At 50.8% G+C, this 71126-nt stretch overlaps 1 protein-coding gene across 2 annotated transcripts; it reads left to right on the forward strand.

The window, feature by feature from the left end:
* Nucleotides 1-4506: 4506 nt before the first annotated feature.
* CREB3L1 (cAMP responsive element binding protein 3 like 1) lies at nt 4507-57495 on the forward strand (the record flags this gene model as incomplete). 2 transcript variants are annotated; one of them, XM_080703635.1, is made up of 12 exons in its annotated part: nt 4507-4740; nt 35739-35967; nt 42103-42284; nt 44445-44523; nt 46870-47027; nt 47361-47510; nt 47621-47679; nt 47831-47899; nt 52232-52331; nt 53059-53185; nt 57048-57315; nt 57459-57495. In XM_080703635.1, exons 1-12 carry the CDS (start codon nt 4639-4641, stop codon nt 57493-57495), a joined length of 1560 nt encoding a protein of 519 aa, XP_080559761.1. In that variant the 5' UTR covers nt 4507-4638. The 2 variants fall into 2 exon arrangements, with proteins under 2 accessions (XP_080559761.1, XP_080559762.1); XM_080703636.1 differs by lacking the exons at nt 42103-42284; nt 44445-44523.
* Between the last annotated feature and the right edge of the window lie 13631 nt (nt 57496-71126).

Here is a 71126-nt window from a genome sequence, read left to right on the forward strand (position 1 = left end):
CCGTCCAGAGACCCTTGGAGAAGACAGGACCCCAGAGCCTCAGCACCTCTCCACTTTACAGCTGTGGAAACTGAGATTCAGACAAGACAGCGACTCCCCAAAGGCGTCAGTGTGTGACAGTCCCCGGCCAAGCCCCGCATCCCCGCGCACACACACACATGCACACGCTGTCCCTCCTCAGGGCTCAGCCTGGCAGGAGCCTCTCTCTACCTGACCTTCAGTATCTGGGACTGGCAGGAAGCTTATCTCTGCCCCTTCCTCCTGTCCGTCACCGACAGTGCCAGGATGTTTTCATGCACCCTTTACTTCACAGCTGGAGTAGCTGCCACAAAGCAGCGGCCAGCTGTTCCTGAACCCTGAACAAGAGGGGCTACAACCTGGCTTTCCCTGGCCCAGAGTGTTTGGGAATGTGGAGGTGGCATTTGCAGAATCAGCCTTGGCCTCTGTCCCTTGATGCCTTCAACTGTAGAGAAAGGGCCTGAGAGGACGGGTTGTGGGACAGGCCCGTGAACTGGCAGGGGAGGAGCACACCCTCTCCTGGGTCAGACCAGGTGAGCCATGTCATTCCATCTCCTGGAAAATGTTGCAAAGATAAGGCTGCTGGTGTAGCTGCTCGGCTGGAGGGCTACTCATTTGCCTGGCCTGTGCAAAGCCCTGGGTTCCATCTCCAGCATCACAGAATAAAATAAAAGAGAAACAAATGGAAGAGTGGCGCTGCTGACCACAGCCTAGAGAAGGCTTCAGGGGAAACCCACGCAATCCTGGTCAACGCACTCAGAAGAGAGCCCCAGCCTCCGCGTGACCACCAGGACTGGTTGGCATAGGGGACTGGGCTTCACATCCATCCTGACACTGGGGTACCACATCTGCACTCCTACTCTCTCTCTCTCTCTCTCTCTCTCTCTCTCTCTCTCTCTATCTCTCTCCCTCTTTCCTATGTTTCTATATGCTGTTCCCTCTTCCTGGAATGCTTTTCCCTCCATTTTGCCCCCTAACTGACCTCTGTTCATGATTCAGTGCTCAGCTCACACGTGACTTGTTCAGAGACGCCCGCCTTTCCCACAGTCTCATCCTACTATTGTATTTCTTCATAGTCCTTATCACTGTCTGAAATTATCCTCTCCATATTTTCCTCCAGCTGCCCATTCCTCCCCTCTCTCATTCCCTCTGGGCTAGGATGTAAGTCTTTTTTTTTTCTTTCTTTCTTTCTTTCTTTTTTTTTTTTTTAAACTGGGGATAGAGCTATACCCTTAGGCCATTTATTTTTTACTTACTTATTTATTTTTTTGCGGTACTGGGGATGGAACCCAGGGGCATTCTACCTCCAAGCTACACCCTCAGCCCTATTTTTTAGTCTTTATTTTGAAACAGGGTCTCACTGATTTGCAAAGGGCCTCACTAAGTAGTTGCTGAGGCTGTCTTCAAACTGCAATCCTCCTGTCCCAGCCTCCCAAATGCTGGGATCACAAGCGTGTGCCACCATGCCCAGTCTTATTTTTTATTTTGAAACAGGATCTCACTAAGTAGCTGAGGCTGACCTTGAACCTGTGATCCTCCTGTTTTGGCCTCCCAACTTCTGGGAGTGTGCCACGACACTTGGCTGTGACATAGGTTCTTAATGACTGTGCCTCCAGGGGCTGGGGTAGGGACTGTTCATTGCAAATGCTCAGTGATGCTTGTAGAATGTGTAAATACATTTCCTGGCATCTTCTCAGCTGGACCTTGCCATCCCCTTCATTCCAGAAAAGAAGATACTTATGTTCTTCCTTTGTGCCTGGCTCTGTCTTGCCTATTCTCTTTCTCCCCCCTCACCGCCCTTCCCCCAGGAGTTCTTGTGGGAGATCCTGCCTATGAGACTTCACGGGAGGTGCCGGAACCAGAATATCTCCCCAGGATTATTTTCAATGATTTCCTGGGGTGTTCACCTGGGTAAGAATAAGGAAAGACAGGACACTCTAATCCTACTTATCTAAAACTATATAATCTTCCCCAATCATTTAAATGGTACCTGGGTCTCTAATTACAGAGCAGGCCCGGGGGAACACAGGCACAATTTCCAGTCAACCTCAGGCAGAGGGGCACTTCTGTTCTTCCTGGGGCCCCCAGGGACTTCAGCTTAGGAACCAGGACCCAGACACCTGCTGCCTCCAGCTCTCCCAGACAGACTGGCTCTCGTGCGCCCGGTCGGTGACCACTCCTCTGGCCCTGAGAGGTATCAGCCACATTCTCAGCGGGGTCCTTAGTGATGCACTTGGAGGAATTACCCCTGCCCCCAGCCCCCTAATTCTACCTCCGCCGTTTTTTGTCTCTCCCTGTCTCTCCTTACCCAGCGCCCTGCCTGGTTTCTAAGAGGTTTCTTTTGGGCCTAGCTTGGCTTCTTAGCATTGCTATGCTGCTGAACAGGAGCATGGCTACAATCCCAGCTTCTCAGGAGAAGGCTTGAGCAAGGCCTGGAAGCTAACAGTCCTGTGACAGCCCGGAGGGTCGGAACTTCACTCTCCAGAACTGTGTCAACTGACAGCCGGATGTGGTGGCGCGCTTGTAATCCCAGCATTGGGGAGGCTGAGACAGGAGGATCGTGGTTGGTGGCCGGCCTCGGCTACTTAGTGAGGCCCTTTACAATTCGGTGAGACACTGTTTCAAAATAAGAAATAAAAAAGTAGGGCTGGGGATGTAGCTTGGAGATAGAATGCTACTGGGTTCTCCAGGTTCCTCAGCTGAAGTCCCTGAGGGCCCAGGAAGAACTGAGTTCCATCCCAGTGCCTGCAAAAAAAAAAAAAAAAAAAAAAAGAGTATCAACTGGGTCTTGAAATGGGAGGAAAGCCACCTGCCTACCTGCCTTAGGCTAGCAAACACTGACTGTCACAGGGCCTTCTCCCATCTTGGCACGAGAGAGCCACGGCTTAGCTGCTATGACATCTCTACTTCTTAAAGGCCTCTGGCTCCTGGGCTCATTACCCAAACAAGGAGGACACACTTAATCCTATTAATGACGTCTGGGCAGGAAACAGTGGGCCCAGCTCTCCGAGAGCCAGGGTGTGCCTTTCTGAACCCCTTCCATTTGCTCAGGTGCTTGATGACTGTTTATCAGACCTTTCAAGAGATTAAGTTGTAGGCAGGAGCGGGCCTCTTTGGTAATGGATCCAGGGGGCCCAGGAGCGTCAGGTGCCTGTGGAGTGAGCAGTCAGCCGGCACACAGGCTCACCCGCTTCCTGGTCCAGGAGAAAAGGGGTATTTGCCTCATCTTTTGCTGTTCATGCAGTCCTTTCTACACACAGGGAAGCTGGGTACAGTTCCTGCCTTGAAGAGTCTCAGAGTCTCGTCCATGTGTCTGTGGGGCTGCAGACACATGAGCCAACAAGGACCACATCTCACATGTCCTATGCGTGGTAGGGGGAACACCTGCTTCAGTGGAGGCTTCAGCAAAGGCTTCCTGGAGGAGGAAGCCTGAGATGAGTGTTAAAAAGCTGAAAATCTCCCCTTCAAGGAGCCTGTGAAATGGAGTTCCCTGCAAGGTGTAGTGGCACACACCTATAATCCCAGCACTTGGGAGGCTGAGACAGGAGGATCACAGGTTCAAGACCAGCTTCAGCCATTTAGGAAACTCATCAACTTAGTGAGACACTGTTTCCAAAAAAAAAAAAAAATTTTTTTTTTAAAGGGCTGGGGGAGTAGCTCAGAGGTAGAGTGCCCCTGGGTTCAAACCACAGAACCAAAAAAAGAAAAGAAGCCGGGAGCGTGGCACACGCTTGTAATCCCACCATTTGGGAGGCTGAGACCAAAGGATCACGGTTCGTAGCCAGCCCCAGCTACTTAGTGAGGCCCTCTGCAACTTAGTGAGACCCTGTTTCAAAATAAAGAATAAAAAAAAAATAGGGCAGGGGATGTAGCTCGGTCAATGCCTCTGGGTTTCATTCCCAGACCCTCAAAAAAAAAAAAAAAAAAAAAAAGCAAACAAGAGAGAGAGAGAGAGAGAGAGAGAGTGTGAATGAGTGTGTGTGTGTGTTCCCTTTCAAGCCTTAACAGGAGGCTGGAAGTATGGAAATTGCTCTCAAAAAGTTTTTGGTTCGTGATTGGTAACGTTTCAGGAACCCTGTTATCTTGGGTCCCAGGACGACGCGGCTTTAAGCTCCTTCTTTGAGCCGCCAGAGACTAGCAAGAAAGACTAGCTTGTGGGGTGTCACTTTAAAAGGGGAGGGACGAATCCCAGGCCACGCCCTCTTCTCATTAATATGGAGTGTGTGAATATTGATGTGGGGGCGTGGCGCCCGGGCCAGCTAGGCTAACCAGCCCGGGGTCCCGGTTTCACCGAGGAAAGTGACAGCAGCGGTGCGGAGGAGACGCGGAGGGAGCGCGGCGCCGGCGGCCACCAGTCTCGGGGGAGCGCTCAGCTCCCCCGCCCGGCTCCCCCCGGCCCGGGGGCTCCTCCAGCCGCCAGCCCCACCCCCGGGCGCCCCATGGAAGGCAGCTGTGCCCCGGGAGGAGCTGGAGGAGGAGTCGGCTACATGCCCACCGTGCGCCCCGGGGCCCCGCGCCCAGCCCGCGCCGCGCCGCTGCCCTAACCCCGCGCCCCGACCCGGGCCGGCCGCCTCCGCGCTGGAGTGAGGGCGCCCAGCCAGGGGTCCCGAGCCCGCCGCCATGGACGCGGTCTTGGAACCCTTCCCGGCCGACAGGCTGTTCCCCGGATCCAGCTTCCTGGACTTGGGGGATCTGAACGAGTCGGATTTCCTCAACAATGCGGTAAGATGAAGGGTCTCCTTCCCCGCGGCACAACTCGCGCCCCCGGGCCCCCAGAAAGACCGAACTACCCATCCTCTGGGCGGAAGCGGGAGAGGGGTTGGGGCAGGGTCTCCTGCAGGCGCGCGTGCTGGGAGCGCCGGGGTGGGGGGCCGGGTCGGTCGACACCTCCCTCAGACCCGAAGCCTGGAGCCGAGGCTGGAGCTTGGGCCAGGGCGCGCGCTCCGGGGGCTCTGTCGGCGCAGGCACTGGCCGCCGCCTTCTAATCGAAGGGGACCTGGAGGAGCGGGGAGCTCTGGAGACGCCCCCGCTGCCCCTCGCCCACCCCAGGGTTCTGGGACCAGGTCTGGCGCTAAGTGGCGCCGCTCCTTCCTGGGCCTCCGTGGCTCGGCTGCTGGGTCTCCGCTGGGGGGCGCACAGGGGAGCGTTCAGAGGGCCAGAGACCCGCCGCTCCTAGGGGTCAGCGCCAGACCCTCGTCCTGAGCCAACCCAGAAACTTAGGGGTGCTGCCCTGACCGCCCCGGGGAGTCGGCCGAGAACTCCCAGAGAGCGACCTGAACGAGGCTCAGGGCGCTTCGGGGCAGCACCGGGCGAGGTCAGTAGAGAGTCCTTTCTTTCCCTCCATCTGGGAGTCTCCAGGTCCCGCTGTCTCTCGGTTCCCCTGGTCTCTCCTCGTGTCTCTGCTGACTCTGTATCTCTCCCTGCGACTGTCTCCGTTCCCGAGCTTGTCTTTCTCCCCTTTTTCTTCCCCTTCCTCCCTAAGGAAACGTGGCTGTCTCTCTTTTCTTTCCTCCCTCCCTAAGGCCTCGATGGGGGAGGGGCATGGGCTTAATAAGGGAAGAAATATTTGGGGTTCTGAAGGGCCTGTTCCTGAGAAACAAGGGGCTGCTTGAGTAGTCTAATGGTACCCCCATGCAGCGAACCACCAACTGTATGCAGCCTCCCCCCCCCACACACACACACATATACACCTGGTCAAGCATCCGTGAGGGTCTTCACCTGCAGGCGTCTACCTCCAGGGACCAGGATCAACTTGGCCAGCAAGAGCCAAGTGCTTGGAGGACTTGGGTATCTCACACTCACATAAACTGCCCCACGCAGCCAGATTGCTGTGGGCAGCCACCAAGGGACAGGAACCTGAGTCAGGGAGACATGGTCCCCCTTAAGGAGCCCATCCAGGCCACCTGCTTTCTGAGGAAGACCCCTGATCCCAGTCAGGCAGACAGGCCAAGGATGAGGAGAAGGCTTCCACTGAGAGCAGAGAGAACTGGGATCTAGCCTTGGCCCTGCTTCCTCTGTGAGCTTGCACGGTGCCCCCAGCTCGCCTCTCCAGGCCTCAGTTTCCTTGTCTGTAAAATGGGGCAAGGCTGGATCAAGTCTTTGGAAGGATGTTTCTGGCACAGTTCCTAGGCATAAAGCAACAGGGTTTAGGGGATCTTGGAGCTCTGAAAGATTGTGGTCAGCGGGAAGGGGGCTTTTGTGAGCTCAGACCTTCATGGTCAAGGGGCGCAGTAGGGCTCCTGCGAGCTTCCTCCAGCCCTTGGCTGCTCTGAGCTGGGCTTTCTTCTGAATGAATTCTTCTGCCTGCCCGCCCGCTCACAGCCTCCTCCTGCTGCTCCATTCAGCCCTGCATCCCCAGCTGCTCCTCTGGGCCCCGGTCCAGCACAGGGAAGGAGCCCAGATGAGATCAGACCCCAGGGAGGGAGAGCCCTGCCGGGGATGCTCTTGCTCGGAGTCTTCGCAAGGCCAGGTGAGGCAGGGGCGAGGAGAGGGCTTCTCCAAGGACAGAGAACCACCTCCCAGGCTAGGTTGGAATCAGGACGTTTGGGTCTGGCTGTGTTTCTGCAACCCACCAGCTGGGCCATTCAGACAAGTGACTTTTCTTCTGGGCCTTGGTTTCCTCATCTGAAAAAAACAGGGATATCAGAACCTTCCCTATGGCATTGTCGTAGAGACTTGGTGAAACGTTTAGTGGAAAGATTAACATAGCGTAAGACCTGGCGTGTCAGAGACCCTGGCTGACTTGTTCCAGAGATTGGATGGGGGTGACAGTGAGAGCCATTCCACCAGGAGTTGCTGGCCAACCCTGAGCAGGGCACATTCCTTCTCTGGGCCTTCCATCTCCATCTCCCTTCCAATGGGGATCCTATAGCAGCTCCACCCCAACTCCTTCATTCTGTGGGAGGACAGCAAAATGTGTCCTGTTTCCCAGGTGAGGATGGGAAGGGTTGCTGTCTGTCTGAAACATGCAGAGCAGTGTCTTCACTAGCCTTCTTAAAAACCCAGACACAAGCCACTAAGACACGTGGAGACCTATGTGCTCTGTGGCTTCCCACAGCAAGTGCCATGTAAGGGACACGCATGCTCTGGGGCCGACAGGAGCCTGCGGGGCTGCAGCGGAAGCAGGTGTGTTTGCAGGTGGCTGAGGTGCTTCGGCCTTTCTTCCTTGAGACCTTCATGTTGCTGCGGTCCTGTTGATGTGATTCCCAGACGCCCCCGGAAGCACTGCCCTTCCTGACCGATGTGGGGGCTTCTCCCTGCCCCTGCCCCCTCTCCCACAGTTCTTGATGGGGTGATCCTGGAGCCCTCTTCCTCTGAACCCTGTGATCAGTCCCTCAGGCCCCTCTGCATGCAGGAGAGAGGGTCTGGGCTCAGAGGGCTGGGAAAGAAGACCAGAGAGGGCCATGGCTCTAGAAAGACAGCAGGTCTGTTCTGTGCGCGTCATACCTCCTTCTTCTGGCCAAGGGAAAGGGATGGCTGGCTTTTCTAGAGGGAGCTGGCTGGGGATCCCAGAGGAGCTCCAGCTGGAGGGTGTGGCAGGAGGAGGAAGAGGAAGAAGAGCTCTGTTGTCTCAGAGGGGCGCAGCAGGAAGCCGCAAGGATGTTTGCCCAGCACACGCACTCACCTCCCAGCTGGGGAGGCCAGGTGTGGGAAGGACAGGGGCCCAGGGACTAGGCTGCTGCCCAGATCCCCAGCCTGGCCTCGCCTGAGCCACTGGGAGGGCAGAGGGCCGCCCCCACGCCAGGCCGGCCAGCCAGCGGAGGTTTAGGGAGATTAGAGAAGTATGTGTGTTTGAATGTGCCTATGTGGGTGGGCCTTTTATAGCCCTCAAAAGGGGAGGTGTGTGTGTGTGTGTGTGTGTGTGTGTGTGTGTGTGTGTGTGTGTGTGTGTTTCTCTTTAAATTCTCACAACAGGAAAGAGGACAGAAGAGCCAAGCCACTCTGGTCTCCGAGTAGAATTTACAAGGAAAGACTGGATGAAGAAGAGCTAAGGGAGGACTCAGTTCTTGGGCTCTTAGAAAGGGAAGCTTCCCCAGACACTCCTCCACCGAAACACTGAGTTTGGGGCTGGGGGGCACATTTTGTGTCTGCTCCCCCCTCAAGGAACAAGCTCTTGGAGGTCAGGGGCTTAGTCTGTTGTGTCCACAGCTCTATACCCGGCTAGCACAGTGCTTACTAGGATAAGCTGCAGCCCCCAGGGGTGCATGGATGGATGGATGGATGGGGCCCAGGCCAGACTCCACATTTTTCAAGGGGAGAGGTTGCAGAAGCATATCTGCTCTCCCAGTCATCAGCCCCCACTGTCTCTGCTGTGGTTTCTTGAGAGCTGCAATCGCCTGGAGTTGTCCCAGCCTGTGGCACAGGCCTACAGCTCTCCTGATCTAGGGGCAGTCTAGGGCTGACTGACCCATAGAGAATTTGAATTTGTGGTTCAGACTTTCCTACTGAGCATGGCTCCAGAGCTTCCATCCGTCTCACTGTTTTCTTCTTTAGCATGTTCTAGGACTCCCCAATCCACACTCACTCAGCTTCAAACTAGGCCTTTCCTGGTCCTGCCTCAGGCCCTTTACACATGCTTCCTGCGGTCTGAAATGCTTCCCCCAGTTCATTCTGTCTCAGCCTCCTGGTCTCAGCTCAGATGTCACCTCTCAAGGGGGCCTCCCCAACCACTTCCAGTAGGACCCCCAGTTATTTTCCGTTTTAGTCCTTTGATTTCTTCATAGCCCTTATCCCAGTTTGCAGCTATTTTATTGACTTATTGTCTGTTTCCTCCAGGAGAAAGTAAGTTCCATAAGAGCAGAGATCATGTCAATTCCATGCATCACCAAAGACCTAGCATAGTATCATGACACGAAATAAGTGCTGGATATAGTAAAATTCCACTATCGTGCCATAAGCCAAGTCTACAATTTGCAAACTGTGTAAAACATGAGTTGTGTTTCTGTAGATTTGGTAAAAAGCAATGTGTTTCAGGTGGTCTATCACTGAGAACACAAAAGTCAAGGCTGTGGCCCCCACGCAGTGCAGGCGGAGCTGGGGGCCCGGGGGAGCCACTGCTGCCCCTGTACCCCCAGAGACAGGAGGTCGGCCCCCTTTTGTTTGAGATGGGGCCTTGGCATAGAGCAGGAGCCAAGTTTGGGTCACATTGTAGAGGACTTTGCTCTATTTAAGGATTTACTGTGTTTGCAGAGAAAATAACCTTTAACAATTTCCCCTATAGTGGAAGGGGAAGTGGTTAAAACAACAAAACAGACCAGAGAGGTCAAGGCGTATGCTGACAGTTCCAGAAGGGACCCTGGAGTCTTCAGGATCTCGCTCTGGCCAACGCTGAGGGTAGTGAGGACTCTGGGCCCAAAGAAGTGCTGACTGCTCCCCAGTCTGTTGTGAGGTCCTCCCACCGCTACCCTCCTGGACCAGCTCAGGGCCGCTGCCCATTCACTAAGATGTACATTCATTTCTCCAACAACTGGCCACTAAAGGGCCCCTGCGCAGGTGCCAGGGCCGCTACTCACATCCCAGTGACAGCCACACAGTGCGTGGACACCACGGTGGGCGCCGTGATGGAGTGGACTGTGGGGAGGGGGCTGAGCAGAGACAGAGGCCACAGAAGGTCTCTTCCAAGTGACCTCCACACCCCTGCTCCAATTTCACCCATCCCTAGTGGCAAAGGAGTTACTGGAGGGCAGTTCTGCAGACAGGACCGACACTGCCTCCTTCCTTATGCAGAGGAGCACACCGAGGCTTAGAGAGAAGGGGCTCCTGTTAATTCTGTCCAGGGGCAGGAATCCTGAGGAGGGAGCCAAGAAGAGAGAAACTTCTGGTTTGAGCTTTGCTGTCCAAGGCAAGGGAAGCTTAGGAGGTCGGCTAGCAGAGGGGCCCGGCCTTCACCCTCACCCACTTACACCACTGGGGCATGGTGGATGCCTAGTGCGTGAGGGACAGAGCCAGGGCTCTTGGACACATCCCATCCCCCTCCCTCTTCTCATGTGCACCCCTGGAGGCTGCTCCTCAGTCCTTCTGCTACTCCCAGCACTTCCCACGACTCTGTAAAGGGCCCTTCCTGCCTCTTTCCTCCCCTCTCATGCCTCCCGCAAGTCCTGGTACCCAGGCTCCCCCAGAGCATCTCTCTCTAGGACCTGGCTTGCCTTTGAACCTCCCTCAAGAAACCAGCTCCAGATGCTGGAGAACAGGCTGTTCTTCTGGAAATCTCCGCACTCCAGGGGGCAGGAGAGAAGAGGAAGATTTGGGTGGGGTTTAGTCAAGACCGTGAGCACTGCTCTGGCTGGAACTCTGTGTAACCCCCGGAGCAGGCCAGGGGAGGCCAACGTGAGTGGCAGAACCCTGGGCCAGGATCGAGGAAACTGAGGTGGAAGTGTCTGGTTCAGGAGAAGGTGGGAGGGACAGGATATGGCCCAGAACTCTGACCCTCAAAGGAAATATGGCAAAGGTATAGATTTCCTTGGAAATCCAAAGATCCTGATCCCCAGGGCCTAGACACACCATATTATCAATGAGGTCAGCCTGACAGCCAGGGCTTGAGTGGGCTTCCCCGAGCCTCCTCCCCGGCTCTGTAGGGACAGAGGCCTTGCTGCTGTGTCCACAGTCCTCCGCTCTCAGCCCAGAGACCGTTTCACCCATCACAGAGGCTGACACATCTGGGCTGGGATATGTGGTCCCACACAACAGCTGGACAGCAGCAGTCATTCTTTCCCAACCGCTTCCAACAGAATAAGAAAAATGAAAGCGGAGGGGAGTGAGGCAGGCCCTGCAGGCCCTCACGGAGAGCCAGGAGGTAGCCCCAGGCAGCCGCAGGCCCCAGCCTCCCCGCACAGGTCGCCTCTCACCCTAACTCGCGGTCTGAGCTGGTGCAGGACACTTCCCCTTTCTTGGGCCTTGGCTTCCTCATTATAGAACTAGACTAAGGATTCCTCGAAGGTAGGAAATGTCAGTCAATGATTTAGGGCTATTCCATAGCTACAGCTATCATCACTAAGGACTCAAGAAATGTTTATTTATTGGATAGATGGATAGATGGATGGATGGATGGGTGGAAGAGAAGGAGGGAAGGAGGACTGAAGAGGGAAGAATGATGGATTGGAGAGAGATGGGTGAATGAGTAGACAGATGGAAGGATGGGTGGAAGACAGGTGGAGTGGAGGGGATGCTGGAGGGATGAATAGGTGAGTGGGAGGATCCTGAAAAAAGGAAGGGTACTTCCACACTCCCAGCATCACTGGGGTGTGTGTGTGTGGGGGTGTGTGTGTGTGTGTGTATTGAACCCGGGGGCATTAGTCTATCTCCAAGCTACACACCCAACCCTATTTTTTTAAATTTTATTTATTTTGGGGTCTGGGGATGGAACCCAGGGGCATTCAACCTCTGAGCTATACCCCTTCCCTATTTTTTATTTTGAAACAGGGTCTCACTGAGTTGCAGAGGGCCTCACTAAGTAACTGAGGCTGTCTGCGAACCGCGATCCTCTGATCTCAGCCTCTCAAATGCTGGGATTACAAGCATGTGCCACCACGCCCAGCTTATTTTTTTTTTGAAACAGGATCTCCCTAAATTAACTCAAACCTACAATCTTCAAGCCTGCTGGCCTCAAACCTGCAATCCTCCAGTCTTTTCCTCCCAATAACTGGGATTATAGGCGTGCATCTCTATGCCCAGATTTTAATGGATTTTTTAAAAAGGAATATTTTACCTGGGCATGGTGGCACACATGCCTGTAATCCAAGTACTTCCCTACGTAAGTAAGGAAGGCCTGGGTGTGGTGGTACAGGCCTATAATCCCAGAGCTTGGGAGGCTGAGACAGGAGGATGGAAGGTTTGAGAACAGCCTCAGTGAGACTTTGAGCAAACTAGCCAGACCTTGTTTCAAAACAAAAAAATAAAAATAGCTGGGGGTGTAGCTCAGAGGTACAACACACCTGGGTTCAATCCCCAGTACCACAAAAAGAAACAAAAAATAAAGAAGACAGCAAAACATAGCATTATGAGAATTAGAAATTCTCGTTACGGGCCTAGCACCGAGCCCGGTGCGCAGTACACCCTCTGTAGACAACAGCCGCTGTGGCTGTTTTTATCCTGTCATCGTTGTTGCCTGAAAGGAAGGTCCTCGGCGCTGGGCTGCCCTTGGAGAGGGTCCCAGCCTCCCCTGCCCTGTATCTCAAGACTCTTGTTTTCCTATTTGTCTAAGCTCTCTGCAGATGGAAGACTTTTTCTGTGGGTAAACTTAAAGTCTCCAGGGCTCTGCTCAGGGCTTTGCGTCATGGGCACCAGGAGGATGCTGGTCAGAGAAGGAGCAATCTTGGGTGTGGACCCCGTGCTTGGAGTGGGTCCTATGTTTTGTACCTGGCCTTTTACCAGGTGTTGTGGAAGGCTCTGTAGAGAGGACAGTGGGACCGTTTCTTCAACAACAGTGTGTTGTGGGCACTTAAGAACGTGGGCTGTATCCAGACATGGTGGTGCATACCTATAATCCTAACACTTGGGAGGCTGAGACAAGGGGGTCGCGGGTTCGAAGCCAGCCTCAGCAACTTAGTGCCTCTGCAACCTAGTGAGACCCTGTTTCAAAATAAAAAATAAAATAGGGCTGGAGGTGTAGCTCAGAGGTAGAATGCCCCTGGATTCAATCCCCAGTGCCATGAAAACAGTAACAAAAACAGCCCAGACTCCGCAATCAGAATTTTTTTGCGGCCAGCCTCAGCTACTTAGTGAGGCCCTTTGCAACTCAGTGAGACCCTGTTTCAAAATAAAGAATAAAGAAAAGTTGGGCTGGGGGTGTAGCTTGGAGTTAGAATGCCCCTGGGTTCCATCCCGAGTCCTGAAGAAAGAAAGAAAGGAAGGAAGAAAGGAAGGAAGGAAGGAAGGAAGGAAGGAAGGAAGGAGGGAGGGAGAGACAGCCTAGGTTCAAATGCAGATAAACCACTTGCTGGTAGGTCAAACTTGGGTCAGGTACTTACCTACTCCATGTTTCAGCTTCCTTATCCACTAAGTGAATTTCTAACAGTACCTATTTTATCTTTTCTGGAGGGGGCACTGGGAATTGAACCCAGGGGCATTCTACCCTGGAGCTATATCACCAGACAGATGATTTGATTTTTTTATTTGGAAACAAGGTCTCACTAAGTTGCTGAGGCTGGCCTTGTACCTTTGATCTTCCTGTCTCAGCCTTCCAAGTACTGGGATGCAGGTGTGCACCACTGCGCCCGGCCTGTTTTATCTTCTGCTGCTCACGTGAGATCCTGCAGGTAAGGACTGGAGCAGAGCCTGGCACATAAATATTCACTTCATTGCTGTCCGGCATGCTGTATGCTGGGCCCTGTGAGCTGCTACAGAAGGTTCAAGGATAAAACGTCCTAGATCCTGCCCTCAAGAAGTTTAAAGTTAAACCAAACACAGTGGTATCCACATATAATCCCAGAGACTCGAGAAGCAGAGGCAGGGAGATCACAAATACAAGGCCACCCTGGACAATTTAGCAAGACCCTGTATCAAAAGAAAAAAAAACACAACTTTTTTTCCTCCTGGAGACTGAACCCAGTAGCATTCTACTTATAAGTTACACCCTCGGCCCTATTTTTTTTTTTTTTTAATTTTGAGACAGTCTCACTAAGTTGCGAAGACTAGCCTCAAACCTCAGGTCCTCCTGTCTCAGCCTCCCAAGTACTGCAATTACTGGTGCCGAACATTAAAATAAAATCTTAAAAGGGCTGGGGGTGTAGGTCAGTGGTAAAGCACTTACTTAACATGCGATAGGACCTGGATTCAATCTCCAGGAATGCAAAACAAAAACAAAAACAAACAAACAGTTAAAGTTTAGGAAGAGAGATTGGTGGGCCCCGCTGTGCATAAAGTCCAACCAGTGCATGATATTAACCAGTGACCGGCAGCCTTGGTGGTCACAAGGGCGAGGACTCTGCGCTGGGCGACCAGGGCAGGCTTCCTGGTGAAGCGGCATGTGAGCCAGACCTGAGAGCCGAGCAGCGTAGGAAGGAGACGCGGGTGTTGGCATTCCCAACACAGGGAGCCCCGAAGCGAAGGCCAGTCCAGCTGGGCTAGGGGAAGAGATGAGGGGCTTTTGCTGTAGCGTTAAGTTGGGATCTGTTTAGGACAGGCCTTGAACGCCGTGCTAGGGAGCTGGGAGTTTTCAGCAGGCAAGAGGGACCCAGTGATAGTACGGGGCTGGACAAGGTGGTGGTGGTCTCCAGCTCATCTGAGCTATCTCGGTGCTGGGCGGTCTCCAGGCCATTATGGGGCCTCGGCTCTCAGCCTGTCTAGATGATCAGAGGCCACAGGAGACAGGACTGTGGCTCCCTGAGGCGCCGGGCACCCCAGGTCTCTCTCTCACATCACCCCAGGCCCTCATGATGGGTCAGGAGCACTGTCCCCCCCCCCTCCCCCAGCCGGCACTCAGGGCCAAGCTGGCCCTGGAGGCCCAAGGCAGCTCCGTCCTCTCAGAGCTACCACCTGTCCCTCTCTGGGGCTGGGATCTCCAGCCCGAACAGTGTCCTACCTCCTGGCCCAAACCCAGAACCCTATTGGGGTTCCCCTGCCCCCTCTAATAGCTCAGGACCCCAGGCTGTCACACATAGCCTGTCTAGCTCATTCCGGGGGGCCTGAAGGATCTGCACCCCCTTTCTGAGCCCAGTCCAGCCTGGCACCTGACCTCCTGGGTTCTCCAGACCTCGCTGGGACAGGATGCCCCAGCCCCTCTCATCCTCCCCGCAGAGAAGAGGCCCGGCCCTGCCCTCTGCCGCCCCAGAGTCGTCACCCTTTTCTCCCTTTTCTCTCCAGGGCTGCAAATCAGTTCCACATTTGGGATCTGGCACGCTCTCTCTTCCAGAACTCTCCCCTCCCAGTGAGCTGGGGCGCCCGTCTCCCTCCACCCTCCGCGGTCAGCCCGACCCTCAGCCCGACCGTGGGGTCTGCAGAAGGGGAAGGGCTCCTGCCTTGGACACTCCTTCGGGGGACTGAGAGTGAGCGGAGGGGCGGGAGGGGCCAGGACACCAGGCCTCCCAGGAGGACTGGGAGGGGCAGGCCGAGGGGGAGGGCGGGGCAGAGCCCCAGCAGCGCTGAGGGGATGCGGGGCTGGGGGCGGGGAGAGCGAGGTAGTTCCCAGCTCAGCACATTCCTGAGACATCTGGACGCTGGAGGGGCCCCAGCTGGCCTGCGCTGTGGCCCGGCTTCTCCACTCTGTGATGTCAAGACACAGAACTCCCCACTCAGAGTCCCCTGGCCCCGGGGGCCAATGCGCCCGAGCCTCGGGGCTGAGTGCTGGCACCTCCTCCTGCCGCCCTGTCCTCAGTGCCCAAGGCAGAGTCCCCAGGAGGTGGAGGAAAAGCCTGGCCCAGGGAGTGGGCCTGCGCGGGGCGGTGGGAGGCCGGCAGTGCAGACCCGCATGGGCCCATCTGACTGACTCAGGACAGTTCTTCTCTGCGCTAATGCCAGCCCCGCCCTTGCCCTTGGAAGGATGGTAGCAAACAAACAGCTCTGCAAAGCACCCATTACCTTGAGCCCTGGGGTCCTGTTCAAGTCCGCTCCCATCCCTGGCCTGTGGTCCTTCTATGAAATAATAAGAATACCTGCATTGAATGAGAGCCTTCTACAGGCCCTGCATTGTTTAAAGCACTTTGCAAAGAGTTCTCTCCTTTCATTCTCACAGCAACCTACTGGGATATAAGTACCTCTATTTCACAGCTGAGACTGAGGCTCAGAGAGATGGAGTAACCCACCCAAGGCTACACAGCGTGTGGCAGAGCTGGGTTGAACCAGGTCTGTCTGACTTCCTTGCTTGTAACCACTGAGCCATACTGCCCCTGCAGCTAAGAGGCGGTGGACCTATTGGTGCTCTAAAATTGTGCTGATTTCTTTTGGCCGTCACGATGCTTCAAGAAGGACAAGGACAGACTTAGTCACACACTGGGTGGGGGCAGGAGGCAGAGGCGGCTGGCTTTGGAGCATCTGGTGGGGCGGGTGTCTTTGGAGGCCCAGAGAGGTCCAGACCCCAGTGGCTGGAGTTGCAGCCTGTTCCCCAGCTGGGCCCAGGGGTCCCACACCTTCCCTGGAGGAAGGCAGTAAATAAGCAGAGAGACTACCACTTCTTCCAAAAATAAACCTAAAGACAACTCAGACAGGCTGGGACAGCGAGGAAGCCAGAGGCCCGACGCTCAGCGCACCACGGAGAGGGATGAGGCCAAGGGAACTCTAGCCAGAGCCGGGCGGCAGGCTCCAGCCCAGAAGGTCTTCCAGCTGGCCAGGGCCCCAAGAGCAGCCCTGGACGCCTGGCCCCTGAGCCCTGCTTTTCCTTAGGCCCGGCCTGAGCCTGCAGTGGCTCCTCCAGCCCCCGGAGGAGGCTTTGTGCACCTCAGGCAACTGGTCTGGTTGGGGCTTAAAAACAAAAAAAAAGGCCTTGGACAAGAAAACCTGGAGAATGGGTACAACAGGCCCCCATAGGGAGGAGCCGAGGGAAGGAGTCCAGGTAAATGGAAACTCTGCCTGGTTCAGGAGCAAGCTGGCACGGGGGCAGAATTCAGGACAGTCATTCCTGAAGGCTCTGCGGCAGAAGCAAGGGCCTCTGCCCAGTCGTTCTCTGGCACATTTCCTCACTCACCATTCATTCAGTCAGTCAGTCAGCAAACATCTGAGACCTACCCCAGCACACAAGGCTTTGGAGGTAATGGGAAAGAACTGAACACAGCAGCCGGGCGGGGTGGGGCTGTAATCCCAGACAAGAGGGTCACAGGTTGGAGGCCAATCTCAGCAACTTAGTGAGACCCTCAGACACCTAGAGAGACCCTGTTTCAAAATAAAAAATAAAGATGGGGTGAGGGTAGGTGTCACTCAGAAGAAAAATACTGCCGGGTGTGGTGGCTCACGCTTGTAATCCCCACGCTTGGGGGGCGGAGACAGGAGGATCGAGCAGGTTCGAAGCCAGCTGCACTGGCTTATGAGACCCTGTTTCCAAATAAAACAGTATAAAATGGGTCTGGGAGTGTAGCCCGGAGGTAGAAGGGCTTCCAGGAACCCCAGTACCACCAAAAAAAAAAAAAAAGAAAAGAAAAGAAAGAAAGAAAAATGCTCTTGGGTTCAATCTCTAGTACCACTCACACGCACGCACGCACACACACACAGAACTGAACAAAGACAGGCGACATGCACGTGTCATAAGGAACTTAGCCCTATCCTAAGGTTGGGCATCATCAGTGGACACTGAGCAGGGGAATGATACAATCATCTGAGAGTTTAGAAAATCCCTCTTTTTTTCCCGGTACTGGAAATGGAACCCAAGTGCCTTCTACCTCTGAGATACACCCCCAGCCCTATTTTCCATTCTTTATTTTGAAACAGGGTTTTACCGAGTTATGAAGGGCCTCACTAAGTAGCTGAGGCTGTCCACAAACTGTGATCCTCCTGTCTCAGCCTCCCAGATGCTGGGATTTCAAGTGTGCACCACCACGCCCGGCTAGAAAATCCCTCTTGATATATCTCTGGAGAGGGATCAGACGTGGCTCGCCTCCATTAGTGGGGTGCCACCCTGGTAGGTAGCAATTGTTTTGAGAGCAGGAATAGGGCCTGTTCCCCTCCAGGCACGCAGTGGGTGCTCGGTAGAGACTGTGCGAATGACGGATACGTGAATGCGACGGGTTGCTCTTATTTTCCAGAGGCCCCGGTGCCAGCCCTGGCACTCAGTTTCCAGTGTCCTGAGCTGTCCCGCAGGGATCCTCTGGCCACTAGGTATAGACCAGCACTTCCAGCAGCCAGACCAGGGGCTGCTGTGCCCTCCGTGGAGCCAGTCACAGCTAATCCCAGCCCTGGGCGGCGGCACCCGCTGCCATCGCTTCCTCCTGCCCAGACGGTGCCTGGCGCCTGCCCCAGGGCTGGGCCACAGCGCATGGGCCGCCAGGTCGGAAGATGCCAGGGGCTGGCAGAGAACCTGAGGGACCTGAGGCCTGGTCAGGGCAGGGTTACTGGTGTGAGGAGGGGAACCAGAGGCTTAGACCTCCAGGGCTGGGGGCTACCGAGCACACGCCCTCCCCAGCAACCAGTTCTGCATGCGGGCATCCTGCAGGGGGTGCCAGCTTGCCCATCCCTCACTCTTTCCCTTTCTCCGGCACACACTGGCACAGAAAGCTCAGTCCCCATATTGGCTGCTCTTCTGGTCCCAGCCCTCACAGTCCCAGCTCTGGGCAGGCAAGCCTGGGACTCCCAAATCTCCCTCTCTGGGGGGAGGGGGGCTCACGTGACACTCTCATCCCAGGCACGTGGCCTGGCCCAGGCACAGTCAGCATTCAGTTCTGTGATCATGTGAGATATTGCGTGTGTTCCTGTGAAACTGTGGCCATGACTGCGTGTGAGCCTGTGTCTGGATGACTGCATGGGTGTGTGTGTGTGTGTGTGTGTGTGTGTGTGTGTGTGCACATATTTGTTGTGTTTGTTCTTGCAGTGCTGGAGATGGAGCCTCGCAGGGGGCAAGCGCTCCACCACTGAGCCACGCCTCCAGCCCCATTGTGTGAATCTGAATCAGTCTGTCCCATCACCTCTGATGAGTGTCCTGTCTAGGTCTATGTTCATGGCCGACAGCACCTACGTGAACCTGTGAAATTGTGTGTATGTGTGAGCACCTGTGCAAGGCTGTACATGGAACTGAGTGTGTCAATGGTGTGAGTATCTTTCTTTGTGTGATGTCAGAGGAGCAGAGATTCTCTGTGTAGAAGGACCCTCCCAGCCCATGTCTGCAGAGCCAGGGCACATGTGTGCACACAGGGCATGCAGAGAGGCATCTCTGCTATGTGGAGCCCAGCTGTGTGGTGCATAGTCTGGGAGAGGGGATGTAAAAGCCCACTCTCTGGGGACTAATTCACTTTACCCCGCTCCTCACTGCAGTGGGGACCAGGACTACAGTAACCCATGAGGAAACTAGGCCCAGAGAAGCACCACTGCCAGAGCCTGCCCAGGTCTCAGAGTGGGCCTTGAACTGGGGCCCCTGGGCCCTGAGTCCAGTGCCTCTCCACTTTCTTGGGACATCCTTGTGGGGAAGACCAGTTCTGGGGCTCTTTGAACCCCACACACAACCTGGATGGTGATGCTTAACACCTGGTAATCCAGGTACCCACTCCCCCCCCCCTTCTTGACCAATACCATACACACACACACACACACACACACACACACACGCGCGCGCGCGCGCGCGCGCGCGCGGTACAGCAGTGACTCAGACTGGTGGCCCTTCAGCTTGAAATGGGGCAATTTTCTAGTGACCATGGGACGAGTAACCGTCCAGGAATGTGTGGGTCAGTGTGTTTGGGGGAGGGGTGACTGCGGGGGAGGAAAGGGGGAGATGTGAGAGGGCTCCCCTCCCATGTGCCCCAGAGCTCACTCACTCTCTCGGAAGGAATGTTCGGCTTGGGATTTCCCCCACTCCTTACCCCACAGCTCAGCCTGGACCCACTCGTCTGCTCCCCCACCCCTCCAGCTCCGACTGGACCAGCCCGGGCCTGGGAAGTGGCTGAATCCAGAGACCCGGGTGCAGGCGCCTTGGAGTGAGTGGCGGGTGCAAGGGGGTGCTCCCGGGCTGCTTCAGGTCGGGGACCACCCCTCTCCCGCGCGTGCACATCCAGCAGGCAGCGCCCCAGTGCTGTGCCCAATCCGCACTGACCCCAATGGAGGAATTAAAAGGGAGGGGCAGAGAGAACCCAGAGCCAGTCAGTCCTTTTACGGCCCACGAATAGCACTTCTCCCCCACCAGGACAGAGACGCGGCTGCCCCATCAGGGCGCCCCATAAGAGGAAGGGCGGCAAGAGCCGCGAGAGCAGCGAGGGGACTTAAGAATTGGGTCCCGGCTGCCTCTGGAATCGGGACTCCGCGGAGGAGACCCTCGCTCTCCATTGGCCCCTCCTCCTGGGGCGGGGCCATGCTACTGATGAGGGGTTTGAGACCATTTGGGATTACCACTTCTGCCCTCCCCCCAGATGCGGAAGGGAACTGGGGCGCCCAGCCCTCCTCCCAGGCGAGGACCCTCCTCCCCGCGAGCCAGCGCGCCCTCCTCGCCGAGGTGGGCGGAGTTTCGCAGCCTCCTCCCATTGGCCAGGGGCTCCCCGGCTCTCACCAATGAGAGGACCGGATTCGGGCGCGGGCGGTCCGAGCGCGCCAGGGCTTTAACCCCGCGGGGCCGCTGGCTGCGGGCTGGACGCGGTGAGTCTCTTAACATTTTAAAGGCGGGCGGGAGCCCGACGCCAAGAGGAGGTGCTGCGGAGAGGAGGGGCGCGCGGTCTGCGAGCCGGGGAGCGGGGGACCTCTCCTCCTAGAGAGTGGAGCCGGCGCGGGCTGCGCGTGGCAGCAGAGAAGGCGCTTATATTGGCAAGACTGTAGGAAAAAGTCCTTAATGAGGAGGGAAATACACCGTCTCCTTCTCAGCCTTCCCACCCCCCTGGCCCGGAAAGGCACCCCCGTAGTACGCTGACCCCTAATGGACCCCTGTCCCCCCTCGGGATGGGGGCACACGACCCCCTGCGAACCTCTCCCCTCCACCCCCAATTTCCATCAGATAAACTAAGCCTGGATTTATTTTTTTATTTTTATTTTTTTTTTAACTAGCTGGGAGTGGAAATGGAATTAAGGGCCAGGCTGGAGCTAGGGAGGTCCGTAGTCTCTAAAGTGGGATTTCTCGGGATGGGGGGATGGGTACCGAGGAAGAAATGAAGACCACAGGGAAAAACACCAGAGCTGCACAAATCCAGGCCTTACTATCACCAGCTCCCCGTGCGACCCTGGCTAGATGGCTCTCCCTCCCTGGACCTCAGTTTTCTTATTAGCAAACGGGATGAGAAGGTTGGACGGTGAACTTTCTCTGCAGCTACTGCAGCTACTGACTGAGAGGCTGGGTACCAGATGGAAGAAAGGCTCCCCGCGCTCTAAGGGGGAGACCCTGATGGCACTGCTCCCATGGGGGCAGGTGGGCCTGGGGGCGGTGAGACATGCCCCCATCCACCCAGCACCTAAGGAAGCCTTGAAGGAGGCGACCAGGAGCCTCCGAGTGGCCTCCACCCCACCCGCCTGCCCCTTGGCTGCCCTCCCTTTCACTTGGCTTGGAATACTCTGGAAGCTCCATCCTGCTGGGCTTTGGCCGCTGTTTCTTGCAGGTGGGATGGGGGCTTCTCCGAAAAACAGTACTGAGCTCCCTCAGCAGGTTCCTGTGGTCATCCCAAAGGGTCTTTGAGAAGAACCTGGCCATCTGCTCAGGGATGGAAAATAAAACCTCAGAGACCCCGGTCCAGACTGGAGGAGGCGCCTCCTCTCCTCTCCCAGGCCCCGCAGAAGGGGCTTGGCAAGCCCTTATCATCGCCTGAGAAGCAGCTGCTGGAGAAATACCTTAGCTCATGACTCATGTGCTCCTCCTCACAGCCCCCTCCCCTGGGCCCCACAGCAGGCCTCTGAGAGACCCTGAGCCCAGGCAGGGCGGAAGCGCCCCAGCTGGGCTGGCTGCTCTGTCCAGGGTGGGGCCAGCACCTCCCTGGCTGGGGGTTAGCAGGGTAGTTGCTAGCAGGAGGGTTACGCCCGGTGAGGGGCTTCTGTCTGGAATTGGTTATTCAAGCCAGGCATGTGTTGTGCACCCCTAATCCCAGTACTTGAGAGGTTTCCAAGGCCACCCGCAGCAATTTAGTGAGAGCCTCGGCAACTTAGCAGGACCCTGTGTCAAATAAAACAGGGCTCTTGGTATAGCTCAGATAGAACCCTCTGGGTTCAATCTCCAGTACCAAAATAAATAAATAAGACATGTTCAGCTGAGGCCTGTGGCCTGGTGCTGCCCCACCCCCTTGATGACAGTTGATGTGCCTTTGGCATTGCCCTCTGGGGTGCAAGGCCCAGAAGCTCCCCTAGTATCTAATGAGTGCCTAGCAGGGGGACAAGTCACAGATCCTGCCTCAGGGAGTCCACAGTCTGGCAAACCAGCAGTTACGGAACGCAGGGGAGGCGTGCAGTGGTTGGAAAGGGTTGGCAGTGAGGGGACTGTGGGCACGTCCCTCCTGCTCCACTGGGCTCCCAGGCCTCAGTTTCCCTGTCTGTCAAATGTAAAGAAGCACCTTCCTTCTATCACTGGGCAATTGTAAAAATTAAGTGAAATGATGCATAGGAGGGCACTCTGGGAAATACCACAACAAAAATGTAGGCTGGTGATTATGACTTCTGGCAGACTGGGAACGGGGAGAGGCCCTGCCAGTGGGCTTCCTGAGCTCACTATGTCCCGGATTCTCTCATCACACTTTGTTTGAAGGGGAGCACCAAACCCACCTCCCGCTATTGGCTCCCAGCTCTGCTGTGGCCAAAAGTTTAAAGGCTGTGGTAATAATAATAATAATAATTCATAGGTTCAAGACCAGCCTTAGCACCTTAGCGAGATCCTCACGAATTTAGTGGAACTGTTTCAAAACAAAAAATAAAAAGGGAGGGTCGAGGTGTAGATCAGAGATAGAACGCTCCTTGAGTTCAATCTCCAGTACCACGATAATAACAACTGAAAGGTACTTATACTCGAAGTATAAGTACTAAGCATTCGTGTGTGTGTGTGTGTGTGTGTGCTAAGCAGGTAATGAACTTTTTTTGTGTGTATGTGGTGCTGGGGATGGAACCCAGGAGCATTCTATCTCTGAGTTACACCCCCACCCTATTTTTGTTTGTTTGTTTTGAAACAGGGTCTCTCTCTGAATTCCCTCCATCTCAGCCTCCCAAGTGCTGGGGTTATACGTATGTGCCACCATGCCGGACTTCAATCATCATGGTGAAGTAGAACTATTCTTTTCCCCTTATGGGGAAAAGAAGCAAGGCCACAAGGCTCACCGCCTGGCGTGCGTGGCACTGAACCTTATTCTCAGGCAGAGGCTTCTGCTCATCCCTGCTGGCCTGGGATAGGCTCCTAACACTGCAGCCACAAACACCCAGTGACTCTGGACCTTGAACCAATCCCCTGAAAACAGTCCTTAGGCATGCACCTGGTGGGAATCCAGGGCCCACAGCCACCTACCCCGTCTCCAGGCCACCCACAAATGCATTCATTTGATAACCAATGAACGAACAATAGTGACAATGTGTGAGGGGGCACTGGGGAGTGAGCATTCTGCCTCTGAGCTACACCCTGTACCTCCAACCCTATTGTATTCGTTGTGTAACAGGGTCTCAGTAAGTTCCATTACCAAATTCACACAGGTGATGCGAACACAGGCAAGATTCTTGCCAGGCCTTTAGCTTTGCTGTATACAGTGTGCTCTGATATATTTTTTGTTTTGTTTTGTCCTTGTTGTTTTCTTAAGCTCTGTTCCTCAATACCATGTGTCTCACTTATGTGCAAAAGCTACAAGTCGACTTCATAGAAATAGTGCATAAAATGCCTCTAACCCCAGTACATGGGAGGCTGAGACAAGAGGATCGCAGGTTTGAGGCCAGTGTGCAGTAGTAACTCACCAAGACCTTGTTTCAAAATAAAAAAAAAGAACTGGGGGTATATCTCAATGGTAGGATGCCTCTAGGTTCTATCTCTAGTACCACACACACAAACACAAAAAGGAAGAAAAGAAAAAAAGTGTGATAGTGTATAGAATAATGGTTACCAAAGGCTGGGACCAGTCTGGGTAGGCAGGGCGAAGAGAGGGTGGTCAGTGGTTGCAGGGGTACTTCTGGGAAGGAGGAGTAACCTTAATGTTCTCTAGCGCAGTAGGGCAATTGTGGCTAACAACAATTAAATGTATTTTTTAAATATACTGGGAGTAGCTGGGTGTGGTGGCGCACGCTTGTAATCCCCGGGCTTGGGAGGCTGAGACAGGAGGATCCCACAGGTTCGAAGCCAGCCTCAGCTGCTTAGTGAGACCCTGTTTCTAAGTAAAATATAAACTAGGTCTGGGAGTATAGCCCGGAGGTAGAAAGCCTCTGGGTTCCACCCCCAGTACCACCAAAAAAAAAAAAATAATAATAAATATCTATATCTATATCTATATATATGGTGGGAGTAGGGCCCAGGGGCATTCTATCTCTGAGCTATACCCCCAGTCCATTTTTATTTTTTATTTTGAAACAAGGTCTCACTAAATTTCTGAGGGACTTCACTAAAATGTTGAGTTTGGCCTTGAACCTACCATCCTCCTATCTCAGCCTCCCAAGTACTGGGATTATAGGCATATGCCACCACGCCTAGTTAGTTGCATATTTCAAAATAAATAGAAAGAATTTTTAATGTTCCTAACACAAGGAAATGATGAATATTTGAAGTGATAAATATACCATTTGTCCTTCTCTGGTCACTACACATTGTGTACATGTACTAAAATGTCACACTGTACCCCATAAATATGCAGAATTATTATGTGTCAAGTAAATATTTTAAAAATATATTTAAAAAAAAAATCTGGTCATGACCCACTAAGTTGGTTTCATAATTCATTAATGAGTCACCACCCCGTTCACACAGCACTGAGTCAGAGCTGAAAGTATCCAGGCCAGGTTTTGAATCTAAGCAGCAGGGCTTGGGAGCCTAATCTCTTGGGAAGTGAGATACTGGAGGCTTGAGGACAGCTGGAGTCTGTGCTGATGAAGGGCCCAGAGGCCTCGGGACCCCCCCACCCCCACGCTACATCGTCCTCTCCCTACATGCCAGAAAGAGAATGCAGGCGTGCCTTTGGGAGGCACGCTTGTTGGCGTAGACTCTCTAAGTCCTCATGTGAGCCTGTGAAGGACCAGAGCAGCCCAGAAACAGACCCAAGCAGCCTGAGGGATTGGCCAAGGTCACCGAGCCCGGCCCATTACTGCCTGGGCCAGGGGAGCCTTTTTTTTTTTTTTCTTGGTAGTACTAGGGATTGAACCCAGAGGCATTTTACTTCCAAACTAGACATCCAATCCTTTTAAAATTTTTTTGTTTTGAAGCACAGTCTCACTAAGTTAGTTGCTGAAGGCCTCACGAAGTTGCGGAGACTGTCCTTGAACCTGCAATCCTCCTGTCTCAGGCTCCCAAGTACTGGGATTACAGGTATGCGCCACCACACTGGCTCCAGGGGAGCCTCCAAGCCATGCTGAAAACCTGCTGACAACCATGCTGGTGAGAGGTGGCGCACAGACAATGGGTGACAGAGATAATGGGCAGAAATGATATAGAGCGGGTGCTTGGTGATGTTGGTCCTCGGGAGACTGGTGGCAACCATGGTGGTAATAAAGGTGGGGGTGTCACGGGAACCATGATAATTCCGTGGAGAGTCAGGGTTGGGGCAGGGAAACTCACCTCGAGATCTTGGAGTCTTTGGCTTCCATGGCAGAAAGAGACAAGACAGAGGGTTATTTAGGAAAGTGGGGATACACATTCAAGGGAGAATGCCGGCCATTTTAAGAGAGAGAGAGGGTCTTGGGGTCTTTGCAGCCCCTTTTTTACAGGGGACTCTGAGAGGGGTGGGTTGGGGCACATGGCAAAGATAGGGGTCCTGTCGCCTTTTCTTTAAATTCTCAGCTTCCTGAGGTGCTGGGTGATATGCATTTGGGGGAATCCTTTGTTTGCCAAGCATCTCAGGAATTTCAGGTGAGAAGATAGGCCATTAAACTAAAAAAAAAAAAAAAAAAAGCCGGGCGTGGTGGGCTTGTAATCCCAGCATTCGGGAGACTGAGACCGGAGGATCGCGGTTCGCGGACAGCCTCAGCTACTTAGTGAGGCCCTCCGCAACTCAGTGAGACCCTGTTTCAAAATAAAGAATAAAAAATTGGGCAGGGGGTGTAGCTCAGAGGTCAAATGCCCCTGGGTTCCATCCCCAGACCCGCAAAAAAAAATGATAATAATAATAATTTTTAAAAAGTGTAGACCTGTTGAGGACCTTTATCAAGGCCATTATCAAAGAGCAGACCCAGATTCTATAGGGTAAAGATAATGAAGTTTCTAGAATTTTTAAATTTTATTTTATTTATGTATTTATTTTGGTACTGGGAATTGAACCCAAGGGTATTCTACCTGCGAGTTACACTCCCAGCCCAATTTTATTTTTATTTTGAAACAGGGTCTTGCTAGGTTGATGAGGCTTGTCCTTGAACCTGCAATCTTCCTGTCTCAGCCTCCCAAGTATTGGGATTACAGGCATGCATCACCAAGCCTGTATACGTTTTTAAATTTTAAAACTAAGCCGGGCGTGGTGGCGCACGCTTGTAATCCCCACACTTGGGAGGCGGAGACAGGAGGATCACGCAGGTCTGGGAGTGTAGCCCGGAGGTAGAAGGGTTTCCAGAAACCCCAGTACCACCAAAAATAAATAAATAAATAAATAAATAAATAAATAAATAAATAATAAATAAATAAATAAATAAATTTTAAAACTATATTTTCTGTTTCCTTCCTTTTTTATCTCCCTATTCATATTTTGTTTATCCTGTCCTACCTCAGGGGGACAGGAATGGGGAGCCGACCAACAGCACAGCAAAGCCTGTACCCCCTTCCCAAGCCTAGCTGAACCCCCTTTCTTCGGCAGGAAAAGTTGGAGCCCATGTCACTTATAGACTAGAAGTTCATATAGGTTGTTTAAGGAGAGATTCTATGGGGAGAGGGAGTGGTGGTTAGCTGTTGCCAAGAGGGGATGTTGAGGGGAGATTCTACAGGGCTGGGGGGTGGTTGGTGATGGTTAACTCTTCCTAAGGGAGGTTGCTAGTGTCAGAGTTAGGCAGGATGCCGGGGCTTTCCATAAGCAGAGGTATCTGAGAAGCTAGGGGCTAATTAGGCAAGTCTTGGGCAAGACAGTGGGGGGTATTTTGGGAAGCAGGGGGAAGGGTGTGTGAGCAAGTCTTGGGGATTTCTGGTCAAGATGGAGTCGCTTTTGTTTCAGGCGCTAACATTTTACATTCTTTCTCCTTCAGTATCTGTTTCCTTGGATGTCCAGGTTGGGGGCTGGGCAGCCTTCGGTAGCTCTATTGCCTGAGAATGGTGTTTACGTGTTCTTGGATAGCAGCTTGGGTGGCAGAGTTGAACCTTTGTGCAGTAAAATGAGGGAGTAAGTTGAAAATGCAGGGGCCACAAAGGAGAGCTACAAGGAGCATTAGCAAGGGTGGCAGTGGGAATGGGAGAAGCCAAGGGGTCCAATTTCATTTTGTCAGCCAAGAGCTCCATGACTGAGAGTTGCTGTGGGTTTTGGAGACTCAATCAGTAATGGGTTTTTTTTTGTTTGTTTTTTTGCCTTGTCCCAGACAATTCCTGACTGATTGACACAGAAACAGTATTCCTCTTCCAAAACTAGACATAAGCCTCCCTTTTCTGCCATGAGGAGATCTAGGCCCTCTCCATTTTGAAGGGTGACTGCTGCCAGCAAGTCTGTTTGGTTCTGGACTGCCACTAGGCCCCTTGCTATTCCTCTAGGCTACTTGTTAGATCCTCAGAGCAGCTCTGATAATAAGTGAGAGAAGATGCTAATATCCCTATTCCAGGGCCCAACTCTGTGGCCACCCTGGCCTGAGGAAAAGGGAGAAAGGCCTCTTCTGGATCAGGTGTGGGCAGGAAGGGGAACACTGAAGGATGGTTGTAGAGGCCACTTCAACCTCCGGCGCAAGATACACTAAGGTGCAGGTCCCTGTTTCCTGTGGGGAAGCGTAGGTAACTATTGGTCCCACAAAGAAAGAAAATTCCTTGGTGACGCAGGCAAAATGTGGTGTCTATAAAAAAAAAAAAAAAAAAAGATGTTTGAGATGATTGCATTTTCCCAGATGGAGAGAGTCTCACTAAGGGTTACCTTAGTTTCCAACCTGTTAATGGTTGGAAAGGGCCCACAAGTTTGCGGTATTTTCAAAGAACAGATATTTCCTTTATGTTTCCACCCAGAATTGGGAGGCTGGGTAGCCGGGAGAAGGGCTCTGATGGCAGTCAGACTGGACAGGAGCTGCACACCACTGCCGTGGGGAAAGCGAAGGGCGTGTTAAGGGGTCTGCCACAGAATTGGGAGGCATCTGGGGTGGGAAAAGTTGCTTTAATTGTAGAGGATGAAGGGAGTCTTACAGCCCTTCCGAAGGTGGCTGTTTGGGCTTCTAGCACTTTAGCATGATTGTTGGAGGAATTATCTGGCATGAACAAAGGTCAGGCCAGGAACAGACCTAGGATAGGGGCTTCCTGGGAGCTGTAGTGATGTTCTCCATCTGTGAATGAAGAAGCTGAGCAGTTCTGGCTGTTCAGATCACACCTGGGATCTGAAAGTCATGTAGGTCATTAGGCACAAATGTTGAGAGGATGTGCCTCTGCATATCTTTGGATGAAAGAAATCATTGGAGGAGGTCCACAGGTGTAAGGATATTGCGGCCGTGGTGTATCTGGTGGGGGGAAGAGGTAAGCAGAGCCAACAACCCCGTGATAAGGTGGGGTCTGTGAGTTTTAGGAGATGGTATGTGAGATTAAGTGTGTGTGAGACAGGTACTGGAGATTTAGGACTTGCTTGACAGGTAAGGGATGGCCTAGGAGGGACAGAAGAGAAAGGAGGAGGAAGGTAATCATCTTGGAATGTGAGTAAAATAGAGGCCCTAGCTGGGTGTGTGGTGGCACACACTTGTAATCCCAGCATTAGGGAGGTGGAGACTGGAGGATCGTGGTTCGCGGATAGCCTCAGCTACTTAGGGAGGCCCTCCTCAACTTAGTGAGATCCTGTTTCAAAAAATAAAAAGACAAAAAATAGGGCTGGGGGTGTAGCTTGGAGGTACAATGACCCTGGGTTCCATCCCCGGGACTGCAAAAAAAAATATGTGTTCATGTGTGTGTATGTGTGTGTGTGTGTGTGTGTGTGTGTGTGTGTGTGTGTGTGTATATATATATATATATATATATATATATATATATATATATATACTCTAGCAGTGTCCAGCATAATTCCAAATGAAAAGCATAACACAATTTCGCATCAGCTGACATAGTATAATGAGGCTACCGAGGATAATAAGAATCCAGAAGAGGGGTGTGTTAGGGTCTCCTTATCTATCTTGAAGAGCAATTTGGGGTTTCTAACCAGAAGAAAATCTGATCCCGGGAATAATCAATGTAATCACCTTGCATCCCAAAGAAATGAGAATAGTTGTTTTTTTGGTGGTAGGGCAGTAGGGAGGAGTAATTGCCCCTGAGGCTAAGAGTGAGTGTATAGAAAGAGTGCGGGTCAGTAGGGAGGGTATCAGTGGGTAGCGACTGGCTATCTTTGAGAGAGGGTTTACCATCAGCCAGTGTGTGGTTCCTCTGGAATGTGACTGCGCTTGATTGAGGTGGGTCCTGTCGGGAGAGCACAGTACTGGGGAGGTGACTGGCACTCTGAAGCAAGGGTGTGGTTTCTGTCTCCTCTGCATCTGCAGCCTTGTTTAGCTCACTAGCCAGCATGTGTGGCTCCTCTGGGATTCGACTGAGTTTGACGGAGGTAAGTCCTGTCTGGAGGACATGTTATTGGGGAGATGACTGGCGCTCTGGAAGCAAGGGTGTCACTTCTGCCTCCTCCAGGTCTGGAGCCTTCTTTAGCCTAGAGTGGTGAACCAGTGAGGGAAGTCTTTTAGCTTTGCAGCAGTCTGGGTGGTCAGTATAACCTGGCAGGGTCCCTTCCTTTGGGGCCGTAAAGGAGATGTGTCTGTTGCAGGAACTGCTAACCACGCCCAGTCTCCTGGTTTGCGAGATAGAGGAGGATGTGGTGAAGGTGAGATTGGGCCAGGCAAGCTTGAATCTGCATATCCCAGACAATGGCGGGTGAGGTGGGGAGCAGGCCAGATGTTGGACATGGTGGGAGGCTGTGAGGGGAGGGTCCCTGGAGGACAAAGTGTCATCCATGTATTAACTCAAACAGATTGGCATTTATTTTGGTTTTCTGAGAAGAGCTTGTAGGCACATGAGAGTGACAAGAAAAAGAGAAACCCAAGATTTCTGGGTTTCTAAGGAGAGTTTCATTAGCTGCTATATTAGGAGGGAATTAGCCTTTTCTACCTTGCCTGAGGATTGGGGTCTATATGGACTGCGAAAGGCTCATTTGATGTGTAGACCTGTTGACACTTCCTGGGTGACTCAGGAGGTAAAGGAAGGGCCACTGTCTGATTGAAGGGAGCTTGGGAGCCCAAAATGGGGACTAATGTGTGTCAAGAAGGAGTCAAAACAAACAAACAAACAAACAAACAAGGAGTGAGTCTTCTCTGTGGCCCTTTCAGAAGTGGTGGGGAAGGACCCAATTCACCTGTGAAGGTGTCCACCATAGTTAAGATATGTCAGTATTTTTGGAAGGAGCCATGGACTATATGCCAGTCTTGTCCTGGCAAGTGTCCTCGGCTCTAAGGGTGGGGAAAAGTGGGGGGCAGATACTCCCCTGTGAGGATGTTTGACTGCAGGTAGAGCAGGATACGATAACTTTTTTTGAGACTGGAGTTGAGAAGGGTTTTATTTATTTATTTATTTATTTATTTATTTATTTTGGTGGTACTGGGGGTGGAACCCAGAGGTTTTCTACCTCTGAGCTACACTCCCGGACCTATTTCTTATTTTATTTGGAAACAGGGTCTCACTAAGTTGCTGAGAGCCTCACTAAGTAGCTGAGGCTGGCTTCGAACCTGTGCGATCCTCCTGTCTCAGCTCCCAAGTGTGGGGATTACAAGCGTGCGCCACCACGCCCAGCGGGTTTTGTGTACTTAATCCTGAAATCATTGGAGGAGGAGGATGCAGCCTGCATGGAATTAGTAATGTATGGACTCTAAGAATGGTCTGAGTTGATTTTGTTGAATATTAGGCGGTGGTTGGTATAGAGCCAGTCTCCTTGTTGAATGGCACTGGTCTGCGTCCAGAAGACTCTTTCCTGTTCAGAATATGAAGGGAGATAACTGAGAAAGACGCGTAACTGGGAAGGTAGGGTCTGGAACATCAAAGCAGCCTGTTTAGCCTTGGTGTTCACAAAGTGATTACCTTTTGTAATAGGGTCAGATAACTTCTGGTGCCCCTTACAGTGAATGACTGCAGCTACTTTAGGGAGTTTGGCACCCTTTAAGAGTCTGTGGACAAGCTTTCTGTGAACTATGATGGTGCCCGTGGTTGTGAGGTATCCTCTTTCTTGCCAGATTAAGGCATGGGAGTATAAGATGTGGTAGACATATTTAGAGTCTATGTAGATGTTGACCTGGCTGTCTTTAGCTAGGGTCAGAGCTCTTGTGAGGGCAATTAGCTCAGCCTGCTGAGATGTGGTGCCTGGAGCTAGTAGGAAGGATTCTATGGCCTCTGTGATGGTGACAGTGGCATACCCTGCCCAGGAAGAGGTCCATGGGGAAAGTTGCTATCACTGTACCAACTTGGGATCTCTGCAAAGGGGTAATCTGAAATGTGGAGGAAGGGAGAGAAGAGAGAGTCCATGATATCTGTGGAGGAATGTAGAGGGGTGAGGTTGTTGGGGGTAGTGGGGTGAGGTAGGGGTGTCTCTGGGTTTAGGGTGTTGCATCACTGCAAGGATATTAAAGGGTTGTTGATGAAGAAGACATGAAGCTGTTGGAGTTGGGAGAGAGACATTTTGAGAAGAATGTGATGGGTCATGAGCTCGGGCAGGTTGTGGGAGGAGAGGATTGTGATGGTTCGGTAAAAAGTAAGCTTATGAGCCTCTAAGGCAAGGAGGGCAGTGGCTCCCAGTACCTTTGGGCAAGAGGGCCATCTCCGATGACTGTGTCTAATTGTTTTGATAGATACATCACAGCGCAGAAAGAGTTGCCATAGATAGGGTTGTCCCAAAACCCCAAGTCTGAAGTCCTGGGTGGCATGGATCTAGAAGAGGAAGGGATTTTGGTGGTTGGGGAGTCCCAAAGTGGGTGCAGAGAGGAAAGCCTCTTTTATTTATGTAAATGAAGTGGAGATTGGATGGTTGAGTCTAGGGGGTTCTTCTTGGGACCATCTGGAAACCAGGCGTAGGGGTTTTGCCAAAAGTCCAAAATTGGAATCCAGTGTCCAAAGTATCTTCTTAATCCCAAGAAGGAAAGGACATCCTGTTTTGTGTTAGGCTCAGACATTGAACTAATGAGTGTCTTTCCTTATGAAGTGAGGACTTTGTGAGTTGAACAGATGAACAAACCTAGGTATGTGATGATTGACTGGGACACTTGTGCCTTTTTGGAGGATACCCGGTATCCTTTACGTGTGAGGAAATTAAGGTGGAGGGTTGTGTGTTGCAATGAAAGCTCTAAAGAGGGGCTGTAGCGGAGCAAATCACCTACGTATTGGAATAAGGTGGTAAGAGCTAGGTCCAGGGAAGCTAAACCTGAGATTAGGGCTTTTCCAAAGAAATGAGGGCTATCCCTAAAGCCTTGGGAAAGAACTGTTCAGATAAGTTGGGAAGAGGGGTGGGAGTCAGGGTCAGTGCAGGTGAAGGCAAAAAGATCTTGGCAGGTTGGGTTAAGGGGGATAGTAAAAAAAAGACATCTTTGAAGTCAAGAAATGAGAGATGGGATGAGGAGGGGGAAATATGAGAGAAGGGTGTAGGGAAATGGGTTGGTGGAAGGACTTTGGCCTGCAGAAGGTGAGTGATAATGGGTTTGAGGTCTTGTAGTCCAGCAGGGCTGAAAGGATATTAGACTTGGTTGGGGAAAACAGTAGTGTCTTTTGGGCAGATCTTAAGGGGAATATGGTGGGCAGCAATGAAGGGGTGAGAAGTGTCCCAAACTTAGGGGTTTATATTGGGAAGGAGGGAGGGTAGAGGTAAATCTGGATGGCAAAGCAGTATAAACTGTGTCAAAGAATGTGGGGAGGCATGTGGGGTGAAGTGTAGGAAGGCCTGAAATTTGGAGAGCAGGTCTTGTCTGAGGATAGGTGTGGAGCAATGGAAAATGACTAAGAATGTATGAGAGAATGGGGTGTTCAAAAGGTTACAGAAAAGGGGCAGGGGTCTCCTTGTGCATGGAGGAGGTGCAATCTACTCCTACAATAGAGATGGAGGAATCTTTCAGGGGTCTGGAATATTCAGGTAAAACAGAACAAGTACCTCCCATATATCCAAAAGAAAAAAAGGTGAGCTTACCTGACATGGTCATAGTTACCTGGGGTTCCAGATGGGAGATGATGGTGACGGGAAACAATTGCCCAGGTCCTGTCATTCCTCCATGGTCAGGCCGAGGAAACCTGGCAGATCTGAGTGTAGTCTGGGAATTGTTCGATTTGGGATTGTGTCTTATTGAGGAACTCTATCTCTCAGTGCACAGCCCAATTTCCAATGTTCCATTTTACTGCAAAGAGGGCCTGGCTTAGGAGGAGGGGACCGCAGGTTAGGGCAGGTGCCTGCCCAGTGACCTTCCTTGCCACCCTAAAACATGGCCCAGGAGGCCCAGGGTGAAGCACCCTGGTATTTGGCCTGATTTCTTTTAGCTCTTTGGTTTTGTTTTGTTTTGTTTTTTTTGGGGGAGGGACCCTGAGATGGAACCCAGGAACATTCTACCTCTGAGTTTGTGAAACCCTATTTTAATTAATTAATTAATTAATTGTTGCCATACTGGGGATGAAACCCAGGAGCATTCTACCTCCGAGCTACACCCTCAGCCCTATTTTTTATTCTTTATGTTGAAACAGGGTCTCACTGACTTGCAGAGGACCTCACTAAGTAGCTGAGGCTGTCCATAAACCGGGATCCTCCTGTCTCAGCCTCCCAAATGCTGGGATTACAAGTGTGCGCCACCACACTCGGCTAGCTCTTTATATTTTTTTCCTCTTCTCTTTTGTTGAAGACCTTAAAGTCCTATTTAATGGGCTCCCTCTGGGGAGTCTTGGGACCATCCTCCAATTTTTGCAGATATCAGAGGAAGGTGGTGAAATGAAATGCATATGGAGATAGAAACGGCCATCGTCCCGTTCAGGGATGAAGAGCGTGTATTTGAGGACGGCCTGTGAGGCAGGACAAGAGCCTTGAGTAATCTCCTTAACATTATCATAGCTTACCGCCTTTAATTCAGGTTTCTTCATGCCTTCCAGAAGGCAAGTCACCAATTGCCCTGTCACTAAGCTAGGTTACGCTTCACATCCTGCTTGTGGAGAGCGTCTGCAAGGGCCCGAGCTGCCATCCACATGGACTCCTCCTCTGTGTCAGGGTCGAGAAGAGAATGACAGAAATATCCCGCCAGGTCAGGCCATAGGAATGAGTGAAGAACTGGAATTCCTTTTGGCAGGTTATGGGATCAGAAGAGAAGGAACCAAAGCCGGGCGTGGTGGCGCACGCTTGTAATCCCCGCGCGTGGGAGGCTGAGACAGGAGGATCGCGCAGGTTCGAAGCCAGCCTCAGCTACTTAGTGAGGCTCTCAGCAACTTAGTGAGACCCTGTTTCCAAATGAAATATAAAATAGGTCTGGGAGTGTAGCCTGGAGGTAGAAGTTTTTTTTCTGGATGTGGGAGAGGTGGGGGTGCTTGGAGGATGAAGAGAGTGTGGGAGACTCCTTTAAGAGAAGGATTTGACGGGGAAACATTCCTGACAGAGAGGGCACAGGATCAGATGTGAAAGGCTGGAATGTAGGGGACCTCTGACCATTTAGCATTGCGGTGCAGAAAGTTTTCTAGGTCACACTGAATTTGGAAATCGGAAGTGCCATTTTCTGGCCATTGGCTGTCACTGTCCAGTTTGTATTAAGGCCAAATGGTATTACTGAGGACAGCAGGCATTTGGGGTGAGCCGCCGATGCTAAGAACACTAGGTTGTGAAGGAGGAAACCAAGTGGGGTGTCCCGTGGGGGCCTGGAGGGAGCGTTTCCCATGGTGAAGTGGTCTCCAGAGGGTGGGGGGCTAAGCCCTGAAGTGGGAGTTGAGCTGTGAGAGGGTCCTGGGCCCTTGGAGAGTTTGTGAGTTGGTTGGTGGGAGGGTCTGGGCCCTTGGAGACCTGTGGGAAGGCTTGACGCCTTTGGGAGGGGAAGCCCAGTACCGATTCCTGAGAGCTTGAACCCAAGAGACCAAGGGCCCCAGTCCTAGATTGCTATGGGTTGCTCTCACCCACAGCTGGGATTTTTGGTGATTGCTTCCGAATTGATATATGGAGGGTCCCGGACCCCTTGAGAGAACCAAAATGGGGGGAAACAGTACGGACTTACCTGAGATGAGGAATTGGCCGGCGTTGGATGTGAATCGCTGCAACACCTGCCTTGGTGTCTGCCAGAGCCACGGGAGTTGGGGGGAGAGGGGAAGGGGAGGGAGGGAAGGAATCGGGAGCCAGGACCAGGAGTCCCTCAGCATCCTGGGACCAGCTGCCACTGCTTCTCAGGTTACAAGAGGTACCAATGATTCCTCACTACCTGTCTGGGGTTTTGGCACCAAGATGAAAGGTTCAGGGCAGAAGGAGGCTTAGTTGGGATAAACCTGTGGAGGGAGTCTCCAGCAAAGGTTAGAGCCCATGTCCACCTATAAACTAGAAGTTTATATACAGACTAGAAGTTTATATAGCTTGTTTAAGGAGAGATTCCACGGGGGCGGGGAGTGGTATTAGCTATTGCCAAGGTGGAATTATTAAGGGGACATTCTGCAGGGGGTGGGAACTTGATTAACTGTTTATTGCCAAGGGGGTTGTTACTTCAGGGTTAAGCAGGATAATGTGACTTTCTCTTCAGCAGAGGGGTCTAAGAAGCTAGGAGCTTATTAGGCAAGTCTTGGGCAAGACAGGGGGACATTTTGGGAAGCTGGGGGAAGGGTGTGTGAGCAAGACTTGGGGAGGGATTTCAGGTCATGAGGGAGTCACTTTTCTTTAGGCGCTAACTCCCCCCTCCATCCCCAGCACTTCCCGGAGCACCTGGACCACTTCGTGGAGAACATGGAGGACTTCTCCAACGACCTGTTCAGCAGTTTTTTTGATGATCCTGTGCTGGACGAGAAGAGCCCTCTACTGGACATGGAACTGGATTCCCCAGCACCCGGCATCCAGGCAGAGCACAGCTACTCTCTGAGCGGGGACTCGGCGCCCCAGAGCCCCCTCGTGCCTGTCAAGATGGAGGATACCACTCAAGGTAAGAAGTGGACGGACCAGGGGACAGCACAGGGCTGAGGCCTGGGGGACAAGAGAGACCCTGCAGCCTGAGGCTCCCGGAGGAACCACTCAACTCCACAGTGGTTGCAGGTCTCCCCTTCTCTGGTTCCCCTCAAATCAAACCCATATAGACACTTCTCAAAAGAGAATGTTGTTGACTTAGGTCAAAAAGCAGTTCTCAAAGTGTGTTCCCACATCAGGAGCATCGTGAGGGGACCTGCTGGGGACGCAGATCCTCAGCTCCCACCCCACCCTGCTGACTCAGAAACCCAGTGGGCCGGGCCCAGCCCTCCAGGGCGCTCTCCAGGGCTTGAGAGCTGCTGACCTCAAGCAAATTGCTAAATGGGAAATGTGACCAAGTTACAAGGGTTCTAGAACCATCCACCTCCTCACACTGTGATGGCCTCTGAGCTGCTACCCGAGAGGCCCCTCTACCCAGGTTTTACTCTGGAGGTGGGCGCTCCAAAGCGCTCTTCGCCCACCCTCTCCCTTTGAAGCCAAGGCCTCTCTGAACCTCCCTCTCCTGTAGTCAGATCAAAGCCCCACATGGCTCCCCACCTGGAAATATCGCCCTTTTGGTTATTTCTTCAAGTTCATGGGGTCCTGACTGGTGTTTGGGGCTGAATGGTCATGTACACACCTCTTAACTCTAGAGCTCAGCATCTTCACACACAAGTGAGAGTAACAGTAAACACTTCTAGAGCACTCTCCAGTCTGCAACGTGCCCACCTCTTCATTACCTCTTGTCTGTCTCGTAGTGGACAGGTGAGGCCGGAGCCCCCCTTACCGTGGCCTCCTTTTGACCCAGAGGAAAAGTGAGAGTCCAGCCGGGCATGGTGGCCAGGCCTGCCTGCGATCCCAGTATGTGGGAAGCTGAGACAGGAGGATGAGAGGTTTAAGCCAACCTCAGCAACTTAGTGAAACTCTGTTTCAAAACAAAAAATAAAAAGGGTTAGGGTGTAGCTCAAAGGTAGAATGTTCCTGGGTTCAATCCCTAGTACCACACACACACACACAAAAAAAAAGAAAGAAAGAAAGAAAGAAAGAAAGAAAGAAAGAAAGAAAGAAAGAAAGCAGACTGGGACATAGTTCAGAGGTTGGATCCCCAGTTATGGAGAGAGAGAGACAGAGAGAGACAGAGAGAGTTTCTGAGACTGGAATTGTCTAGTCATGCCCACAGTAGCACACAGAACCAAGACATAAGAGCCAGTCTCCTGACTCTAAGCCCTGCCCTCTTCCACCACCACATCTGTCATCCTCCAGGGGCAGCAAAAGCTACTGGATCAAGAACCCAAGAGGCTTTGGTGCACATCCCGGTACATCTGCTAGCTGCTGGGTGACCTTGAACAAGTTCCCTAACCTCTCTGGCTAACCTCTCTGGGCCTGTTTCCTTTATTATAAAATGAAAACAACACGTTTTCAAGAGTTCTGGACCACGTTTTAAAATATGCACACAGAGTACCCAGTTCAGGACCCAGCACATAACACATACCAATAATTAGTAGCTATTTTCCTCATGCATATTAAAGTCCTTTAATGCCATGAGTCGTCAGGCCAGTGAACAGCCTTCTTATTCCTCTTCCCTCCAGAGACCAATGGCCTTGAGCACGTTTCTTAGTTGTCTCAGATGGGGAAAATAGCGCTGCTGCGTGCGTGGAGCCTTCGGCAGCAGAAAAGAAGCCCATGACCCTCAGGGGCTTAGAGCTGTGCCCTCTGTGAGAAGCCTGAGCTGGAGTGGCATGGTGGTGCAGGCCTGTAATCCCAGTACAAGGGAAGCTGAGATAGGAGGATCACACAGGTTCGAAGCCAGCTACAGACCCTCAGTAACTTAATGAAATCCTGTTTCAAAAGAAAAAATAAGGCTGGGGATGCATTTTAGAGGCAGAATGACCCCAGGTTCAATCTTTAGTACCAGAAATAAATAAGTAAATATTTAAAGGCATGGTAGCACACACCTATGTAATCCCAGTACTTGGGAGGCTGAGACAGGTGGATTCCAGGTTCATTCCAGGTTCAAGACCAGGCTCAACAATTTAGTGAGATCCTGTTTCAAAATAAAAAGGGCTGGGGGTTTAGCTTGGAGGTAGAATGCTCCTGGGTTCAATCTCCAGTACCAAAAAGAAATAAATATATCTAAGCTGGGCATGTTGCTGTACACCGGCAATCCTAGTACTTGGGAGGCTGAGACAGGAGGACCACAGGTTCCAGGACAGCCTTAGCAAGCAGTGAGACTCTCATCAATCTATGGAGACCCTGTTTCAAAATAAAAATTTAAGCTGGGCATGGTGGTACACACTTGTAATCCCAGCACTTGGGAGGCTGAGACCGGAGGATTGTGCAGGTTTGTGGCCAGCCTCAGCTACTTAGTGAGGCTCTCAGCAACTTAGTGAGATGCTGGTTCCAAACAAAATATAAAATAGGTCTGGGAGTGTAGCCTGGAGGTAGAAGATACCTGGGTTTCATCCCTAGTACCATAAATAAAAATTTTAATATTTAAAAATTTGAAAATGGGGTGGGGGTATAGCTTGGTGGTAGAATGCCCCTGGATTTAATCCCTAATACCACCATAATAATAATAATAATAATAATAATAATAATAATAATAATAATAATAATAAAAAATAAAGGGCTGGAGTTATAGCTCAGAAGTAGAATACAATTTTAATAAACAAGTAAGTAAGTAGGGTTTAAATCCTAGTACCACAAAGAAGAAGAAAAAGGAGGTCGGATTGCATGTGAGGGTCTTGGGGCTTCCCCGGGAGCAAAGGCAGGCTTCTGAGGTTCCATGTGGCTCTGAAGCTCTTACTGCCAGATCCCATGATGCTGAGGTCAGGCGAAGGCGGAGGGCGCAAGGCGGACTTCCCACGGCAGGTTCTCCATCAGCCCCTGATAGGCCGACCTAGCAGCTCCTCGGCCACCCCAAGTCTATTTATAAAGCAATTTGTCTGTGGGCCCTTTACAGGGATAGCTTCCCGGAGGCCGGCAGCCTGGCCCTGTAATTTGGGAAGATTGCAGATGTTCCTGGAGCCCAGGAACAGCCTGTGGCCCAGAGCTGGGCATTCTGGCTCCCAGCTGGGTAGGGTCTGGCCTCTGAGGGAGCCGCTGACCCCGCTCCCCCGCCTCAGAGTCCCCAGTCCTTCCCTGCACATGGCTCCTGTCCCGGACTCAGGCTGCTGCCTAGGCTGCAGACGCTGGGGCTGCCATCATCAGGGCTGGCGTGGCACAGAGGACCACGGATACCCGGCAGGAATCAGGGTGATGCCCGTTAGCCCTGGGGCCCCGGTAAGGCCAGAAACCTCACTAGATGGGCAGGAGGTGGACGGTGCTCTCAGGCAAGCATCAGCCTCCCTCCCCTCCTTCCCACCCACCTGTCACCAGGTCAGGGACATTCTTCCTGCTAAAGTGGTTTCTGTTAAGTTCCCACCTGGCCATTTCCACAGTGGCTGCCTTTGTTCAGTGGCCCTTGCTCTTGCCTGGATAGTTTGTTTCGACAGACTCCTACAGGTCTCCCGTACAGCTGGTCCAGCCTCCGCACACAGGCAGAGTTGTCTTTTGTGTGTGTGTGGGGGGGTGTCTGGGGATGGAACCCAGGAGCATTCGAACTCTGAGCCACACCCCCTGCCCAATTTTTTATTCTTTATTTTGAAACAGGGTCTCACTGAGTTGCAGAGGGCCTCACTAAGTAGCTGAGGCTGTCCACGAACCGTGATCCTCCTGTCTCAGCCTCCCAAATGCTGGGATTACAAGTGTGCTCCACCACACCCAGCTCAGAGTGGTCTTTTGAAAAACTATGAATTCAGGCCGGGCGTGGTGGCGCATGCTTGTAATCCCTGCGCTTGGGAGGCAGAGACAGGAGGATTGCACAGGTTCAAAGCCAACCGCGCGCGCTGGCTTAGGAGACCCTGTTTCCAAAAAAAAAAAAAAAAATGTAAAAATAGGTCTGGGAGTGTAGCCCAGAGGAAATAAAAAACACCAAAAAAAAAAAAAAAAGAAAAGAAAAGAAAAACTATGAATTCAAGCCAGGCGTGGTGGTGCATGCCTGTAATCCCATTACTTGGGAAGACTGAGACAGAAGGATTATAAATTCAAGGCCTCAGCAATTTAAGGAGAACCTGTTTTAAAATAAAAGAGGGATGGAAGTTCAGAGGTAGAATGTCTTTGGGTTCAGTTCCCAGTAAAACACACACACACACACACACACACACACACACACACACACTCCTAGTACTTGAGGAGACTGAGACTGGAGGATCACAGGTTCAAGAACAGCCTCAGCAAATAGACTCTCATCAACCTAGGGAGAACTTGTTTCAAAATAAAAATAAAATAGGGCCAGGGGTTTAGCTTAGAGGTAGAATGCCTCTGGGTTCAATCCCCAGTGCCACAAAAATAAATAAATAAATAAATAAATAAAATTTATGAGCCAGGTATGATGGTGCACTCTTGTAATCCCAGTACTTGCAAGGCTGAGATAGGAGGATCATGGTTCGCAAACAGCCTCAGCTACATAGTGAGACCCTCCGCAACTTAGTGAGACCCTGATTCAAAATACAGAGTAAAAAATAGGGCAGGGGGTGTAGCTAGGAGGTACAATGCTTCTGGGTTCCATTCCCAGTACCACAAAAAAAAAAAGAAAGAAAGAGAAAGAAAGAAAGAAAGAAAGAAAGAAAGAAAGAGGAAGAGAGAAAGAAAGAGAGAAAGAAAGAAAAAAGAAAAGAAAAGAAAAGAAAAGAAAAGAAAAGAAAAAATAGGGTTGGGAATGTAGCTTGTTGGTAGAATGCCCTGGGTTCAGTCCCTAGTCCCCCACACACAAATATTATTAATTCAAGTTGGAAATGTTGGTACATACCTCTAATTCCAGTATTTGGGAGGCTGAGACAGGAGGATCACAAGTTTGAGACCAACCTCAGTAGTTTAGTGAGGCCCTCAGCAATTGAGTGAGATCCTACTTTATAATAAAAAAAACCTATAAGTGTTACTCAAGAGTTAGAATGCCCCTGAGTTCACCCCAGTACTAGAAAAAAAGAAAAAAAAAGTGATTTCAAGCATGTTCAAAACCCGTGAGTAACGCCGGGCGTGGTGGCGCACGCTTGTAATCCCTGCGCTTGGGAGGCGGAGACAAGAGGATCGCGCAGGTTCGAAGCCAGCCGCACTGGCGTAAGAGACCCTGTTTCAAAAATATAAAATAGGTCTGGGAGTATAGCCCGGAGGTAGAAGGGCTTCCAGGAACCCCAGTACCACTAAAAACCAAACAAACAAAACCTGTGAGTAAAGCCAGGCATGGTAGTGCACGCTTGTAATCCCACCCAGTCCTTGGGAGGCTGAGACAGGATCGCAGGCTGAGAAGGATCGCAGGTTCGAGACCAGCCTCAGCTACTTAGTGAGGCCCTCTGCAACTTAGTGAGACTCTGTTTCAAAATAAAGAATGAAAAATAGGGCTGGGGATATAACTCAGAGGAAGAATGGGCCAGGGTTAAGTCCCCAGTACCAAAAAAAAAAAAAAAGAAAAGCCTTGAGTGGCTCCCTGTCAGTCACAGCTCCAGGCTCAGCCTCCAAGGCCATGCGACCCGTTGGCCTCTCACACCATCGTCCACATTCCTATATATTCCGACTGTTCTAAACCACTCGTGACTCTTGCTAGATCCCTAGTACCTGGCACAGTGCTCAGCAAATGTTCACTGAAGACTGTTAATAATTATATTAACACTACGGTTTATTGATCGTTTACTTCTTGTGAGGCACTGTGTTGTTTTATGTGCTCTATATGACGGGATCCTCTCCCTATTAAGTATTTCCTATTCCCTTCCTCATTGTAAAGACTAGGAAGCTGAGGCTCAGAGAGGGTAAGCAACTTGCCTGAGGTCACACCGCCAGTCAGGAGACGTCCAGGCCACGGGCCCAAGCCCAGTCTATAGCTGTTGAGTGCAGAAGGCGACCTCCGCTCCTGGCTCCAGCCCATCCTGCGTTTCACCCCACATGGCCCCACCTGCCCTGCCACCTTGCGGTGCAGCCTAGTAACCCTCCGCAGTCCAGTCCCCTACAGCTCCCCGCAGGCGGGAGGGGTGGAGCGCTCTGTGCTGGGCGCCCCCTGAGCCTGTGTCCTGCCCCCTCCCAGACGTGGAGCACGGAGCGTGGGCGCTGGGACACAAGCTGTGCTCCATCATGGTGAAGCAAGAACAGAGCCCCGAGCTGCCCGTGGACCCCCTGGCCGCCTCCTCCGCCATGGCCGCCGCCGCCATGGCCACCGCTCCACTGCTGGGCCTCAGCCCCCTGTCCAGGCTGCCCATCCCCCACCAGGTGAGCTGGGGACGACTGGTGGGAGGGGAGCGCTGGGGGGATGTCTGTGGGTGTAGGCGCCCCACCTCAGGGACCTGTGAACCGGCAGTGTGAACTTCAGGCAGAGGGCTGGAGGACCGGCTCCGGCCTCCCGCTCTAGCCTCTGGTCGGCCTGTGTGCAGAAGCAGGGCTGGGTACCAGGGGCCAGACTGAGGTCTCAGAGATGGAGACCACCCAGGCCACTTCCTTTTCTCAAAGCTTCCAGATTTTAAAAAAGGAAAAAAGACCAAATATAAATACAAAAATGTTGCTCTGAGCCGGGCATGCTGGCACACACCTGGAAGCCCAGTACTTGAGAGGCTGAGGCAGGAGAATCGCAGATTCAAGGCCAGCCCCAGCAATTTAGCAGGACTATTCCAAAATAAAAAAATAAACAGGGCCATGATGTAGCTCAGAAACAGAGCACCCCTGGGTTCAGTTTCTAGTAACACACACATGCACGCATACAATGTTCCTACATTGCAGTTATTTATAAGATTAATAAACCATACTCTCATGCTGAACCCCACCTCCACTTCCATGAAGGTATAGACCACAGCATTCAGCCATAAATCCAAGATCATTCCAAGCCTTGGGCTCCCAGGAGAGGCCCTGCCTGGGTCCAGCCAGGCTCCTGACGTGTCCAGCTTCCTCTCTGCAAAATGAGTGTGTGGACCCTCCCCACCACCACCAAGGTGCTTCTAGGCCTAAGACTACAATATGAGGGTCATCTTAAAATGCTTAGGGTTCTGCCGGGGGCCACCTGGCTCACTTGATTAAAATATGTATATGGCCACAGGCAAGAAAGGTCTACCCATAAGGCCTCCTCACCAAAGCAGGACAGGATGGAGTGACCACCATAGCGGCCTTGGAGAGGGAAACTGAGGCTCCAGGTGTTAAGCAATTGGCCCGAGCACAACAGTCGGAAATAATGGGGCCGCTTGTCAAACCGGGCCTGCCAGACCCCAAAGCCCTCCCACCTGCAAGGCCCAGGAGCCAGGAGCGAGCCTAGGCCACGACGAGCCATGGGAACCACAGAGTACTGTCAGGCTGGGAGTGGTGCACACCTGTAATCCCAGTGCATGGGAGGTGGAGACAGGAGGATCCCAGGTTTGAGGCTAGCCTCAGCAACTTAGCGAGACTGTTTCAAAATTAAAAAATAAAAAGGGCTGGGGATATAGCTGAGAGGTAAAAGGACCCTGGGTTCAATCCCCAGTGCCACAAGGGGAGGGAGGGAGGGAGAGAGAGAGAACTGTCACTACTGTGCATATCCCCTCACCCCCGGGGCCGTCATGATGTGAGGGCTGAGCTGGGTCTAGACCAGGGAATTAACAAAATCTGGGGCAATTTGGGCTTCCTGGGATTCTTACTCTTCTTCCTATATGCAGCATTCTGTGTCCCCTGCAACCTCCCTCCCCGCCCCAGAATAGCATGATCTCTGTCTGCTGGCTGCAGACCCAGAGGGGAGAGATGGTCCACAAATCCAGCACCTCACCCGCCTCCCTTAGAGGCACTGCACTCGGGTTTATGTTGACGGTCACCTGGGTAAAGCCACACGTGTCCCGAGTCCTCCCCGGGACAGTGGAGTGTGAATAAGCACAGTGCACCTTTGCTGCAGGTGTGAAGCTGGTGTCTTGACCGGGGCTCACACGCACGGGGGCTCTGGCTGCCACAGACTCCTTGGTCTGGATTCTTTTCCCTGTTTGTGCCCCAGGACTCACCGCACACTCACCTCTGATGCCCAGCCGGGCCGTTTCTCCCTGTTCGACCGTTGCCGCTCATGAGACAGCTGCAGCGTGCCGGCTGTCACCTCTGGCCCTGTGGCAGCTTCCACACCAAGGCCTATGAGGCCTAACAGTGGGCGCGAGGTTGGTCTCCATTCAGAAGGAGGCCAGGCCTCGGAGGCCACTGGAAGCCTCCTTCTCTGAGTGTAAGGTCTAAACTACACTCCCTGGCCACATTCTCTTCTCTTAGGTGCAGCTTGGCTTTTCCAAGCATGAGAGTGGGCCTCTGTTCCCCCAAGCTCAGCCACTTCCTCTACTGCATAGAACACACCACCGACCTCAGGCAGGGATGTGGGGTGGGCACAGGCGGGAGCCTCCCTTGAGGCAGCTCATGGAGCTGGACCTGCCTCTCCCTCAGGCCCCAGGAGAGATGACCCAGCTGCCAGTGATCAAAGCAGAGCCCCAGGAGGCGAGCCAGTTCCTCAAAGTGACACCAGGTAAGTGTGTCTAGAGGTGTTCTCTCTTCTCCAGACCTGGGCAGGCAGCATCCTACTCCCTTGGTCCCACAGCAGCCCACACCTGTCCCTTGAAACCCCACATTTATCCCCTAAGATGTCTCCTCTCCTCCCCATCCACCCTACCCACTCTCCATCCAGCCATGCTTCTTCTTCTCTTTCCATCCCCCCTTATTCAACCTATGACTGCCATCATTATGTCATACGCTCTCCTTATTCCCAGTCTCTTTCCACCCACTCGCTAACCGAAGCCTACTCTAGAGCTACCTATCCCCACCCATGCAACCATCTATGCATCCATCCATCTACCCATCCACCCAACCCCTCCATCCACCTACCCACCCACTCAACCCATCCATCCATCCATCTACTCATTCACCTACCCATCTATCTATCTATCTATCTGCCCACCCATTCATCCATCTACCCATCCACTCACCTATCCAACCATCTATCCATCTACCCACCCATCCAACTATCTACCCATCTACCCAACACATCTATCTACTCATCTGCTCAACCCTTCCATCCATCTACCCATCCATCCATCTAGCCATCCACCCACCCATCCAACTCTCTACCATCCTCCAAACCCATCCATCCATCCATCCATCCATCCATCCATCCATCCAACAAGAGTCCAATGGGCAACATTTCTCAGTCCCAGACAATGGAGAAGCAGAGAGAGAAGACAATCCCTGTACCCAGGCAAATCACAGAGTTCCCAGCGCCATACACAAATCACCTACTCCCTAGCAGTGATATAGCTATGCAGATAGAAAATCCCCAGGGAGCCTTGGGAACTCATCCTCAAACCAGAGAGGGAAGATGGGAACACAGAAGGCTTCTTGAAGTTGAACCAGAAGGAGAAAGGGTATCAAAATGTTTCCAATCCCCCCTCATTAGTCTGTCAAACCCTGACAGAGCATGTACTGTGTTTGGGGCCCAGGCCAAGTACCACAAGGTCTAGGGCCAAAGCTTTGCCATAGTCAGGACTTGACCTCTGGTCACCTGGCGCCAGGCCCAGTGCTCTTTGCAGTGTGGCGCTCATAAGAGGCAAACAGGTGTCTAGGAGGGAGACAGCTCCTGGAGCAGCCTGCTGCGTGCTGAGCCCAGAAGGATGCGGGTTCCTCCTCGCAGCCCCAGCCCCGCACCATGGCGCAGTGGAGCTCCACGTCCCCACACCTGGAACTGTTCGGCCATTCTGTGCTGCCCCAGGGCTCTCCCAGTTGCCCAGCTTTTGGTCCCTGGCTGTGCCTGGGCCTCTCTGGCACCTCTTCCTGACACCAGCAGAGTGTTCATCTTCCTGGTGCGAGGCCACAAAGGGGACAGCGTGGAGGAGAAAGCAGGCTCTTTGTTGCCTGCTGAAATCCAGTGCCTGCTGTCCAGTCGCCCCGAGATTGAAATGTAGCCTGGGGGACGATGACTGACTATTTCAGGGTGTGCGGAAGAGGAAGGGAGAGAAGGCTGCTTGCTCCACCTGACCCCCTTGGTCTGGTTTGAGACAGAGAGCCCAGTCACCTTCTGGGATTGCCAAGCTGGGGCTTAAAGACTAAATTCAAGCTGAGTATGGTGGCACATGCCTGTCATCCTACTTGGGAGGCTGAGACAGGGAGATCGCAAGTTTGAGGTCAGCCTCAGCAACACAGAGAGACTCAGCAACCTAGCAAGACCCTATTTCCAAACAAAAATTTTTTTTTATTATTTTTGCAGGTCTGGGGGTGGAACCCAGGGGCATTCGACCTCTGAGCTACACCCCCTGCCCTATTTTTTATTCTTTATTTTGAAACCGGGTCTCACTGAGTTGCAGAGGGCCTCACTAAGTAGCTGAGGCTGTCCACGAACCGCAATCCTCCTGTCTCAGCCTCCCAAATGCTGGGATTACAACCGTGCGCCACCACGCCCGGCTCCAAACAAAAATTTTTAAAGGGGTTTGGAGTGTAGTTTGGAGGTAGAATACCCCTGAGTTCAATCCCCAGCACAAAGGAAGGGAGGGAAGGAAGGCAGGCAGGCAGGCAGGCCGGCCCTGAACTCTCCTAGCCAGGAGTCAAGGAGGATCCAGCCTCTGTTGTAACCATGCCAAGAACCAGGTTGCTGGGGCTGGGGGGCTGTGCTGTCAAGAGATGGGGCAGCCCTCAAGAACCAGCTTGTGAGGTGTCAGCCATCTTCTTGACACTGCAGAGGAGCTTCTGACGTCATGGCCGAGGATGAGGACCTGGCGCTCCATTTCCCTCAATGTCAGGGCGCTGACACCATCATGCTGAACGCGTGACGTCAACGCAGAGCTGGGGCGCCGCCCTGCTGACCTGTTTTTCCCACTCTTCCCAGAGGACCTGGTGCAGATGCCTCCGACGCCCCCCAGCAGCCATGGCAGTGACAGCGACGGCTCCCAGAGCCCCCACTCTCTGCCCCCCTCCAGCCCTGTCCGGCCCCTGGCCCGCTCCTCCACGGCCATCTCCACCTCCCCCCTCCTCACCGCCCCACATGTAAGGAGCTGGGGTGACCCTGGAGGGCAGAAGCGGGAGGGTCGGGGGGCCCAAGTCTGATCTCCACCCCATCAGCCGGGGGCCTGCTTGGTGGATGGGCGTGAGATAGAGAGGCCCAAGCAGCCACCAAAAGCCCAGCGCCTGAGGCCCAAAATACGAGGTCCCCAGCCCCATTCTAACACTGGCGCATGTTACTAGATTTAACTCAGATCTGCCACCTTTCCGATTAGGAAACTGAGGCTGGGCGACTGAGTGCACCGACAGTACGTGGTAGAGCTTGAATTTGCACCCAGGGCTATCCGGTTCCTAACCACCATACCCTACTCCCTACAGAAATTACAGGGGACATCGGGGCCGCTGTTCCTGACAGAGGAGGAGAAGCGCACCCTGACTGCCGAGGGCTACCCCATCCCCACAAAGCTCCCCCTCACCAAAGCCGAGGAGAAGGCCTTGAAGAGGGTCCGGAGAAAGATCAAGAACAAGGTAACGCGGAGCCCAGCCTCCGGAGGTCTCCCCAGCGGGTGGGGGCTGGGCTCCCCCTAGGCGGTGGATATGTGGCAGTGGTAACCGCTGTTTGGGGACCTCCCCTCTAGATCTCGGCCCAGGAGAGCCGCCGTAAGAAGAAGGAATACGTGGAGTGTCTAGAGAAGAAGTAAGTGTCCGCAGAGGGGCGGGAAAGGGCGTGGCCCGCTCCCCAGCGGCCTGCTCTCCCGGTTCTCTTTCACGGGGTACCAGAGCAGGTGTGGGTGGTGGCAGGGCTGAGTCTGGGGCCTCCCTGAGCCTGTGCCTGCTTGTCCCCCCAGGGTGGAGACATTTACATCGGAGAACAATGAGCTATGGAAGAAGGTGGAGACCCTGGAGAATGCCAACAGGTGGGTGGCGTCCTGCGGCTCCCCTGGTCCGCTGCGGCCATGCCAGCTCTCCATAGCTCTGGGTGCAGGGGAGGGGAGACTAGTAGGCACAGCCTGACACCCCAAATTTGACGCTGCAGCCTGGGACCTCTTACGTCCTGCCGCTCTCCGGCTAGGAGCACAGAACTCCAGACTCCCCGTGAGGCTGGCGGCACACCTGGGTGGTCCTCGGGTCAGCCCCGTCAGCATCCTCCCAGAACCTGTCAGAAATGCTTATTCTTGACCCGGAGGTAATCACAGTACTTGGGAGCCTGAGACAGGAGGATCTCAGGTTCAAAGCTAGCCAGCAACTTAGCAAGGCTCTTAGCAACTTAGACCCTGTTTCCTAATAAAAATAAATAAATAAAAATGTCTGGGGATGTAATTCGGAGATAGAATACCCTGGGTTCCAATCCCAGAACCATATATGTGTGAGCGCTCACGCATGCACACACACACACACACACACACACACACACACACACACACACACACACTGCTTATTCTTGGACCCCAACCCAGGCCTATTGAGTCAGAAACCCCAGAGGGAGGGCCCAGGAATATGTTTCAATAAGTCCCTCAGGTAACTGAGGTAGTCACTAAAGTTTAAGAATCACTGTGTGTGTGGTGGCACACACCTGTAATCCCAGTACTTGGGAGGCTGAGACAGGAAGCTTGCAGGTTTGTGGCCAGCCTCAGCAATTTAGTGAGGCCTCTGCAACTTAGTGAGACCCTGTTTCAAAATAAAATAGGGTTGGGAATGTAGCTCAGAGGTAGAATACCTCTAGGTTCAATCTCCAGTACTATGTGCACACGTGCACACACACACACACACACACACACACACACACACACACCACTGTAAGCCAAATAATGGTGGTACTTGCCTGTAATCCTAGTACTTGGGAGTCTGAGATAAGAAGATTTCAGGTTCAAGACCAGCCTCAGCAACTCAGTGAGACCCTATTTCAAAATAAAAAATAAACTGGGCAGGATGACACATGCTTGTAATCCCAGCATTTGGGAGGCTGAGACAGGAGGATTGAGGTTCGAGGTCAGCCTCAGCTACTTAGGCCCTTTGCAGCTCAGTGAGACCCTGTTTCAAAATAAAGAATAAAAGATAGGACTGCAGGTGTGGCTCAGAGGTAGAATGTCCCTGGGTTCCATCCCTAGTACGGAGGAAAAAAGGTAAAAGGGCTGAGAATATAGCTTGGGGATAGAAAGCCTTTGGGTTCAGTCCCTAGAATCACAAAAAAAAAAAAAAAAAAAAAAAAAAAAAAAAAGGAAAAGGAAAAGGAAAGAAAGAAAAAGAAAGAAAGAAAGAAAGAATGAAAGGAAGAAAGAAAGAAAGAACAAAAGAACCACTTGTGAAGTTCCTTGCTACTCAAATCCATTTCCCTAAAAAAGCCCCATGCCCCGGGGATTTGGAAGAAATGAAAATTTCAGGACTCTCCCCAAACTTGCTAGGCCATAATCTGCCTTTGAACAAAAACCCTAGGCAACTCACTGCACAATTAAGTCTGAAAAACATGAGTGTCCCAAGGCCAGCACAGGACCCGGCACGTACCACGTAGTCACGATGCTGGCCCTTGCCCTACTCTCCCATTTCTGTACTCTGGGGAAAGTGCAAGACCTCTCTGGGCCCCAGGTTTGTATCTGCAGAGGGATGCTGTGAGGATTCTATGAGATCGTGGACGTAAAGGGCCTTCCCGGCATGGAACTTGGAATTTAAGAGTGCTCAATTCAAGCTGCACATGGTGGCACATGCCTGTAATCCCAGTACTTAGGAGACTGGGACAGGGGGATCACAAGTTCAAGACCAGCCTCAGTAATGTAACAAGGCCCTCAGCAACTCAGTGAGACACTGTTTCAAAATAAAAAATAAAAAAAGACTGGGCGTGCAGCTGAGAGCTAGAATGCCCCTAGGTTCAATCCCCAGAGATAATAATAATAATAATAATAATAATAATAATAATAATAATGACAGCCAGGTGTGGCGACACCTGCTTGAAATCCCAGTACTTGGGAGGCTGAGACAGGAGGATCGCAGGTTTGTGAACAGCCCCAGCTACTTTAGTGAGACCTTCCACAACTTAGTGAGACCCTGTTTCAAAATAAAAAATAAAATAGATCTGAAGGTGTAGCTCAGGGATAGAATGCCCCTGAGTTCAATCTCCAATACTACAAAAAGTAGTAATTATTATTATTAAAAATACTCAATTCAGCCGGGCGTGGTGGCACACGCTTGTAATCCCCATGTTTGGGAGGCGGAGACAGGAGGATCGCGCAGGTTTGAAGCCAGCCACGCTGGCGTAAGAGACCCTGTTTCCAAATAAAAATATTTAAAAAAAAATAAGTCTGGGAGTATAGCCCAGAGGTAGAAGGGCTTCCAGGAACCCCAGTACCACCAAATAAATAAATAAATAAATAAAAACTCAATTCAGGTGGGTGTGGTGGTACATACTTGTAATCCCAGTACTTGGGAGGCTGAGATAGGAGGATGGCAGGTTCTTAGCCAGCCTCAGTTACTTAGGCCCTCTTCAACTTAGTGAGATCCTGTTTCAAAATAAAGAATTAAAAAAAAAAAAAAGGAACTGGGCATCGTAGCGCACGCTTGTAATCCCAGTACTTGGGAGACTAAGACAGGAGGATTACACAGCTTCAAAGCCAGCTTCAGCTATTTAGTGAGGTTCTCAGCAACTTAGTGAGACCCTGTTTCTAAATAAAATATAAAATGGGTCTGGGAGTGTAGCTTAGAGATAGAAAGCCCCTGGGTTCCATCCCTAGTACCACCAAAAAAAATATATATATACATATATATATACATATATATTATATATACATATATATACATATATATACATACATGTATATATATTTATATGGCTGGAAATGTAGTGGAGGTAGAATGCCTCTGGGTTCAATTCTAAGTTCTGACAAAACAAAAAATGCTCAGTTTATGTTAGTGGTCATCTTCTTCTTGGTAGGTATTCTACCTCCAAGATACACCTCTAGCCTTTTGTTTTGTTTTGTTTTGTTTTTGTTTTTGTTTTTGAAACTGTGTCTTGCTAGGTTGCTAAAAGCCTTGCTACATTGTTGAGACTGTCCTTAAACCTGTGATCCTCCCATCTCAGCCTCCCAAGTACTAGGATTACAGGTGTGTGTCACCAAACCCACCTTAGTTTTATTCTTTTTTTTTTATGATTACTTTGAATTGTTGATAGTGCCCATCTGTGTATACAGGATAGCTCTTTAATAATTATTTTCTGAAGCCAGTAGTTGTGGTACACACCTGTAATATCAGTACTTGGAAGGCTGAGACAGGAGGACCACAGGTTCAAGGACAGCCTCAGCAACCTAGCAAGACTGTTTCAAAACAGAAACATAAAACTAGATGGGGTGTAGTTCAGAGGTATAATCCTCTGGTTCAATCCCCAGTACCACAAATACTAATATCAATGTAAATTTATTATTATTAGTTGGGAGTAACTACAGTAACATAGACAACAGACTGGTGTATGATAGGAGACATTCAGTAGGACTTTTTCCTCCTTTTCTTCCTTTTGCCCCAGCATCTCCCGAATCCAGCCTCTCCTCTGATTGGCCCAGAGGACTCCCCACTTTTCCCAGACTCACCCCTTCAGGGCGGGGAAGTCCCCACCTTCGCCTCTCTCTCTCGGCCTTGGAGCTCTTTCGCCACCTGCTGTTCATTCTGGGAACTGCATCATCCTGACTGTGAAGCAGAGCAATGCTCAAACATTTGTCCCTGTGTACCCAGGGGATTTCACACGGGTGGGACCCAGGTGGGACCCAGTCCCCGCCCTCGGGGAAGCCCATAATTATTAATGGAGACTGACATGGAAATCTATAAGTAAACTTATTATTCCAGGTGTTGGGATAACAGCAGAAACAGCAATAAAATTAGCATACACACTGGTTCATATGTATTGGACACACCGTATACCATGCACTGAAGAGCATATGGCTCTTGTCAGCTCAGGGTGCTGGGGTTGCAAAGGAGAGAAGGCCAGTGTGTTCGGTAAGAAAAATAGGCTGGCCCCGCCCAGGAGGGCAGGGCCTCCCCTCCTGCCCAGGACACCCCTGGGCTTCCATGGGGTGACCCACCGTAAGGCCAGGCCCACAGTCCCCAGCCACCCTGCAGAGGAGCCCAGTGCAAGGGGACCTTTCCTGTCTGCACTGAAATGGACACCAGTGTAGGGGCCAGGTCTGGAGCCGGCCCTGGCCACCTGGGAGAGTTCCAGAAGGCGAAGTGGCCGGGTCCCAGCCTGCCCCTGAGCACTGTGCCTTCCTCAGGACCCTGCTCCAGCAGCTGCAGAAGCTCCAGACCCTGGTCACCAGCAAGATCCCCAGACCGTACAAGATGGCCGCCACCCAGACCGGGACCTGCCTCATGGTAGGTGTTGTCCGGCACAGGCCACAGGAGGACGGCTCTTCCTTCGGCTGGCTTTCTAGGAGCCAGGAGAGAGTGGGGGTGTCATGGATGATATCACTGGATTAAACTGTCCTTGTGCTGGTGGGCTGGCCCTGCAGGCCCCAGCCTGCTCCTTGGGGCCTGGTGCAGCACGACCTTCCCGGCCAGTGCTGACAGTGTGGATGTGCGTGGACCCAGCTAGGGGCAGGTCTGTTAGGTATGGATGTGGGGAGACGGTTGTGCAAATCCCTAGACACCCAGAAGGGCGCCTCGCTCACTCGGCCTCCTCTAGCCATCCACTCCTGGAAGTGTGCGGCCCTTGGCTGCCTGAGATCCTGTGCGCAGGGTTAGCTAGGGGTCCCAGGATCCTGTTGAGAATGACATGTGATTCAACCCCACGTTTGCGCCGCCCTCTCTTCTTTCCTGACTCCTCCGACCCTGCAGGCAGTAAGAGCCACATTGGACGCCCCCCTCTTCTTTCCAACACTGCCTGAGGTGCCCCTGCAGTGGGCTGGGGTGGCCTAAGCAGCCCCCACCCGCTCCAGCGAGAGCGGGAGACTCCATGTCTAGGCGCGCCCAGCTCCAGAAGCTGCTTTTCTGGAAGAGCACGGAGACCTTCGCACGCCCTGGTTTGGGGAGGAGTGCGGGGATGGCCAGCCTTGCCACTGTTCCCCGCCCCAGGTGTGACCACCATGCTTTCCTTCCCCAGGTGGCAGCCTTGTGCTTCGTCCTGGTCCTGGGCTCCCTCGTGCCCTGCCTTCCCGAGTTCTCTTCCGGCTCCCAGACCGTGAAGGAAGACCCCACAGCCGCTGACAGTGTCTACACAGCCAGTCAGAGTGAGTACGACCCCGAGCCAGCCAGCCCGCCCTGGGCCCGGCTTCAGAGGAACCACATTCGGGGTCACACCACCTCGTTCCCCCTTCTCATCTTGCAGGTGGAGAAGCTGGGGCCCTACGAGGGTCTCTGGTTTGTGCGATGTTAGCGGTAGAACCGAGAGTAGAACACAAGCGCCTGCTTCCCGGCCCAGCTCCTGAGAGCCTCGGAGTGGCCGCGGAGGGAGGGGTGCAGGTGTTCAGCCCAGCTCCCAGGGATTATGGGGCCAGTGACTGCGGAGCATCCTCTAAGTACCATCAGTGTTTCATAGCTGGGACAGGGAAGGAGTTTCTGCTCAAGGGTTGTTTCTAATAGAGTGGTGGCAGCTGCCTGAAGCGGTGGGCTAAGAAAGATTCTGGGGCATCACTCAGCACCAGGAGGAGGGAGAGCCGCGCCCCCGGGTAGAAGCAGGGGACGTGGTGCAGGTTCCATATTTCCCACCCCCGTGGGGGCACCGTGAGGTACAGTGGTCAGGAGCACAGCGCTGTGGCGTCAGCCATAGATGGTACTGCCACTGACTTGGGCAGGGAGGGTCCTCAGCTCTCTGAGACGCAGTCTCTCTGGGCCCTGGGAGCAGCCACCACACCCTCGCTGGGCACAGTGGTCAGGAGGCGCCGTGAGATGTTACCTAGTGAGACCTGCGTGCGCTACCAGAGCACGCTCACTCCCTGTCAAGAGCCCCTGGGAGGAGAGAAAAGACACGCTCACGAGTGGCAAGGGAGACGGGCGCAGCAAGGAGCGCCGTGGCTTCAGGGCAGAGGACGCCCAGGCAGACCTGCGGAGGGACTTCAGGCTGGCCTTCCAGAAGCACGTATCTGGCATAGCGAGAAAAGGGAGAGGAAACAGGCAGGAGGTCAGAGAGAGGGGAAACAAGGGAGGCGTGAGTTTCAAGAAACAGACATGCGCAGCCAGGCATGGTGGCGCAGGCCTGCAGCCCCTGTATTCAGAGGCTGAGACAGGAGGACGGCAGGTTTGACGCCAGCCTCTTCAATTTAGCAAGACTCTGTTTCTAAATAAAAAGGGCTGGGGGCGTAGCTCAGAGGTAGAGAGCCCCTGGTTCCATCCCCAGCACCCCCCTACACACACACACACACACACACACACACACACACACACACACACGGAGGGTCATGCAGAAGGCGATGAGGAGGAAGCCTGCCCTGGGCTTAGGGAGAGGAAGCAGGCAAAGGGAAAGATACTCCCTGGACAATGCCTGGGGGGGGACGGGGGAGGGCAGGCCTGCGAGGCCTCCAGAAGCCAGGGAGAGGGAAGAATGGACACAGTGGGGGATGGACGAAGCGGAGGGCAGGGGAAGCATGGGCGTGAGCAGCGGGCTCAGGTGTAGTATCTGGGCCTGGAAGGGGAGGATGTGTCCGAGGAAGGAGGTGTCTCGGGAGCAGGCTGGTTTCCGGCGGGTGCCCCGCACAGCACCGGCAGCCGCCTTTCGCGTAGACTGTCAGAGCCGGGCTGGGGCCGGGGGCACTGGGTTTGTATCCCGTCCTCAGCGAGGACTGGCGTGGGATGGCGAGCCTGGCCAGTCGGCACCTGCTCAGGGGAGCAGAGCTAAAGAAACATCATGGCTTGTCTGGAATGGTGGTGATTCACACCTGTCTTTCCAGCGACTCGGGAGGCTGAGGCCGGAGGCTCACAAGTTCAAGGCCAGCCTGGTCAACTTAGCAAGACCCTGTCTCAAAATGTTTAAAAAATAAGCCAGGCGTGGTGGCGCACGCTTGTAATCCCCGCGCTTGGGAGGCGGAGACAGGAGGATCGCGCAGGTTCGAAGCCAGCCGTGCTGGCGTAAGAGACCCTGTTTCAAAAATATAAAAAAGGTCTGGGAGTGTAGCCCAAGCTTCCAGGAACCCCAGTCAGTACCACCAAAAATAATAATAACAATAATAATAATAATAATAATAATAATAATAAAAAGGGCAGAGGTTGTAATAGCAATAATAATAAGTACCTCTGAATTTAATCTCCAGTCACACACACACCCACACACACATATACACACGCACACTCACACACGCACCTTACTCCCAAGAGTCTCTATAAGATTGTAGTCTTTTTTTTTGGTGGTACCAGTGTTCCTGGAAGCCCTTCTACCTCTGGACTACACTCCCAGACCTATTTTATACTTTTTTATTTGGAAACAGGGTCTCTTAAGCCAGCGAGGCTGGCTTCGAACCTACACGATCCTCCTGTCTCCGCCTCCCAAGCACGGGGATTACAAGCGTGCGCCACCATGCCCGGCAATTGTAGTCATTTGATTTAAGAGACCTATATAATGCCTGGCCCATGGCAAGTATCTTTTGGGTGTGTGGTGCTAGGGATTCAATCCAGGGACGTCCTACTTTTGAGCTACACCTCTAGCCCTATGTTTATTTTTGTATTTGGAAACAGGGTCTTACAAAGTTGCTGGGAGTCTTGCTAAATTGCTAAGCCTGGCTTCAAACCCATGACTGCCTGCCTCAGCCTCAGCACTGGGGTTGTAGGAACGCACTACGAGGCTTGGTTTCTCTAAGGGCAAACTGGGCCTCAAATGGGGAGTCTTATCCCAAATCTCCCAGAAAGCAAGTGGTGGTGATGGGATTACAACCCAGCTCTCAGGTGCCCAAATCCAATACCCTATGTTTAGGAAGAGCTGTTTCTGAACTCACTGTTTTTAGTAAACACAGTCTTGATCATGCCTCCTGTATTTCTCATTTACACCTCACACCCACCTGCATGAGGTTGGTCCTCATCTCCCCATCTCTCAGATGAGCAAACTGAGGCCTCGTAGCTAGGTAGCAGTGGCGCTGAGACGCAGAGCTAGGCCTGTAAGGTTCCAGGCCCTCAGCCGGGCATGGTGGCACAGGTCTGTTAACCAGTACTGGGAAGGCTGAGACTGGAGGATCGTAGGTTAGAGACCAGCCTCAGCCATTTAACAAGGCCTTCAGCAACGTATTTATTATTATTATTATTATTATTATTATTATTATGGTACTGGGGGTGGAACCCAGCGGCTTTCTACCTACAGGCTGTACTCTCAGACCTTTTTTTTTTTTTTTTTTGGTGGTACTGGGGTTCCTGGAAACCTTTCTACCTCCGGGCTACACTCCCAGACCTATTTTATACTTTTTTTAAATTTGGAAACAAGATCTCTTAAGCCAGCACAGCTGGCTTCAAAGCTGTGTGATCCTCCTGTCTCCGCCTCCCAAGCACAGGGATTATAAGCATACGCCACCATGTCCGGCTCCCAGACCTATTTTATATTTTATTTGAAAATAGGGTCTCACTAAGTTGCTGAGAGCCTCACTAAGTAGCTGAGGCTGGCTTCAAACCTGTACGATCCTCCTGTCTCAGCCTCCCAAGCTCGAGGATTACAAGCCTTCGCCACCACGCCCAGAGGCCCTCAGCAATTTAGACCCTATATCAAAATAAAAAATAAAATAGGCCAGGCATGGTGGCACACGCTTGTAATCCCAGCATTTAGGAGGCTGAGACAGGAGGATCACAGTTCACAGCCAGCCTCAGCTACTTAGTGAGGCCCTTTGCAACTCAGTGAGACCCTGTTTCAAAAATAAAGAATAAAAAATAGGGTTGGGGGAGCATGTCGAAGGTAGAATGCCTCTGGGCTCTATCCCCAATACAGCAATAAATAAATAAAATAGGGATAGGGTATAGCTCAAAGGTAAAACACCCCTGGACACAATCTCCAGAGCCACTCACGCAGCATGCCCCAGAGCCCGTGCCCTTAACTGCTCAGCCATGCCTGCGGCCTGATTGGCTGGGATGGATTCCTGGGCTCTAAAGGCACCCATGGCTCACCCTGCGCTCCCTCCCCAGTGCCCTCCCGAAGCCTGCTGTTCTATGATGAGGGGGCTGGCTCGTGGGAAGAGAGCCGCAGCGCCCTGCTGCCCATGGAGCCCCCAGAAGGCTGGGAGATCAAGCCAGAGGGGTCAGGGGAGCAGCGGCCCCAGGACCCCCTGCAGCATGACCACTTGGACAGCGCCCACGAAACCACCAAGTACCTGAGCAAGGCCTGGCCCGAGGACGTCGGCGGCAACAGCACCAGCCCCGATTTCTCCCACCCCAAGGAGTGGTTCCACGACAGGTGGGTGGGTGGCCTCAAGCTTCCTGGGTCCCTGGGCCCCACCTCAGCCACACCGTCCCTTCCCAGATCCAGCCGGCAGAGGGTGAACAGGTCCCTCCCAGACAGATGGACAGACACATCCCTGGCTTCTCTTCTCTCTCCAGGGATCTGGGCCCCAACACCACCATCAAACTCTCCTAGGCCACTCCAAGACCCAGGACACAGGACGGACCCCCGGCACCCAGAAGAGGAGTTCTCTTGTTCACTAACCTGGATCCAGCTCACGCGCCTGCCCCTGGGGCTCCCCATCCCAGGAGAAAGGGGCCCCCTCCTTCCCGGCCCTAGCCCCACCTGGGCTGGAGCCTCTCCCAGCCCCTGACATTTGGACTGTTCCCAGAGCCAACCGCACTGTTCTCACGAGTCCCCCCCACAACCATCCGTCCTCAGCTGAACCACTCACTGGGCCCCCCCATCATGACCATGGCGACCACTGCCCCCCATACACACACACAACCCCACCCCGCCTCCCACTGTACAGAGACCAAGAACAGAAATTGTTTGTAAATAATGAACCTTATTTTTTATTATTGCCCATCCCCTAAGATATTGTATTTTACAAATCTCCCCCTCCCCCCTCCCTTGTTTTATATTTTCTGAAGTTAGTGCGGGCTTTGCTCCTCCCTGGCCGGGCTCAGAGGGCCTCCCCCACCCTCGCCTGGCCGCCCCTGCCGCTGCCCGGGCCGCTGGGCCTTTTTAATTGCCTGCTGCCCCCTCCACCCGCTCAGCTCAAGCTTTCAGAAGGCAAAATCAAAAAAAAAAAAAAGATGCAGCATCAATTCTCGACTCTGTGACTTTCTGGGGGGGTTGGCGAGGGAGGGGGAGCGAGGGGTGGGCTTACTTTATATTCAGGTGGGACACCTTCTTCTGGCCAAGCGCTGAATTCCAAATAGTGAAAGAATTCTGCAACCCCCTCCCCACCCAGGCTGCTACAAATACTTCCTGTGGCTGGGGATGGAAGCCACCGTCTTGCCCTGTCGGGTGGCAGTGGTAAGTACAAAGCTCCTAGCCAGGGTCAGGCACTGTGCTCTGCACCCTGGTTCATGCGGTGCCCAGCTTGGTCCTCTAGCACCTCCCGATTCTTGGTTCTTACAGTCCACAGACCTTGGAGGAAGAGCAGCGGGACCTGGAACCTGGGCCTGCACACCACAGTCCCAGCTACTCCAGAGGCTGAGGCGAGAGGATCACTCAAGCCCAGAAATGCGAGGCCACCATGGGCAGCAGCGTGAGACCTTGTGTTTATAAAGTAAAAAATTAAAAATAAAAACAGCTGCATTTGCATATTGGAGCTGCCATTTGCCAGCCATGTAGGCGCAGTTCTAGTGCGGGCTTTTTTTTTTTTTTTTTTTTTGGTATTAGGGATGAAACCCAGGGACATTCTACCTCCAAGCTATACCCTCAGCCCTATTTTTTGTTCTTTATTTTGAAACAGGGTCTCACTGAGTTGCAAAGGGCCTCAGTAAGTAGCTGAGGCTGTCCTTGAACCGCGATTCTCCTGTCTCAGCCTCCCAAGTGCTGGGATTACAAGTGTGCGCCACCACGCCCGGCTTTAGTATGGCCTCTTAAGATTCCCACTTCTGGTATAAATGGTCTGTTTAATCACCTTCTCCAGGATATAGAGGAGACTTGTGAATAACTAGGTTGTCTTTTATGACAAAAGTAAAGAGACTTTGCAGATGTAATTAAGGTTACAAATCAAGTGATTTTGAGTTCATCAAAAAAGGAGAAAATGCTGGTAGGCTTGGTTTAGTAAGGTGAATGTCAAGTCCCACCCTTGGGAGACTGAGACAGGAGGATCACACGGGTTCGAAGCCAGCCTCAGTTACTTAGGCTCTCAGCAACTTAGTGAGACCCTGTTTCCAAATAAAATATAAAATAGGTCTGGGAGGATAGCCCGGAGGTAGAAAGCCTCTGAGTTCTACCCCCAGTCCCACACAAAATAAATAAATAAATAAATAAATAAATAAAGGCGAATGGCATTAGCAGAAGAGCCGGGTTCTTCCTGTTCAGAGAGTGAACCCCCTGTAGGCCATGAGGCAGACAGCCATGTCATGAAGAAAGGGGCAGTTTCCAGGACTCGAGTGCCACAGCAATAAGGTCTTGAGTTCCGCCAACAACTTGGACAAGCTCAAAAGAGGACCCGAAGTTCCAGACAGAATCAGCCTAGACCGCACCAGGGCTGCAGACTTGTCACACAAGGCAGGACCCCACGAGAGCAGTGGGCCGGGGCTCTGAACCACAGACACCGACATCATAAACGTGCGTCGTGTGAAGCTGCATGTCGGTGGCCATTTGCTACGGAGCCTAAGAAACTAAGACATGCTGTGACCTGCATCTCTCTGAGCCTCGATATCTCCATTTGTAAGGTGACTTACCAGCCACGCACGAAGCCATGGGGGCTCAATGAGGTCAGTTCCACAAATTACTCAGGACAGACCAGGACAGGAAGAGCTGGGCAACGTTAACTACGCACAGGAAGGCAATACAGATTCAACGTGCTAAGACCCGGCAAGGCTGCTGTGAGGGCCCAGAGGCAAGACATGGCCCAGACGCGACCAGCGAGGGCTTCCCAGAGGTGGTGACAGACAAGAGAGCTGGAAGTGGGCAGGCGAGAGCAAAAGGGCACTCCAGAAAGAAGGCGCAGCCGGGCAAAAGGCTCCTAGGCAGCTTCATGGTGCCACACGCCTGTCAGTATTTGGGAGGCTGAAACAGGAGCCCCCCCCCCCCCCCGCTGGAGGACTGCCTCAGCAATACAGCAAGATTCTCAGCAATGTTGCAAGACCCTGTTTCAAAATAAAAATAAAAAGGGCTGCAGATGTAGCCTGGAGGTAGAATGCCCCTGAGTACCATCCTCAGTGACCAAAAAAGAAAAAGACTTGAAAGTGAGAGAGAGCAGGAAGGTCCCAGGACAGCTCAAGCTGTCCACAACAGCAGGCAGGCAGAGGCCAGGGATGCGGCAAGGCAGGTGGGATGCTGCAGGCGCCATGGACATCTTGCTCCTGCATCTCCGCCTCCCTGCGCAGGTGCGGTATCTTCACACAGAGGAGCAAGGATGGTGGTGGATGGACCCCACACCAGCCACCCACCCGAGGAGAGGAGTTATGCAACCACAGAACTGGCCATCGGGTCTGCAACCCCAGCCTTCCTCCTCCTGGTCTTGGACTGGCCGCCTCCAGCGCCGAACACCTCACTGCCTATACTGTGCCCAGGCCTGTGCGGTGAGGCTGTGAAGCACTGGGCTCTGAAGCCCAGCGTGGTGGCGCGCACTCACTTGTAATCCTAATGAGACCCTGTTTCTTTCTTTTTCTTTCTTTTTCTTTCTTTTCTTTTCTTTTTTTTTTTTTTTTTTTCTTGCAGTACTAGGGATTAGACCCAGGGGCACTCTGCCTCCAAGCAACACCCCCCCCGCCCTTTTTTTTTTTTTTTTTGAGGGTCTGGGGATGGAACCCAGGGGCATTCTACCTCTGATCTATACCCTCTCCCCTATTTTTTATACTTTATTTTGAAACTGGGTCTCACTGAGTTGCAGTGGGCTTCACTAAGTAGCTGAGGCTGTCCGCGAACCTCGATCCTCGGTCTCAACCTCCCAAATGCTGGGATTACAAGTGTGCGCTACCATGCTCGGCTCCAGCCCTTTTTATTTTGTATTTTGAAAGAGTCTTGCTAAGTTGCTGAGGCCAGTCTCAAACCTGCAATCTTCCTGTCTCAGCCTCCCAAGTACTGAAATTACAGGCATGCACTGCCACATCCAGAAAGTTATTGATGATTATTATATATATATATATATATATATATATATATATTTTTTTTTTTTTTTTTTTTTTTTTTTTTTTTGGTGGTACTGGGTGGTACTGGGGGTGGAACCCAGAGGCTTTCTACCTCCGGGCTATACTCCTAGACGTATATTTTAATATTTTATTTGGAAACAGGGTCTCACTAAGTTGTTGAGAGCCTCACTAAGTAGCCAAGGCTGGCTTCGAACCTGTGCGATCCTCCTGTCTCAACCTCCCAAGCACGGGGATTACAAACATGCGCTATCACGCCCAGCTTGATGATAATTTTTAAGACACCCCCCCCCCTTTGTGGTTAATCCATCCATACTCTCTAATTGTCATTCAACAAATTGCCCTCCGAGGCGGCCAGGCTGGTGGCAGGGGCTGAGGAGCCATCTAGTCATCAGGACTGATGTCATGGAGGTGTGTAAAGGAATGGGAGTATGCATGGAGAAATGTCATATGATTCAGATGTGGGGGATCAGAAAAGGCCCCCCCAGAGAAGGTGCCCCTGAAACTGGGACAGGCAAAGTCACTAATATAGGAAAGGGGTAAGAGATAAGCTGGTGTGATGGCGCATGCTTGTTATCCAGCATTTTGGAGGCTGAGACAGGAGAATCGCAAGTTCTCGGCCAGCCTCAGCTACTTAGTGAGGCCCTCTGCAACTTAGTGAGACCCCGTTTAAAAATAAAAGAATAGCCGGGCATAGTGGCACATGCTTGTAATCCCTGCGCTTGAGAGGCGGAGACATGATCATCTCATGCAGGTTTGAAGCCAGATGCGCTGGCTTAAGAGACCCTGTTTCCAAAAAAAAAGTATAAAATAGGTCTGGAGAGAGTAGCCGAGCAGAGCGGCCAGAACAGCCGGAGCGGAGTGGCCAGAACAGCCTGAGCAGCCAGAGTCGAGTCGCGGAACGGCCGGAGCGGCCGGAGTGGCCAGACCCGCGGTGCAGAGCAGCCAGAGCCGCGGCGCAGAGCGGCCGGAGCGGCGCGGCCTACATCTCCCCTAGCAGCACCAGGCTCCAGAGAGGAGGGAGACTCAAAACAGAGCTCAAATCCAGAGAGGAGGTACTTTGGCCTCGCGGCCTAGGACGCAGAAGCAGCATCTTACTGCTGGCGGCAGCAGGAACATCTAAAGCTCCCAAGGGCCGGGCACAGCACAACTGGCAAGGACTCAGAGCAGAGTTCAAAACTAGAGAAGAAATACGCCGTGGCAGTGGTGCCAAATTGCCAGTGGCGGCAGCAGCGAATCCACCGAGTTCACTACAGCTCCATCAGCGCACTCAATAACCGTGAGTCAAATTGTGGCCCCTAGGGGAGAAATCCCAGTACTGCACTCCCAGGGACTTGCGCAGATAGTCTCCCTGGGTCGGAGATTTTAGCAGTGCAGCCCAGTGGGGGAGTGGCAGTGGCAGAGATATCATACCATAGTCACAACTCCCCACTGGAGAACGCCCAACTTGGCACTCCCCACGGTCTAAGCAGCCTTAATTGACTCCCTGGGTCTGAGACTTTGTGATACAACCCAGTTAAGGAGTAGTGGTGACTGAGATACCACAGACACGAGATCCAGAGCATCTTAAGTGAACTTGTAGTGACTCAGGGAAGAACCCAGAGAAGGCACAAACTTCCAAAATCATGGGAAAGAGAAATAACAATGGAGCAGTGAATGCCAACAACCCCACACCATCAGAATCTGATAACACAGAAACCCAAAGATCTCTAGAAGATCAAATTAGGAAAATAACTTTAGAAATAATAGAGGACTTTCGGAAAGAATTTAGAGAGAGTCAAAAAGAGATAAAGGATGCAATTAATGAAGTAAAGGCCTCAATTCAAAGTATAAACAACAGATTAGACCACATGGAGAATAGAATCTCGCTTCTTGAAGATGATCATTCTAAAAATGAACGCATAGTTTCTAATTTAGAAAAAAAAACCCGACAGCAGGAATCTGACATTGAAGAAATATGGGCCCATTTCAAGAGAGCTAACCTAAGAATAATTGGAATAGAGGAGGGAAAAGAAGGTGAAACCAAAGGGATCAACAATCTCTTCAAGGAAGTAATAGCAGAAAATTTTCCAAACATAGAGCAAGAGGTTGATACACAGGTCCAGGAAACTTATAGAACTCCCTTTAGACAGGATCAGAGAAGAGGATCCCCACGCCACATAATTGTCAAAATGACTAATGTGGAAGCCAAGGAGAGAATCTTAAAGGCAACAAAAACAAAAGGCCACGTGACATACAGAGGCAAACCAATTAGAATCACTCCAGACTTCCCAAACCAAGTTATGAAAGCCAGAAGGGCTTGGAGTAACATATTCCAAACTCTGAAAGAAAACAACTTCCAGCCAAAAATTTCCTACCCAGCAAAACTATCCATCAAATTAGATGGGGAAATAAGAAGCTTCCATGACAAACAGCAACTGAAGGAATTTATGTCTTCAAAACCAGCGCTAGAGAAAATACTCAAGGAGATTAACTGCAAAGAGGAAATGGGTAATACACGCCAGAACCAAAGAAACAAGAATTCCCATCCAGCAGACAACTAAGCAAAGAAGAATAAACAGTATCTTAAACAGAAATAAGATCTTAACATGTTGGGAATTAAAAATTATCTCTCTATAATCACACTGAATGTAAACGGCCTCAACTCCCCAATAAAAAGACATAAAGTGGCAAAATGGATTAAAAGCCAGAATCCATCCATTTGCTGCTTACAAGAAACACACCTTACAAGTAAAGATAGGAACAAACTCAAGGTAAAGGGCTGGAGCAAGGTAATCCATGCTAATGGCACTCGAAGACAAGCAGGATTAGCAACTATGATATCAGACAAGTTAGACTACAAACCCAAACTTATTAGAAGAGACAAAGAAGGTCACATCTTACTGGTAAAAGGAATAGTCCAGCAAGAGGAAATAACAATAATCAACATCTATGCCCCAAACATAGGGGCAGCTACTTTTATAAATCAAACTCTTTGTGATATGAAGTCACACATAAATCCCAACACAATAATACTGGGAGACTTCAACACACCTCTCACAATACTAGACCGATCGTCCAGACAAAGGGTCAGTAAAGATGTCTCAGAACTAAAGAACACCATTAACCAAATGGACCTGTTGGACACATATAGAATATTTCACCCAACTACAGCAGAGTTTACATTTTTCTCAGCTGCTCATGGAACCTTCTCCAAAATAGATCACATCCTGGGACACAAAATGAGCACTAGCAAATTTAAAAAATGTTACATACTTCCCTGTGTCATTTCAGACCATAATGGAATGAAACTAGAAATCAACTATAAGAAGACCCAGAGAAACAACATAAACATGTGGAGACTGAACACCACACTTCTGAATGAAGAATGGGTCATAGAAGATGTAAGAGGTGAAATCAAGAAATTTCTAGAAACAAATGAAAATAAAGAAACAACATATCAAAACCTCTGGGACACTTTGAAGGCAGTATTAAGAGGAAAATTTATAGCACTGAGTGCTCACATAAGAAAAATAGAAAATCTTCAAATAAATAGCCTTATGACACACCTCAAAGCCCTTGAAAAGCAGGAACAATTGAACCCCAAAGCCAGCAGAAGACGGGAAATTATTAAAATTAGAGCAGAAATTAACGAAATAGAGAATAAAAAAACAATACAGAAAATCAACAAAACCAAAAGCTGGTTTCTTGAAAAAATTAACAAGATTGATAAACCACTAGCCAACCTAACTAAAAAAAAGAGAGAATCAACCCAAATTATGAAGATAAGGGATGAAAAAGGAGACATTACTACTGACAGCGTAGAAATCCAGAGGATTATCAGAAACTACTTTGAAAAACTATACTCCAACAAAATGGAAAATCTTGAGGAAATCGACAACTTCCTAGATAAATACAACCTTCCTAAACTGAGTCAAGAAGATATAGAACACTTAAACCAACCAATAACAATCAAAGAGATTGAAATAGCAATAAAGAGCCTACCATCAAAGAAAAGCCCAGGACCAGATGGTTTCCCAAGTGAATTCTATAAAACCTTTATAGGAGAACTAATCCCAATACTACTCAAACTATTTCGGGAAATAGAAAAAACCGGGACTCTCCCAAATACATTCTATGAAGCCAACATCACACTAATACCCAAACCGAATAAAGACAGTTCAAGGAAGGAAAACTACAGGCCTATATCTCTGATGAACTTGGATGCAAAACTATTAAACAAAATACTAGCAACACGCATTCAAAACCACATCAAGAAAATCATTCACCATGACCAGGTAGGATTCATCCCAGGGATGCAAGGCTGGTTCAATATACGAAAATCAATCCATGTAATTCATCATATAAACAGAATCAAAGACAAAAACCACATGATCATCTCAATAGATGCTGAAAAAGCATTTGATAAAATTCAACATCCATTTATGATAAAAACACTGCAGAGAATTGGAATAGAAGGAACATATCTCAACATTATTAAGGCAATCTACAATAAGCCCACTGCCAACATCATATTAAATGGGGAAAAACTTCAAGAATTCCCCCTAAAAACTGGAACGAGACAAGGATGTCCACTATCACCACTTCTCTTCAATATAGTACTAGAGACTCTAGCCAGAGCAATAAGGCAAGAAAAGGAAATCAAAGGAGTACAAATAGGAAAAGAAGAACTCAAACTTTCACTATTTGCAGATGACATGATACTATATTTAGAAAACCCAACAAACTCAACCAAAAGGCTTATAGAACTGATCAACAAATTCAGCAAAGTATCTGGATACAAAATCAATCTTAAAAAATCAGAAGCTTTCCTGTACACCAACCATAAATCCACTGAAAAAGAAATTCAGAAAACACTTCCACTCAGGATCTCCCACAAAAAAATAAAATACCTAGGAATAAACTTGACCAAGGAGGTAAAAGATCTCTACAAAGAAAATTATAAAACACTGAAAAAAGAAATCGAAGAAGATCTTAGAAGATGGAAAGATCTTCCATGTTCATGGATTGGCAGAATAAATATCATTAAAATGGCCATCCTCCCAAAAGTGATCTACAGATTTAATGCAATGCCCATTAAACTACCAAGATCATTCCTCACAGACATAGAAAAATCAGTCTTTAAATTTATCTGGAATAACAAAAAGCCCAGAATAGCCAAGGTAGTTCTCAGCAACAAAAACCACGCAGGAGGAATCACAATACCTGACTTTAAACTATACTACAAAGCCATTGTAATAAAAACAGCATGGTACTGGCAAAAGAACAGATATATAGACCAGTGGAGCAGAATAGAAGACCCAGAAACAAGTCCACACACTTTCAGCCAATTGATTTTTGACAAAGAGGCCAAAAACATACACTGGAAAAAAGATAGCCTCTTCAACAAATGGTGTTGGCAAAACTGGTTAACCATATGCAGAAAATTGGATGTTAATCCCACTTTTTCACCCTGTACAAAAGTCAACTCACGATGGATCAAAGACTTGGAAATTAAACCAGAGACTTTGAAGCTCCTTGAAGAGGGCATAGGTCCAACACTACAACACATAGGCACAGACAAACATTTCCTCAACAAGACCCCAAAGGCACAGCAAATTAAAAGGAGAATCAATACATGGGATTGCATGAAACTGAAGAGCTTCTGTTCAGCAAAGGAAACTATCAAGAATCTCAATCGAGAGCCAACAGAATGGGAGAAGATTTTTGCCACCTACACCACTGATAGAGGACTAATATCTAGAATATACAGAGAACTCAAGAAACTCAACACTAAGAAAACAAAACATCCAATAACAAAATGGGCAAATGAACTAAATAGACACTTCACAAAAGAAGAAATTCAAATGGCCAATAAATGCATGAAAAAATGCTCAACATCACTGGCAATCAGAGAGATGCAAATCAAAACTACCCTGAGATTTCACCTAACTCCAACTAGAATGGCCATCATTCAAAACACAAACAACAACAGATGCTGGCGAGGATGTGGACAAGTGGGAACTCTAAGACATTGTTGGTGGGATTGCAAATTAGTGCAACCACTTTGGAAAACAGTATGGAGAATCCTCAGAAGAATGGGAACAAATCTACCATTTGATCCAGCAATACCACTGTTGGGTATCTACCCAAAAGAAAAGAAACCAAACTACCAAACTAATCCATGTGTATCTATGTTCATAGCTGCACAATTCACCATAGCCAAACTATGGAACCAGCCAAGATGTCCATCAACAGACGAATGGATTACAAAACTGTGGGATATGTACACAATGGAATTTTACTCAGCCATCAAAAAAAACTCAATTACATCATTTTCAGGGAAATGGATGGAACTGGAGGACATTATGCTAAGTGAGATTAGTCAGGCACAAAAAATAAGAAATCAGATGCTTTCCCTATTATGTGAGAGTTAGGGAGAAATGGGTCATAGGAGGAACTCTTGGAAGAGGATCAGTAACTTTTAACTCTGTTTACATTGTCTTTGGATATACAATATTTTTTTTATTTTTTAGGGAGTTTATTTACCCTTTTGTTGCCTATGCCATTGAAATCATATCCAAGAAATCACTTCCAATTTCAATGTTGTGAGGTTTTATGACCCAGATTCTCTTCTAAAAGCTTATAGTATTAAGATTTATATTTAGGTCTTTTATCTATTTTGAGTCAATATTTGTATATGTGTTAAGTAAGGGTCCAATTTTATTCTTTTCCATGTAATTATTATTTTTCAACAATATTTAGTTAAAAGACTAGTATTTCCTCTACCAAAAATTCATGGAAACCTTGTCAAAAATAACTTGACAATGTATGGAAGAATTTATCTCTAGGCTTTTATTTAGCTCCAATGGTTTATATATCTGCCTTTAGAACAGTACTACACTGTTTCAATTATTGTAGCTTTATATGGTTTGAAATCAGAAAATATACATCTTCTAGCTTTGTTCTTCTTTGAGATTGTTTTGGGTATCTAGAGTCCATATTCCATATCAGGATAGATTTTTTCTGAAAAATAAATAAATAAATGTATGATAGTTTTACCTAAAAAAAAAAAAAGAAAAAAATATTCTCTGGTAAGAAAGAAAGCAAAAAGAAATATTGAAATGTTATCTTTAAGGCATCAAGAGTTTGGTACCAGACAAATGAAACTGTTATGTGAGATTATCAATGTTAATATTGTATAAATTGCTATAATACTAGATGTCAACCACGAAGCCAAGCACGGGAAGGAGGGATGGGGAGGGAATGGGGTGGGGATCGGGTGGGGGCTAACTGGGCGATATGTGCATGTATGTCTACAAAAGTATTTTCTTTATACCACTATAATGTATGAATACATTGCACCAATAAAAAATAAATTAAAAAAATAAAATAAAATAGGTCTGGAAAGTGTAGCCCGGTACCACCAAAAAATAAAAAATAAAAACATAAAAAAATAAAAGAATAAAATAGGGCTGAGAGTGTGGCTCAGAGGTAGAAAGCCCCTGGCTTCCATCCCCAGTACCACAAAAAAAAGAAAATATGAAGGAAGGAAAGAAAGGAGGGAGGGAGGGAGGGAGGGAGGGAGGGAGGGAGGGAGGGAGGAAGGAAGGAAAAGAAAAGGGGGAGAGGGCTGAAAGTGGAGGGAAGGCAATCACAAAGGCTCAGACCCATGAAAGTGAGGCTGGATGGGGCAAATGGGCGCCCAGGGCATAAGATAGAAGGAAGAGGCGTCAAGCCAGAGGCCCAGGAGCCAGCATTTCCTCAAAGCCCATTTCACCCCACCATCCTGGATGTAGAACACCCATAAAGATTTAGGTATAAAACCGAGTGTGGTGGAGCACGCTTGTAATCCCAGTACTTGGGAGGCTGAGACAGGAGGATTGCAGGTTTGTGGCCAGCCTCGGCTACTTAGTGAGGCCCTCCACAATGTAGTGAGACCTTGTTTGCAAATGAAGAATAAAAAATAGAGCTGGGGCTGTTGCTCAGAAGTAGAATGCCCCAGGGTTCCGTCCCCAGTCTGTCTGTCTGTCTCTCTCTCTCTCTCTCTCTCTCTCTCTCTCTCTCTCTCACACACACACACACACACACACACACACACACACACACAAATAGGGCTGGAATGTAGCTCAGAGGTAGAATGGCCCTGGGTTCAAACCCCAGTTCCAAACCAGGTGTGGTGGCACACACTTATAATCCCAGTACTTGGGAGGCTGAGACAGGAGGATCACACAGGTTTGAAGCCAGCCTCAGCTACTTACTTAGTGGGGCTCTCAGCAACTTAGTGAGACCCTGTTTCCAATATATATATATATATATATATATATATATATATATATATATATATATATATATATGGGCTTAGATCATCTTGGGAGCCACCTGCTAAACTGGGCACCTGTTGATGCAGGTCACAGGTCCCCCCTGCGACTTTCCCCTGGGATATATATATATATTCCAAATTATATATATACATATATATTCCAAATTTTATATATATATATATATATATATATATATATATTTTTTTTTTTTTTTTTTTTTTTTTTTTTGCGGTATTGAGGATGGAACCCAGGGACATTCTACCTTGGAGCTACACCTCAGCCCTATTTTTTTTTTATTCTTTATTTTGAAGCAGGGTCTCACTGAGTTGCAGAGGGCCACACTAAGTAGCTGAGGCTGTCTGTGAACCATGATCCTCCTGTCTCAGCCTCCTGAATGCTGAGATTACAAGTGTGTGCCACTACACCCAGCCAAACAAAATATTAAAAAAAGATTTAAACATAGTGGGTAATATATAATGTAAGTATGTAACATAATAATATATTATAGTAATAATTTTACTATAATAATACAAATTCATGCTAACTAATATAATATATAAGGTCTAGATTATGATTTCCAGCCTATTTTAATGAACTTGTATCAATTTCATTGAAATGCTCCATGAAAACTTGGGACCTAGTGGGTTTTAAATTATGTGCCCTAGGCCAGGCGTGGTGGCGCATGCTTGTAATCCCCGCGCTTGGGAGGCGGAGACAGGAGGATCACGCTGGTTTGAAGCCAGCCGTGCTGGTTTAAGAGACCCTGTTTCCAAATAAAAATATAAAAATAGGTCTGGGAGTATAGCCCAGAGGTAGAAGGGCTTCCAGGAACCCAGTACCACCAAAAAAAAAAAAAAAAAAAAACTATGTGCCCTAAGCAGGAGCTTCCTCCCAGCCCTCACCCTCACAGAGAGTATGGCCTTTTTGGAGCTCTAAAGAAAGAATGCTTCCAGGTGTGGTGGCGCAGCTTGTAATCCCCGGGCTCGGGAGGCAGAGACAGGAGGATCATGCTGGTTTGAAGCCAGCCGCGCTGGCTTAAAAGACCCTGTTTCCAAGTAAAAAGTATAAAATAGGTCTGGGAGTGTAGCCTGGAGGTAGAAGGGCTTCCAGGAACCCCAGTACCACAATCAATTAATTAATTAATTAATACATTGTCACGTCCCTAAGGCTCCGTCCTGCAGAGCCCTGGGGAAGAACACACAAACGCCGAGTCTGCTGATGATGCTTCCTTTTTAATGGTCCCCTTTCAATGCGCACAGCAGGCAAATATATATCAGTCTCATAACCCCTCCCTCATCACTCCACCAACACCAAGCTTCCCACAGCTAGGGCATGCACATTTCTAACCCTCCCATAGGCGGGCTGGTGGTAGCACGAGGCGCTGCATCACTGATCATCCGTAGGGCACCTGATAGGGCTCACTGCGCAGGCTCAGGGCACCGCCAGCCTCGTGAGCCTTGTGACTTGGCAACATGCCTAGGCGCCATCTTGAGCCACCACCCCATCCCGGTCTAGCCGAGCGGGCCCCGACAATACATACATACATACATACATACATACATACATACATAGGCGGGGGGAATAGCTTGGAGGTAGAATTGTCCCTGGGATCACCCCCAGTACAGAAAAAAAAAATGGGAGGAGAAAGGACCCTGGAAAGTTTTCCAGTGGCTGTGAGGTGTGGGGT

The sequence above is a fragment of the Muscardinus avellanarius genome (assembly GCF_963383645.1).
Source record: "Muscardinus avellanarius genome assembly, chromosome: 1".
Taxonomy (NCBI): domain Eukaryota; kingdom Metazoa; phylum Chordata; class Mammalia; order Rodentia; family Gliridae; genus Muscardinus; species Muscardinus avellanarius.